Consider the following 72,089-nt stretch of genomic DNA (forward strand, 5'->3'; position numbering starts at 1 on the left):
GTGAGCTTTCAGCAACAACTTTGGTACCATTGTAGTCATGGACTTTAACCCTTTGAGACTATAAATTTCTAATCAACTTTTTATTCTTTAAGTTGCTTTGGTCATGGAGTCTCTTCACAGCAATAAAAAAATGACTAAACCAGAAGTCAGTATGAGGGAGCAGGCTATAACTGTGACAGGCCTGACCATGCTGCTTGGGGGAGGACCATGGAAGACTTGGGAACTTTGGATTAAGAAAGATGTTGAACACTCTAAGCATGGCTTGGTAGGTCATCCTAGTTGGAGCTTGCAACACAAAAGTTCTGAGAGCAATGTGGTGTACAAAGACCCAGCTCAAGGGGTTTCAGCAGGGAACAATATTAGTAATGTTAGAAAATGGGTCCATTTCCCCCATATTTTCACAAAGAAAGTATCTGCCTTTTTTCCCATGTCCTAAGAATCTGCCCGAAGCTAATTTTAAAACTATTGGATTAATATTCTCAGTATGAGAGTTTTCAAGACAGTCTAATGTTGATCTGTTGAGTTGTCATTAGCAATCTCTCTCATGCAGGTTTACATCGAAAAGGATAAGCAGAATAAAAAGAAATTCAAACTGTGTAGTTTGAGGTGAAAAAGAGCACCAAGAAATTTAATGTTGGAGCCAAGGCTTTTGCTGAAAGAGATAAAGAGAGGTCGACATAATATGGAATAAGGGGACAGCTACCCTCAGGGGAAGATCTCACCCACCTAAGATTGTTAAAAAGTAAGGCCTGGGATGTTTTTCATAAAAAGCAACAAAGGACAATTTCTGGAAATGCAATTCATGGAAGAGTCAGGCTCCATCCCAAGTGAGCGATCAAATTTGGCAGTGCTGTTCACATGAGCTTGGCTTTAGAGTAGTCAAAGATACAAGAGTAAAGGGGTTGTGGAATCTTCCTCCATGTGTAAGGAAAGCCACTGAGGGCACACATGGTGTGGCAGTGGAGTACCTGCATGAGAGGTTATCGCATGAAGCGCTGAATGTGAAGCCTGGGTCATCTTGGAGACCCGAAGATGTTGGACATGCCAGAACCATGGGATCCCTGCCAAGGAGAGCTGCACACAGGGAGTGGAACCAGCTCAAGGAAGAGAAGCATATTGCAGTCAGCAAGGCCGGAAAGGCAGAGTCATCTAAGCCTTTAACATCAGAAATGGAGTTGTGGATTTTGGAATTTGCTCTGCTGGGTTTTGGTCTCGCTTTGGCCTAGTATTTCTTCATTATCCCCCTATTCCTATATTTTGGAATGGTAATGTATATTCTGTGCCTATATATATTATATACTTTGCTTTTTTATTTTACAGGCATTACAATTAACAAATTGCCTTAAGTCTCAGGAGAGACTTTGGGCTTTTAAAATGTATTCAGATTATAAATTATGGAAACACTTGAAATTGAATTGCATTTTGATATGGCCATAAGCCTATGTGGGTCAGAGAGAAGAATGTCGTGGTTTAAATGATGACAGCCTCCATAGGTTTATATATTTGAATTTTCAGTCTTTAGTTGATGGGAAAGTTTAGGAAAGATTAGCAGGTATTGGCTTCCTGGAGGAGATGTGTCACTGGGGATGTGCTTTGAGGTTTCAAAAACCATTTTTACTCCCAGTTAGCTCTCTTTGTGGTTTAATACATAAGCTCCCTGCTACTGCTTCAGTGCCATACCTGTGTGAGTGCTGCCATTTTTTCTGCTGTGATAGGTCGTGGGCTCCAACTCTGTGAAACTGCAAGATCCAAATCAAATTTTTTTCTATAAGTTACCTTGTTCATAGTATATTTACAGCAATAGAAAATTAATTAATATAATAAGAGCATTCACAGTATTAATTGGGTGAGTGACATTCACCATTTTTCACCATCCCATATATTTAGGTTGCAATAATGCCTCAAACAGCACAAAATATAGCCCTGCCTACTTATACCCAAGTTTTCAGCAAGTGTCTTGTATTTATTGACAGATTATGGAAAGTTTCCCAAAATGTTTTGTTTCCAAAATGCAGTAGTTTGAATAGGTATGACCTCCATAGCCTTATGTGTTTGAATGCCTGGCTATAGGAAGTTGCACTATTAGGAGCTGTGGCCTTGTTGGAGGAATTGTGTCAGTGTGGAGGTAGGTCTTGAGGTCTTATATATGCTCAAGCCATGCACACAGCTGCTCCAGTTGCCTGTGGATCAAGAAGGATAACTCTCATCTCCTTCTCCAGCACAATGTCTGCCTGCACACCACCATGAAAATAATGAACTAAACCTCTGAAACTGTAAATAAGCTCCAATGAAATATTTTCCTTTAGAAGAGTTACCATGGTCATTGTGTCTCTTCAAAGCAATAGAAAGCCTAACTAGACACCATATATGTTCATAAAAGTCACATTCAAATGGAAAGGCTGCAACCAAATACTTTGAGAACAGAAGAAAACTTAAAATGTGTGTGCATGAACTCACATGTGTTTGTGTGAGTGAACTCATGTGGGTTTCTGTGTGCTTGGATTTCACACACATTTGGATATTAAATGAGAATACTTAGAGCCCTGCTCTATTACTCTCCACCTTATTCCCTTGAGGTAGGGTCTCTCACTGTACTTGGGACTCACTATTTTCTGGCTAGATTGACTGGTCAACGATCTCCATCAATCTTGTCCCCAACCCTTGCCAGCCAGTGTTGAGATGACAGGCATCTATGGCTATGAATGGCTTTTGACATTGGTGGTAGGGATTGTAACTCAGTTCCTCATATTTGTGTAGAATACGTGTTTACCCATTGCAGTGTTGTTCTAGTCTTTGAAGCAAACTTTTAAGCTGCATATGCTTTTCATCCAGAGCCCTTATATTTGAATGAAATCTTCAGATCAAAAATTAAGATAATTTTGGACTCAAACCATATACAGTGCAAACAATCCCTTCTGTTATTTTAACTATTTGGAAATGGTGTTTTGGTGTCCTTTAAAGGTAAAAAATATGAAGAAATAGAACAATTATACTTGAGAAGCAAGAATGCCAAGTTTAAAATCTTGGGTTAAGGAGTTTTGTCAAATCTTGGCTCAGCCACTACTGAGGACTGAGGAATAAATGTTTTATGAGCTTATGTTTTAACTCTTGGCTTTCAGAAATTGTTGTGGAAGCTGCAGAGCCTTTAGGAGGAGAGCTTTGCTGGAAGAAATGGGGCAATGGGATCATGCCTTGATGTTTTGATCTGCCCTACATCTTGTGTATTTTCTGTTCTGTGTATTTTCTGCAGTGGTTTCTTCCCTGTCAAGATGTCAAGATTATAGAAATGATAATATTTTAAATTTATTCTTTGAGATTTCCTTATTTAAATCATATTCACACCCTCCCCATCCAACTCTTCCCCAGCCCCCACACATGACCATCCCAACTTTATGTCTTTTTCTTTTTTTTATTAAAAATTTCCACCTCCTACCCTCCTCCAATTTCCCTCCTTCTCCCCCATACCCCTCTCCCTCTCTCTCCAGTCCAAGGAACAGTCAAGGTTTCACTGCCCTGTGGGAAGTCCAAGGTCCTCTCCCCTTTATCCAGGTCTAGGAAGGTGAGTATCCAAACAGACTAGGCTCCCACAAAGCCAGTACATGCAGTAGGATCAAAACCCAGGGCCATTGTTTTTGGCTTCTCAGTCAGTCCTCATTGTCTGCCATGTTCAGAGAGTCCGGTTTGATCACATTCTATATCAGTCCCAGTCCAGCTGGCCTTGGTGAGCTCCCAGTAGATCAGCCCCACCGTCTCAGTGGGTGGGCACACCCCTTGTTGTCCTGACTTCCTTGCTCATTTTCTCCCTTCTTCTGCTCCTCATTTGAACCTTACAAGCTCAGTCCAGTGCTCCATGTGGGTCTCTGTCTCTAGGTTCATCAATTGCCAGATGAAGGTTCTATGGTGATATGCAAGATATTCATCAGAGTGGCTATAGGATAGGGCCATTTCAGACTCCCTCTTCTCAGCTGCCCAAGGATCTAGCTGGGAACATCTCCATGGACATCTGGGAACCCCTCTAGAGTCAAGACTCTTGCCAACCCTCAAATGTTTCCCTTAATTAAGATATATACTTCCCTGCTCCCATATCCACCCTTCCTCCATCCCAACTGTCCCATTCTCCCAAGCTCTCCCCATTCTCCCCTTCTCGCTTTTTTGGGTCCCTGTTTCAGGGCTAAGGAGTGCCATCCAGATAGGTAAGTGTGTGTTATCCCTGGGTGGCCTGTCCTGGAAGAGAGCAAAGACTGTCTTTCTTAAACCAGTGAGTTCAATGATTTTATTCATTATTAAGCCATTAGCCAAATTGATCCTTTCTCCCTGATGTTACTCTTATCAGGCATTTGGTTACAGTAGCAAGGAAAGTAACTAGTATAACTACTATCTGTGACATGTGGACAAGTTCTTCACATTCCCTTTATGTAGTGTTCTCATCATTAAAATGGGAACAAGGAGTGGACCAGGTGTTATGAAAAGTAGAAGAGTTAGTGGTTATTGATCTGTTTGAAAGAGTTCAGTGTTTCCTTCAATGATGATTATCTTCTTGGCATCTTATTAGCTATATAAGACCTACAGTGCACATCTGCCCACAATAGTACACAAAGGTCACAGTGTATTAGCACAGGAGATAAGTCACATCCAGCAAAATTCTTGCTATGCATAGACTAATTATCCACTTGTCTGCATAGATATTTTTGGAGTTTATAGCTGAGTCTGTACCTCAGGGCATGGTACATATGTGAGAGATCTGTGTATTAGCTTTGGTTAGCCTGACTGGCAGGGTTGAACTTAGACATAGTTCTTTGTCTATTTGTGATTTTTTTTAAAATGAAAGACATTTCAACTGGCTTTATTGAATTTCTATTGAACACTTCACTAACATAGTCTGAGCTTTTGGAGGCAAATTTTCTAATTAAAAGATAATAGGTCACTTTAACATTGGAAATTGCAGTGACATTAGGTGGCATTGCTGCTCAATAGGGAAAGAGGGATTGCCTAATTTGAGTTTCAGTGGAAGGGCTTCTGGGAAAGTTAAGATAGAATGTATTGAATTTCTTTAAGTAAAAAATAGGCATTGATCAAGACCATAAGTGACTGGTTGGCCAACACTTAAAACAAAATCTGAAATCCTCAAATACATTGTTAATCTAAGTGAGGGATGATATAGCATTAGGAACAATTTCACATAAAATGTTGTTATATTTTCAAGGGTACTTTTCTTCAACACTTCATGTGATTATTTGGAGATGTTGAAAAAAAATTAATTCCATGTTGCAAACAAACAAAAAACATTTTCATAGTTCCTAGTTTGTTAATATGGGGTTGGAGAGATTAGTGGTTAAGATCACTGGCTGCTCTTCCAGAAGTCCTGAGTTCAATTCCCAGAACCCAAATGGCAGTTCACAATTTGATGCCCTCTTCTGGTCTGCAGGCATACATGCAGATAAAGCACCTCTATACATTAAATAAATATTTAAATAAAGTTTAAAAAAATCTTCAATATTGTGTAGCCCAGTTGGCCTCAAACTCGTGATCCTTCTGTCTCCACCTCCTTCAGCAAATCCTACTGGAGTGCACCACACAACCGGCAGTAGGTCAAACCATGGTGAGGATACCCACTGAAACAGTCTACCTGAGCTAGTGGGAGCTCACCAACTCCAGCTGAACAGGGAAGCAACCAACATTGGTCCAAACCAGTCCTCTGAATGTGGGTAACAGTTGTATGGTTGGGGCAGACTGTGGGGACACTGACAATGGCACCAGGATTTATCCCTACTGTTTGTACTGTCTTTTTGGGAACCTATTCTCTTTGGATGGATACCTTGCTTAGCCTAGATATAGTAGGGAGGGCCTTGGACCTTCCCCAAAGCAATGTGCCTTACCCTTTCTGAGGAGTGGATGCTTCCTAACTTCCTTTGCCCATGTGATAACATAGTGCTATTTTTCTTCCTGTTTCCATGTCATTTTCCCATGCTTCACACCCGCTATCAAGCTATGACATCAATTTTACCTAAATTTGAGGTAGGAGTAAGATTTCCTGATTTTTCCTTTCTAAATAATAAGTTTAGTTTTTCTGCATGTACGTGATTACTTTTCAAATGTGGTATTTTATCTCTACTTTTTATGAACCACCTCATTTTAAACCCTAAAGTGTTAAGTCACATGATAAATTGTGAGCCGTAATGTTACCATGGAAAAACTGTGTTTTCTACGTTGTTGTTTAGGAAATGAGTCCTAGATGAAACCTTATGCAGATGTTGTTCTGAGAACATTTCTTACGTTTGGAACTCTCTGATGCTACTTGGAAGGAGACCTCACATTAGGCTACCATCTCCAACAATAGGCCTTTTTGTTTTCCCACTCTCAGACTATCAATGATTGAGTTGTTATTTAGAAGGTTTTGATTTTTACCCCAACACAGAAAATAAACAGCCATCACAAACAATAAATGTTAGACTTATGGTAGGATGGGACATATGAAACATATGTACTAATGAGTAATGAATGATTCATGGTGATAAACATTTTCTAATGTCTTTTCCAATGCCTTCCCCTCCCTCAGGATTATAACATTCTCTTGTACACTAAGATCATTTTGAGCCATTTTATATTAGACAATCTAAGGAGATGATTTTATATTACAAAATCTAAGCTACTTCTGCACAAGAAGGATTATATTTATAGTGTGGGAAATTACTTTTGTTCTTCAAGATCTCAAGGGTGTTGAAGTTTGTTATTTCTGCTCTCTGGACCATACAGGGAAAGATGCATCTTTGTGTTTCCCTCCTCAAAAAATTCCCAGATCTCAAGAGGCAGCAATTTAGGGTTCTTTTTTTTAAAAAGATTTATTTATTATGTATACAACATTCTGCCTCCATGTATGCCCGCACGCCAGAGGAGGGCGCCAGATCTCAGTACAGATGGTTGTGAGCCACCATGTGGTTGCTGGGAATTGAACTCAGGACCTCTAGAAGAGCAGTCAGTGCTCTTAACCTCTGAGCCATCTCTCCAGCCCAACAATTTAGGGTGCTATGTCCACACATCACCCTTGTTTCTCTTTATTAGTTCAGGAGTGCTCACTTAATCCTCAGCTCTCCCATATCTCCCGGGATCTGAAAAATCTTTCTAACAGTGGCCTTTATTCATTGTATTGATATTTAATTGGTTATCTTTTATTAAGTTTGTGTCTTTTCCTAAATCAGTTTAGAAACTTGTAATTATAACAATTCTAATGACCTGAGGTGATGTTGGACAGAGCAAGTCTGGCTCCAGAATAAAAATAACAAAATGATTTTATACTTCCCTGTCCTGGATTTCTTTGCTATAATTCCCAAATGTATCTAATAAAAGACTGACAGTTATGGATGGTTTCATACTATCAAGAATATGAGGGCTGTATCATTAGGTTAGACTGAAAGTGGTTACACTAATAAAGATAAGGACCTTTTGATACATCTAAATCATTTAACCTATGCTTTTCGATCCTCCTCCATTCCAGAAGAGCAACAAGGTGGGATGTTGGTAGTTTATGGCTGAAATGAAGGAAGCATGGAATGAGCAGAGACAAGATGAATGAATGAAAGATGAAAATATATTTCTATATAAAAATATGCAAATATTCATTTTTGTCTTTTTAATATGCTCTGTATTAATTTATACATGTACATAGTAGAAGCGTTTCACACAATTTAGGTATTACATGCAATACTGTGATAAGTGAGTTTGATTTCATCAGCTCCTACCACATCAGCACAATAACATCTCAAATATTCCAGCAATATATTATCACATTTATATCAGAGCTGCCTGAAATACAATGTGTTTGATGTTTGTAAACAAAAAATAGGAACATCACCATGTAACACTGTAATTGGAAAAAAATACCTTCGTTTCAATTCTTCCCTTATATTAGGAAAGGAGTCACACTCTCAGTATCCAAAGTCCATGGTCAGTAGGGAAATACAGTCTCTTCTGGGTGCACTAAATATGTAACCAGAACCAGTCATTTTTGTCTTTACATAACTAAATCACTTTTGAAAGGCAATAATATAAGATGTCATTGATGGGCCAAGATTCAGAGGGTTTCATTGAAACTCCTCATTTAGCATATAAATTAAATAATGATAACTCTGCTGTTGCAGATCAAAAAATCAGTAATGATATTGGTTTATTCATGGATCTTTAAAAATATTATACTGGGGAGTAAAGAGAAATGTGGAAATATAATACTGGGTTTTGGTGAGAAGCTCTGTGTTCTAAGATGACTGGTTATGTGGCTAATGAAGTTTTATGTTGTGTTTCCCTCTCTTTTGCTGATAGCAGCAAACAGGAGGTCAACTAGAAACTAATTTGTAATTAGCCACTCTGAGTTTTCCCAGAAAATGCAGAGATCTTGTTAAGCTTTGAAGCTGGGTGTAAGGAAGCTAATGGACTTGTATGGAGTCTTTTAATTAACAGCCATAAACAAATCTATCTCTTACTGCTAGATAGCACCCAAGGGCAAGAGGTAATCTGCTTTATAAACCTTGGAGTGATTAGCTTTATAAATCTTGTAGTTTAGGAAAGTGGAAAACTCTCTTTAAAGAGTGTTCTCTTTCACGGAGAATTGTGTTTTTGGCAGTTTTGTGAAAAATTTGGTGATAGATTCTTGGTGACCTCCCAATTTATACATGTCAGTGAGCAAAGCCCATCCAACATTGAGATCAATTTATTACAGCTTTTGGGTCTTCCTGGTGGACAGGATTATCCAAAAGCAATCCAAGTACAGGACAGTTCCAGCAAATTCACTCTAAATGCCTTTTTATTCAAAGTCTATCTTCTTGCCCAATGCACAGGTCATCTCTGTCTGTATGTTTAAAAGCGACATCATCTTTCAGAGATCATGTGATTTGTGCAGTTACATTGTATGGATGGTAAAAATGTAATATAGGAATTGACTGAAATAAAAAAATTAAAAATTAGATCCATAGCCAAATTAGAAAGAGTCTAATTCAAAGTCTAGTGTTAAAATTAAAAATATATATAGTGTTTTTTTTTAAATTTCTCAAAGGTATAAATGGCTCAAGATTAACAAGGAGCACCCTGTATCTGAACTAGGTCAATTTAGTGGCATTTTTGGATACCTTGCCTTCATTCTTGGACATTGGCATCTCAGTCCTAGATGAATGATAGAGTTCCCACGTTGCAGTGGGAAACCCTGTTCCCTTGACAATCTCCCAAACCAATAGTACCAAGAATAACTTTCTTCAAACATCACTATGGACAAATTCACTTAATAATTCTTCACGAATGATATGCTCAGCTCCTGGGAGGAGGGGGATCACTTGAAATGCATGGTCTATCTTCACCCAGGAAATGAAGGCTCAGAGGATTACAATGGGGTAGCTTCACATTCAAGCAGTTGAGTCTTCTTCCTCAATGATGGCAGATGGGTCTCGCGGGATGGCGTTCATGGGAATCATTTCGGTACCCTCTTGGGCTCGGGCTCGGTTGTTGTTGACTGGAGGATTTCTCGGTTCCTGATGGCAGATGTACAGGGGAAGGCCACCAGGCTCAGCGAAGGCTGTAACACGAGGAGCAGCGACCACGCGGTTGTTGTTGCGGCGGCGGCGGCGCCTTCCCCAGCGATGGCTCCACCGAATCTTGAGCTTTGCCCACTGGCGTTTCACGGCAACTTGAACCTGAAAGAACAAAGGGATCCTTGCTTTCAATGACTGTCAGCTTAAATGCTTGACTCTTGGGGCGAACGGAGGTTAAATTAAGAACAGAGTTTATACCATAGTTATGAAATATACCACCCTGGAATAACAATATGCCAGTCAAAGAAGCAAGTTACTAGTCTGGGCAACAAGAAGCAAACTAGAAGCCATTTTTTGTTTGTTTGTTTTTGTTTTGGTTTTGGGGTAAAGTTTTCAGTCTTTGATCCCAGCACCTGCGAAGGAAGGTTGACTGGTCTCATAATGTAGTAGGTAGGTCTCATTAGAGGATAAGACTTACAAAAATTTTTACCTGCTGCCATTCATGCTAAGACATGATTTCATCCAAATCCTAACTTGTGGATTATGAAAATGTATCCACAAACGACAACACAGTCCTAAATTTTACGATAATAAACCTATGTTGTGGCTTTACTCTTACCAAACAAAGCTCCAAATGAGGTGTTCCAGATAAAACTCTAAGGCAGCGAAAACCTTTTAAAAACGAGACTTTTAGAAAAAACAAAACAAAACAAAACAAAAAAACAACAAAACAAAACAAAAGCCAATCAGAATAATTTAGAAGTCAGATCATTTGAAATCCAGGATTTCTCAGACAAACTGTGATTATACGTGTTTGGGTGTAGCATTTTAGATTCAATTATATTTTAAACAGACAGAGAGACAAATCTTGAAATGCTAACAGCTAGGGCATGTCATGCAGATGGAGATTGCACATACAGGCACAAGGGATGGCGTAAAGCATTTAGTTGCCACTTACTCACTGATTGCCATGGATCATATTGCAATCACTTGATTTGCATTAATTAATTAATTAATTTTTTGGATACCCAAAATTTATTTCGAAATGAGATTTTTATAAACCTGTTAAATTTATTTCTAAGACTTTTCCTATTATTTGTGTAGTTGTTGTTTTGCATCAGAGAAATATTTTGAAAGTAAAATTAATAAAACATGTTCTTGGATAAACTAAGAGTGAAAATAGAGTAAATAAATGACCTATCCATGCTAATGAATTTAAATATGCAAAAATGATAAAGTCATTGACAAATTTACAAAAGACTTGAATGTGAAAACTATTTGATGTTATTCACCAAGTGACAGACCAATATCTAGTTGTTTTCCTTTTAAAGAATGCATGAAGGTAATTAAGCATCATTGCTTTCTTCCTTGTTGATGATATTTATTTTATTATTTAAATTTATTAATTTTAACTGATATAATTATGAAATTTAATAAAAAGAAATCTGTACTGTTTCTATTACTTTCCTTCCAAGGGCACTACTGTCATGTTCACTCACAGAACAGAGGGCTTAGACTATGCCATGTGTGCACAATCAGGGAGTTGCAATGTGGCAGAACCTGAGTTCCAAGGGAAACCTGGCTTTATGTGTAGTGTAGATAAACCCTTTGATGTTAGGTTTATAATCTAGTAACCATCAATGTACTCTTGAGAAACTAGGAGAGATGCCAGTTCAGTATCTTTAGAGATGCAGTGTCTGTACAGAAAGGAAATCAATAGTTTCCATGAATTCAGTTTCTCTTAAATACCAAGGATTTTCTTACAGCCAAACCTTACTTGAAGTTTTAGAGGCACTATTGCAGATGGTTACAAATGCAGCAATAGTTGGCATAAGTGCCCCAAGAAGGGGAAAAGCCCTCTTGCTTTTGCATCACCTGCCATTTCACAGTCCCCACTAGAGCATCCACATATACTGAATTATCCAGCTCAACACGAGGCCGAAAGACTTGAAGCCAATTTTAATTTTAAAAATTGTTATTACAGGAAGTCAGCTACCTTCTCTAGCTGCATTCCAAATTTGTTAGCCATCCTTTAGTACAGTGATGACAATCTACCTCCATTTATAAAGCATACGTAAGAAACAGGCCCTGAGTAGCATGCAAAAGACACTGCAATGGTTATATTCCAATAAGAGTAATGATCTCTTATAGTAGTAGATGAATCCGGTACATGGACTGGATGTACTTTGATGGTAAGAATAAGGGCATTAAACCTGTGATCTTAAAAAAAAAAGCAAAACTAACCCAATCCAGGAATTTTTGTTGCTTCTGGAAAGCAGGAGAAATGTGTAAAGAGGTCAAGGGGCAAGTATAATACATAACATTCTGGATTATATATGTTTATTGCTCATTGTGAAAAAGCAACAAACACAAATAACTTTACTTTTAATTAAATAACTTAATTTTTCTCATTTATTTTTAATAATAATAATTATTGCTTGAGGTCAAAGACAGAAGGGGAAATGTATGCAGAAATGTCCAGCTGAGACCCAAATGCCTGATATCCGTGGGACTGTGAGACTATATTTGGCCTAGCATATCATTTTTGTACTATTAGAAATGTCATGCTTATACCTTCCTCTAGCTACATGATCTTAATGAAAATAGAAATGTTTCAAAAACAGAGAAAACATATGCAATAAACTTCAGCTATTTTAACTGTCAAGAATACCCCTTGGGTTTACTTTCTATGTCGGAGACTCCCAGTGACATCGTAGTTAAGACGCAATAAATATTATAGCATTTTTACAGAAGAGTGCAATCCTCTTGTGCTTTATAATGCCTGGCCCTTCTGACTAACTTTTCTATTAGCCATGTTTTTATAATGTTTTAGATGAAAAAGTTTATTTTGTGTACTAAATAACAACTCAAAATGCAGGAGTCTACTTTCACAGAGTATTCTCATGGTACAGTATTCTACATGTGATGATAGAAGCCATGTTCATGTTTTAATATTTACTGTCAAAGGATGAAAAGAGGGGTAGAGGTTCCTCTATCATCAAGAAACAGAAGGCCATCTTATTTTTATCCTAGACTCCTAGTGCGTCCCTTAGCAATCATGAATACACAACTACATTTTGCCAAATGGAGGCATAAACTTTTGGGTAAAAGAAGAAGATGTAACCAGTGAAAAATGAAAAATAATTTTTTTCTAAGTTGGACTTGGAAATGGGCATCAGGTAACAAAGAAGGCAAGTATTTTGATACTCACTGTATATTATCTAAATAAATAATACAGCAAGTATTAGCTATCAATTGTTAATGATTAGAAAATGTTCCTAAATACTAACAGGATAGTATTTGGTCATATCTTACCAAACTATGATTTGTCATAGTTACTTTTAGTAGAATTACTTTTAGCAGGAATTAATTTACAATGACAGAATACCTGTGCATTAAAACTATGTGGTGTTTAGAAAGTAGAGTATATTTTCTAGGGAAGGATCACGTATATAGATAATTTATTTAAATTTAATTAATTTAACTGGGAGTCAGAAAGTCTGGACTCTGGTTGTGGCTGTTACAACTGTATTTGGGATATTGGGTCAGTAACACCATTTTTTTTATGGAGCTTAGACTGATCACCTGCAATTTGAGTGGAACTTTTGATTGTACTCCTTGAGATCACAGAGGTTCACTAGAAGAACCTCTAGGGTTACAGCAGCTCTCCTTTCATATTTTATAATTGAACTGTCAGTCAATATTTTGTTGGAGGACAGTGGACTCTGGCTGAAACTACTTGAGTAACCTGGTTGTGCAATTTCTGCAGTACACTGAACCAGATATTCATATAAGGCTTTATTCCATGACAGCAATCACTGCACATGTTTTGAGAATCCTTTTTCAGCCTTAACTTCATGGTCATTTTTCAAAACATTTGAATACATGGTCTTAAAGTGGCATAAAGCAACTGGAAAATAGGAAAACACACTAACTGTTGCAGCCCAGGCATGAGTTTCCAGAAAGAATAGGAATATGGCTTCTCATTCATGGGAAGTCAGAATAGCTTTTGCCATTGCCGTGGAGCATGTTGACCCACTCAGTATGCAACTGAAGGAAGTGTGAACATAGTACACTCCTTGTGTCCTATGTGTAACTGCACCTGTAGCCGAGACTCAGCTTGAAGTAGTAGAAAAAAACCCACTATTCCATTACTCACAAACCCTTATGAGATCATTCAGAAAAGAGATCTGGAGAAATTGCTCTGTGGTTCTTAGAAAACTGTAAAACGCTGACTTTACATAAATGGATGATAGCATTACAGGAAATGCATGCTTACCTCATGGTTGAAGAAGCAGTAGATAGTTGCAACAAAGAATCCCTAAAAGGAAAAAAAAAAACAATGTATTTGAAGCTCTCTATATTTGCATGATGTCGTTTCCTGAAATCAACACACATAGACTGTCTAGAGAGGAATATTCCACTATTGCAACAGCATGTCACCGTTTGATGAAACAGAAAGGTAGGAAAAATAATGATCTACCTATTTCATTCAGTGATAAGCCACAAAAGTGTTTCCATTAAAAGTCTGTTTTTTGCTCAATGGTAGATCATTTACCTACCACATATAATAAAACCAGGGGCAAATCTTCAGCACAAGAGATTTAAAAATCATTCTCTCAGTAGAGAAACGTGTTTCTTTTAAAGATTCACAACTAGAAGGGCTCTAGTGAATTTGCTTAATGTATTGCTCTGTTTAATATGGAGAGTTTTGGTGAGTGTGCTGGTTTTGGTGGATTTGGAAAGTTTTTGTACCTTAAGAATTAAAAGCTGTGACCATCAGAGAAACCGTTTACATGTTTCAGTATGAAGCTGTGAATTAGTACCAAATATGTCTTTAAAAAACCCAAACTTATTTGCCTTTGGGGCCTTTTTTAATCCTCATAAGGTGCCTTGTGCTGAGTTTTAAGTATGATCTCAATAGTTCTGGAGTGAGTGGAAAAAAAAAAGTTCTGGAGTGAGTGGAAATGAGGTATTGTTCACTTGTCTAGTTTGGCTAACTGTGCAGCCCAGGACTGCTTTGGTGGCTCACTCAGTGCTCTCCTCCATGAGAAACCCAGGTCCACTGTTTCTCCTGGACAGATTCTGAGAATGAGAGCTGAAGGAGCAGGAGGCATGTGCAGCTCTGTGTAAATGTGTTCCTGTCATCACTCCAGGACCACACTGGTTATGAAAAACATGCTTGGTACCTTCTTGATATACAATTAGTTGCCTGAGTGGGACCAGTAGAGGGTTATGAATATCAATAAAGGAGAAACAAATGTCATATACAATCTCTTTTCCTTCAAAAGTTTTGGTTGCGTCTGCTGAGTTGAAGGCTGTGAGTTTTTCTTTTTTCTTTTTCTTTTTGGTTTTTCGAGACAGGGTTTCTCTGCAGCTTTTTTAGAGCCTGTCCTGGAACTAGCTCTTGTAGACGAGGCTGGCCTCGAACTCACAGAGATCCACCTGCCTCTGCCTCCCGAGTGCTGGGATTAAAGACGTGCGCCACCACCGCCCGGCTTTAATTTTTTTTCTTTTTTTCTTTTTTTTGGTTCTGAGTTTTGACTTTTAAGAACATAATCTTACAAAGGCAATCGTGGGTTCTCATCAGATGAACCTAGTAGGAGAATAAAGAATGGAATAAACATACATGTTGGTTTCCTTACCTGGAAATGAATCAGAGTGTGCATGACATAATCGTAGATCTTCCCAAGAATCTTGTTGGAGGGCCTCCAGGGAAACACGACAAACTGGATCCCCAGCAGGGGCACAAGGACCATGGTAGCCTTCACAGCTTTCAGGTACATGTAGGCTTCTGCCTGATGAGTTTGCCTCAACTTGGTCACAAGAACACGGACGATGTTGAGCAGAAAGAAGAAATTGACCTGCAAAGATTCGTATGAGAAAATAATTCATTATTGTCGTGTGAGATATGCTGCCAGATCAGAGACTAGATAACTTTTAAAATAAAAGAAGTCGACATCTTCCAAACCTCAGATTTTCTGGCTCTGATGATTAGTTTTGAAAATAAAATTTTAAAATAATTTAATTGCAAGTGCTCAGAGTGAATTTTTAAATCCTGGCATAGAAATTGCCATTGCGCAAAAAAAAGTAGACAAGAATGAGACCTTTGATAGTAATAGAATTATTTAGACCTAAATAAGTCCTCAACCGAATAAAGGAATAAAAGGAGACGAGAATAAGCACGATGATGTGTCAGTGCCTCATCTGTCCACAAGGCCCGTGATAGCACCTCATCTGTCCCGCACTCGCACGAAGGCCCTTGTCAGCTCAAACCCAGAGCCGATCAACTCTTTCTTAAGGTGTCTTTGTCACAGCAAAGAAGAAAAGTTGCTGAAGCAACTGGAGAGACCGAGAAGCAGCCTGGATGGCAATCAGTTACTAACTGATGACTCCTTAGTGTAGGTGCAGAATGTGGTTTAAAAATTGGAGTGTGTTTTTATTTTTCTTACTATGAGAAAAGAAAACACTATCTTAGGGATTAAAATTAACATTTTTGAGTAATATAATTTGTTCCTATGTGATAGAATGGCATTTAATTAACTTTATTTTGTAATTATAGTACATGTGCTATATATTCACGAAATATATTCACAAAGCTGAGTGATGGCACTGATAACAATATATTGAGAAACCGGTTCTTACCACCAGAGCCACCATGACAGGTCCATGGACGATGTAAAGCAGGTGGGTCTCGACGCTCAGCCAGCAACTTCAGGAAGCAAGGGCGCACATCAGTACAAACATGCTTTCACTGTGGGATACATTAACTTAAAAGCTGGTGTGCACTTACTTGTCATTGTAGTAGAGAGCACGAGTAACGGCATGGATAGTGGTTGGTATCACTGGGAACCCTAAAATTGGGAAAAGCATAAATCAAACTTGGATCCTATGCCAAGAGCTTACCTACAATTGTATGGATAATGGTAGCATTGTCATAAAGATGGTGGCAAATAGAGCTGCCTATCAAGACATTCCCCTGATATGTTTGTATTCAGATTATTTGGTCAAGTCAGACTTGTGGAGTTTGGCTAAGAACATCCAGACAATTAAAAGCCTTTTGCCAATTCCTAGCCACAGCAGGTATCTTGTAACTTGCATTATGATCCATCCTAACACTGTTAAGTTTTTGAAGATGTTTTTGCTGTGAACTAGAACAAGTAAGTCTTTCACTGTGTGAATTACGCTCTCATATAGTGAGATTCTGGGTCATTCTTAAGGGATGTAACGTGGGATGCTAATTGCTATGAAATCTTTGATATTCATATGATTTCTTTTGGGTATTTTATTTTTTATTTACTTTGTGTACATTGATCCTGTTTCCTTTTAAACCAGTGTTTCTGAGAAGCCAGTGTATTTCTACCTCTCTAAGTCTGGTTGTGGCTTATAGAGGAAGTGTAGTATACTCTTCCTTGACTAAATCAAAGTACTAGTAAAGATAAACAAAACTCCCTTTAGCTTTATTTTCAGAAAAATTCAGATACTATCTATTCAGCCAGCCAAATTACATATTGTTAAACTACATTTTCTTCCAAGAATGTATTTCAATGTAATAATTTTCCTTTGAAAAAGATTGTTTTTTATACTCAGATGTACCTAGTTCATGATAATACTATTTGATTTGATTGAAGCATCTGTAAAAAGAGTTTTGTTGTTATAGTCAGGTTATGAAATATGTCTCAGAAAAGAATTAAGCTGGTACCCTTCAAATTTTAGTGAGATACAAAAAGAGAAGGTCCTTAAACCTTATGTGAAAAGGTTTTCAAATAAAATAATATTGGTTTCTAAATGCTTAAATGAAATAATTCATACCACTGATTACATGTTGGGCTTGAAAATAATTTTAAGCTGGACTATTAGTACAACATATGATTGTGCTGTTCACAGTGCTTTTAACAGACCATTTCCTCATTTGAATTCAAATACTCAAAATTACTCTCTGGATTTATTTTGAAGTACATATCTTAGGTTAAGACAGCAAAAAATAGGTATTTGGGAATTTGAGACTATGTGCCCACTCCACTTAAAGAAAAGCATGTTTCCTAGTTATTGGGGGAGACACTACATCTAACTTTTGGGGCCTGACACCTTCCTATGGCTACTGTGGGAGAAATCCTATAGTAACCCTCGTGCCTGACACCATCCTAGCCAGTGTGACTTTTTCAATACAAAGTTTTGGGTTTTTTCTCTGTTCCTGCTCTTCTAGTCCCCAAGACTTATAGCAACCATTCCTTTCTACCAATAACAGTGAAAATAAGCGCAATACTTATTCTAATGGATCCCTCTTCTAAAACAAGGAAATCAAAGAAATTCTATTTGTTCAAAGTGGAAATCCATTAGAAAGATTTTCTTAATTTTATAGCAAGGGGAATCAGTCAGAGCAGGAAACGACCTGAAGGCTTGGCACTCCTTAGATATCTGAGATGCCGAATATCCCATGATGCAGCATGGATGAGGAAAAAGGAAGAATCCTGCTTTGATTTTGTGGTTGGGAGAATCTCAGCACCAGACAGTTGTTCAGCCACAGATGGGTTTATTATGTCTCTCACAAATCTTGGAGTTCTATTCCATTTTAGATTCTGGATTTGGAAACATTTTTCACACAGATGGCTTTGATGTCCTCTAAAGACAATTTATTTCCCAGAAAACAGCTTTGGAGGGGTGCACATTTTCTGTATCCCAACTTTGAAGAGTATTTTCAGATATCAATTGTGCGTTATTTTATTGAAATTGTAAATCCTAGAACCTATGCTACTGTTTAGTATTTTCCAAAGGAAAGCATACATTGCCCAACACAGTTTTCTCTGTTCCATTACATCTTCTAACGTTCCTGTGAAATGTTTTTCATGAGAAGTTATTTGGGCATTCCTTCACTTGTCTTCCTCCCACACAGAGACAAAACTGTGTCAGGATCTCACTGAAGGCTACTGCTTTAAAAATGTGCTATTCTGTGGCCTCATATTTGTTTGGGGGGAGTTGTATTTGGCTTTCTGAGTTTCTTAATGGTAAGGAATGTGGTAGATTTTAGTTTAGTTTTTTTCTTTATTAGTGTGTGTGTGTGTGTGTGTGTGTGTGTGTGTGTGTTGGGTAGAATTTGAGAAGAGACTTTGGCAGGCCCCAATAGCTGACTTTCTGTCTTTCCAAATACCCATCTATAAGAAGCAAATCCTTCCCTTTGAAACTTTTTATTTTCTGTGGTGAGAATACTGAACAAGAGATCTACTGCCTTAGCCAGCACTGATTAGCAGTGCCATCTTCTGTGGCTACTGTGAGTGTAATATTCTTTGATTCTACTTGGCTCATGCTAATAAAGTTTTAAATATTGACTGATCAAGGAAGGTTAAAGTATTGTATAAATACTTACTTATTATTCCTTCCTTTTTGATACAGGTAAACAACTCACTTCTTTTTTCTTTGTGTTGGTAATGTGCTAAGTATACAATGTATAAAATGAGCTGTATACAAAGATGCCAACAAGCTTTATAATTAATTTACAGAGCACCAGTATGGAAAGAAAAATATAAATGTTCCTTCCTTGTCTCAGCTGACTGTCATAGGTGAGAATAAATTTATAGCTAGTGATTGTTTTCAAGGGATATTTTCTGAGTTTGACAGAGAGATACTTCTGAAACACACTTATGGAGAAAATTCCATCAATTTTATTTCAAATAAAGAGTAAACTAGACCTGACAGAAATATGTGAGAGAGGCTGTGCTAAAGACTGGAATGCTGACTGTGTCTTCTGATACCAAGTCCAGGAGAAAGCTACAAACATGTGAATCCAGTTGAATCTAGCTCAAAAATCAATCATATGAAATACATACCCCAGCCAAGAAGGTAATACCAGCACAGGCGTTGCTCCTCTGCGAAGACAGCCACAACGATGAGAGTGTGAAGATAGATCCCCTCACAGAGCATCCAGAAATAGTTGCAAGCCATCATGTATTGGTGAAAGAAGTGCAGAACCTTGCAACTTATCTTTTAGAAAGAAATGAAGATACTTAGAAGAAGGCATGGTTATAGATCTGGTGATAAAGGGAGGAGTGCAATTATGAGCCAACGTATCTGCATTGAACTCTCAAGAATTACCCTGAGTATTTATTAACATATGCCCTCTATATTTAGAAATCAAAGGGACAGATGTTAGTCATAAGAACTGTATGAAAATAGCCACAGTGACCAATGAAGCTGAAGCCACAGAATATTCTTTTCTCCATTAAATTCTGGAGACTTACCTAGACTAGAGCAGTTCATTTTCCTACAAGGTGTCTGAAACTAATAAGTTTCATCCAAATGTTTGACATTAAACTTCTGTACTATTTTCTCATCCTGTCATCCATGAGGTAAATAACCCGAGACATTTTAAGTGCTGCTTCTGAAGCTGATGGATCTGTCAGCCATGCCTTCTTAACCATAAAGAGAAGATGGGCAGGGGAGAAAGCTATCTTTTATGGACCTGGAGCCCATGCTGACCTCAGCTTCTGTTTCAGAGGTAACCCTGTGTTTTATATTAGGAACCAAGTGCTTGCCAAATCCTCTCTGTACAATAGGATCAATGACTATTCAGAGAAGACTTAGGAAGCATATCAGTATAGACTTAAATCTCTTAACCATCTGTATAAGAAAGCCATAAACCACATAACAGAATATCCTGTTATTTCCTAGTCATTTCTAGAGTAGGGTTCCTTATCTTGACAACATTGACATTTTGAGCTAGATAAGTGCTTGCTGTTGTGAAGTGTTATCCTAGGTTTGTTGGCAGTAACAGTCTTTATGCCCTTTAACTGATGTCTATAGTATCATGGCTCCAGATGCTTCCACATGTTGTCCTCGGTTTGTTGGCAGTTAACAGTCTTTCTGCCCTTTAACTAACTGATGTCTATAGTATCATGGCTCCAGATGCTTCCACATGTTCTTTGTGGAGCAAAATGTGTCTAGTTAAGAACCCCTACCTGAGGGCACCTAGCATTGATTACCTTCTAACAACCACAAGACAATTACAGCTAGACTCAGCATTCTGATTTTAGATAAAAGGATGTGGCTGTTTGCCACATCAAATGATATGTATTCTATTACGTTGCTCTTCCTGGGGGTAGCTTTGAGTCTAGTTGGATTTCAATCTTTTTTTCATAAAGCAATGAAATTAAAAGACTTTCATCCAAAGCACCTTCCTGTGCTTGTAAATTTCTATTGAATGCGTAAGAGTTATAATTCATTTGGTTGGTGAGAAGCGATATGTTGAGCCAATATGTATTCTAGTATGCTTCTTTTCCCTTCAGGATTCATAGGAGAAGACCGGTTTGGCTCATAAAAAAGTAGCTATTAAGCTTTCAAAGGTAGAATCAACCTCTGGTTCAGACCAAGAGGAATACAAATGTTGAAAATAGACTATGTCAGGAAATCTAAAGCAATACCTATATATGGTTTGGGAAAAAGCACTTCTGACCTTGCAGTGCTTGCCATCAGATTGTCTTCCTTACCAAGATTAGTTGATTGACTCATGCATTAGTTTTATATTTACTAAGTAATACTTGCTACGATGGCAACGACATTCCTATCAGTAAAACGAGAAATTCAGTTGAGATTCTAGATTGCTTTTGAAGATAATTCTTTGAAATCCCAGCTTCTCCTGGATTCCTAGAGGCTGTGGTGACTTTTCTTTTGTAGGGGAAGAGATAAGTAGGTGGAGATGGCCTTTTGCCTACGTGATTCAAAGTAGCTGAGGTTTCATGTTTAACCAAGCTCATTTTCATTATTTTTAGTATTTACCTTCTGAAAGTCATTATAAATACTGACTTAGCAAGCATTAAGTTGTTCGCCTAGGCATAATACAAAGTGAGGGCTCTTTGAGGCCCTGGTCACAACTTTTTCATGAAGTAACCAATACATTGCTTTTGTTTTATATGTTTTATGTACAGACACCTTATTTGATACATATGTATTGATTTATTGATACTGAATGCTTGGCCCACAACACAACAGCAACTACTTGAGAGAAATGTATTTAATACTTACTTTCTTCATAAGCATATCAAGACTTTTTTGTTTTGCCTTATAACAAATGTATCAAGGGAAAATTAAAAAAAAGTCATATATTCCTTAAAGGTTCTATTCTTGCAGAGTTCAATGCTTATGGTCGGGGAGTGACCTTCTGGTGGCAAGACAGACAAATAAACAAATAAATGTAATCATGCACAATGACTTCTAGAAATATATATTTTCTAGTTAATCTGACTATTAAATTATTTTAACAGTTGTTTTCTCAGGTACATAACAAAGTCTGGCATTTAGAAGAATCAATAAAGCCAACTAGAGGGGCTTATTTTAAGAACATTAAATTCTCTACTCAATTTGTGGACAACCAGCAAGGAGTGGAATATTAGATGTGTCAAAGCTGAACACATTGGTTGGTACTGTAAAGCACTCTGTTCACACTCTAGCCTTTCAACTTGTGAGGGTATGGTGGGGGGAATGCAATATGGACTATTTTATACTAAAAAAGGTGGCTGTCTATAAATTTACTTTTCAATCTTTCTTTCTCTTTCTTTCTTTCTTTCTTTCTTTCTTTCTTTCTTTCTTTCTTTCTTTCTTTTTTTCTTTCTTATTTAGCAAGCAAGTTCCTAGGGAAATATGGCAAACATTTAAGATTACATGGCTTATTATACAAAATTCAAAGAGTTTCAAAATAAATTTGAAATGGACTAGTGTGCTGACTCCAAAATGCCTTTTCCTGATCTAAAAATTCCAATTTTACTTCTTTCAAGCCTTGTATTTAAAACAGAAATAGACTTTGTTGCTCATTTGCAGGATCTCCAGTCATTCAGGATGTTTATTTGCATCTCCTTGGAGTTTCTGAAGATGTCTTTTCATTAGTTCACTTTAGTACTAAAACAGGAGGGTGAAGCTACGTTTACTTGATCAACAGAGATTAATAAATAATTCAATTTCTAAATATTTAACTTGATGTGTGAACATATCAAAGATCTGTGATCTATGCTGATTCAATTTTTAGGTTAATTTTAAAATTTAATTTAATTTAACATATTGAGTAAACCTGCAGTTGTTGTTACATATGCAATTGAGTCATCTTTATACGTCTGACTCCTCCACTACTTACATCCAATAATATTCAAATATAGGTGAGCAACAGATGCTTAATCAATTTAAATGAATATGACTTTGTATATGGCTCATAAAGTAGCTCAACGGAGTGTTCAACCCTTAAGTAATATAAATATTTAATACATAAACCAGAATTTTTTATCAAGAGTGGACACAATTTTCAGGGCCTTTTATTTAAATGAGATAGTACTGAAAATCTTGGCAATCTTTGTAAAGATCAGGACGTATCTGAAGGGATCAGGCTGCTGACATCCACAGAAAATGTACAATGCTGGGGTAAACTCTCCAGACCTGAACTTTTATGTTAGTTGCATTTGGATCTTTGTCATGTTTTCTAAGTATCCAGAAAAGGTATCCTCTGATGATGGCAACTCCCTAAATAAAACACCCAAATAAACCCTGTTACTTTCTCCTGTGTCAATGCTAGAAGAGCTGTTTGACTGTAAAGCAATTTGCAAAAAAAAAAAAAAAATTGGTCTGCGTATGTTTCATTGACTGTACACAGACAATCTCTAGTGGTCTACACATAACCTCCATTAGCCCAATTTTCTAGTTTCCTTTACTAAGTAAACATATACTATGGTTCCACTATGGCTTGTTTTTTCACAAACTTACAAAACAACTTCAGGTGTCAAATTGATAATTTAAAATATTTATGACTAAATTAGTAAAGGTGTCTTGAACATGATTTAGAATGTTCTGGTTTTCCCTGTTACATGCATTGACTTTCTGAAGTAAAGAAATTGGACATGGTGTGTTTTCAGTAGTTGGTATCTTCTGAAATTAGGGTATGTGCAGTGAGAATTATGGCTTTTTTAACCTAATAATCTGAATTCCTTGCTCAAGAAGTGAATTTTGGTTAAGACAATTTATTTTTCATAAAGTTTAGGATATTTTTGGCATTTTTAGCTTCATTTTGTTTCCAGTCAGTTCTTTGTTGTCTCTTCATCGTATTCATGATATCAAAATATTTTGAATTTTTATGTATTTGACTAACATGCTCTTGAGGCTCCTCATTCCCCTGCTATTTTAAGTATATTCTTCAGATTGGATAGTTACTCTTGATTAAGAGTTGATTTTGCTGAATCTTTCCTCTGTGGTCTCTGCCTGCACATAAGCTAATCTAATGTCATATATTTAAAGTTCAGTTCCTCTTCTTTTTGGTTCTATGGTTTTTATGTAGTTCTTTGGTTCTAGGATTTCCATGTTGTTCATGTTTAGTAATTTCAATTTTTCTGGTTAAGATTTCTTGTCTTTTCATTATTCATTCACAATTTTAGCATAGTCATGTGACGAGCACACAATCTGATAATTTAACATCTGGGTTAAATAACAGTTGACCTTATTTCTACTTTCTTTCTTGTTGTAGCCTAGGCAGGCCTGACACACGTGGGCACTTTTCTGTTGCAGCCTCCCGAGTGTTGGAATCTCGGGTGTGAATCCTTAAACCCAGCTGTCCTTTCTCTTGACAGTACACCATATTTTCTAAAATTGTCTTTTTATCTGGTACCTCTGAACTATTTCTAGATATCATAAATTTGGGATGTTGTAGCTTCTGGTTTAGAATCTAGATTCTGTTATATTCCTTTGAAGTTTTCTTATTTTGTTTGTTTGAATAGGTACTTTACATAGTTAAATCCAAAGCATAAATTCCCAGTTGGACTCTCGGTAACTTAAATATCAGTTGAGTTATTTTAGATCTACTAATACTCTTGGATTCCTTTGAACATATATGGTCAGATGGAATCTATCTATCTATCCATCTATCTATCTATCTATCTATCTATCTATCTATCTATCTATCTATATCTCTATCTATCTATCTATCATCTATCTATCTATCTATCTATCTATCTATCTATCTGGAGAGAGAGAGAGAGAGAGAGAGAGAGAGAGAGAGAGAGAGAGAGAGAGAGAGAATCTGAGAAGAATATCCTTTATTTTAGGGTCCTGTAATTGTTCTGTTGTAATATTATGCAATATAGGAACTACTCAGGCCATAACCATTTTCTCTTAAATTAGACATATAATCTATAACACTTTATGATGATTATAATGGCTGGATAAGAATAAACCAAATTTTAACAATGTATTTTTCCCCACAGAACTGGTTTTGCTGTTTAAGTAAAATGAAGAATAGTAGGCCAGAGTAGACTGCCCATAATAGCATCCCAGCAAATCTATCACATGTTTGTTTCCAGTCTACATTCCCAGAGGATATTGAAATAGTTAACCACATTTAGTTTAATCTATGTGGACTTGCCATTCCGGTCTCTTTTCTCAGTCATCTCTCCTTTGTTTATAGGGGCTGCCTTGTACCAGCAGCCCTTGGTTGGGAAGGAGCAGTCTTTTTCACCATGGACTTCCTAATCTCCAGTGTCTAGATGCAGAGAATTCTTTCAGTTTGACCTTTCTGTAACCTCTTAGGATGATGCTTTGGTATGGTCTGATGGCTCAACTGTTGTGGACAAGTGAACGCCAGAAGAAAATCATGCCATTTTCGAGCTTGGAACTCTTTTGCCTTTACTTATATAAGATGCTATAAAAATATAATCCTATTGTCTCAGCTTTTGAGGTGCAAAGTGTAAAGTGTTTCCAGTAAGAGCCAATCTCCTTGTATTGTCCACTTTAAAATCAGACAGAAAGTTCAGACAGATATTTCTTTCTAGAAAATGACAAGTATCCTGGCAGCTTTGTTCAGATGCAAAAAGAACGATGCTTTAAAAGCTGCCTCATGACTCTACATAGAGATCATTGAATGAACAGATAGAACAAGAAAAGTGAAAATTTAGATATTATGGAAATGAAATGCTTAAATGACAATGGGCAATTTTCACATCACTCAGTAAACTGAGGATCTATTCAGCCCTTATTTATGGCATGAGTTATTTTGAATTTAACTTGAAAAAACCAAAATAGAAGAAGTGAAGGAATAAGAATCTTATCTTTAGTAATACAGGAAATAATAAACCTATCAAAAACTTTGGAGGGAGAAAGTGACTACCTTGATGGAAAAGGTGGTGCAGAGCCACAGAGATTCACCACTGTTGAGTGGGATGTTCTATGTTCTTTCTTTCTTTCCTTCACAACTAAATCAAAGATCTTATTGAAGGGGTACCACCACATTTGGGACATATGAGAAAAACTGACCTCTCTCATCAAGAATGAAATTCTTCTTTTTAATATATTACTTTAGTTATTGGATAGAAAAACTTTTGGGTACTGAGTCATTGGCTTGAGAATAGGGACAAAGATGAAAAATATGTCCCTTCGCTGATTTAGTTTACTTAGGATAGAAAAATGTCTTTGAAAATTAAGTACTGTGTTCTTCTTAAAAGGAGACAGATATCCCTATACTATTTAGAAATGGAAAATGTACTGGTGAATTAGTTTTTCTTCAGTTTATGACTATTGCTATAATATTCACCTGATATTTCAATAAATATTTGTAGATTGACAATGTCAATAACATCCCCTTTCCAAAAGATTTTTCTATTGCATATTCTTTCCTATTTATTTATTTGCACCTTTTTTTCCACTTCTTGTCCCTATTTTCTATGGTGAGGGAGAACCTTCCTTTTTCTACTATTGAATTGTTGTTGTTGTTTTTTAAAGAAAGATAGTTCATATCAGTACCTTAAAGTAACTTTAAATACATGATTATGCATATGGCTTAGTGTGGCAGACGCCATGATTCTTCTGCCTGAGACGGACATAGGTTAGAATCTTTCCTGGTAAGCCATGACTTTATGGTGCTACACAGATTTAATAGAAATGGGTTAATCAAGATGTGAGAGTTAGCCAATAAAAGGCTTGAACTAATGGGCCAGGCAGTAATATAATTAATACAATTTCTGTGTCATTATTTAGGGGGTTAAGCTAGCCGGGCGGACGGGATCCAGGTGGCGGGCTATGCTGGGCTGTGCTGGGCAGCCCGGAGCTGGGCGGGACGCAGCCTGCTCCTTTTTACTACAGCTTAGTAGGATTGAGAACATAGTCCTTAGGCTTTATATGGTGGCATGGCTGTCTCATTAGACAGGGCAACTTTACTGCCAAGAAAAATGGAGTTTGGGAAAAACAGATAAACCTTCCATGTTATTATCTATTTTATTATCCTCAATTCTCTAGCAATAGGGAAATGTCTTCTTTACTCATACTTAAATGATGGGGTCTACTAGAACCACAGAAACAATTTTCTGGATGAAAAATGATTTCCAAGAAATTGGGCTTTGATAAATACACTTATGATAAACTACATTTGCAAGGTGAGATAATAGAATTTCACCTTGTGTCTTCCAGAGATAGCTTCAAGTACCAGAAACATTTCATATATGCCTGTTTAAGAAAATTCCTGAAGTAATTTTTTTTTTTTTTTTTTTTTTTTTTTTTTTTTTTTTTTTTTTGGTTTTTCGAGACAGGGTTTCCCTGTAGTTACTAGAGCCTGTCCTGGAACTAGCTCTTGTAGACCAGGCTGGCCTCGAACTCAGAGATCCGCCTGCCTCTGCCTCCCGAGTGCTGGGATTAAAGGCGTGCGCCACCACCGCCCGGCTCCTGAAGTAATTTTTGCTTCCCTATTCAAGTGGTGCTATGCTGCTTGTTTAGAGAGAGTTTTATTTAGCCAATTCTCATTGAAAAGCAGTAACTATTCAAATAGGGAAAGTACTGAAGCAAATCCCCTCATTTATTTCTTCTAGGAGAAGGATAGGCTGTGTACTTCACGGACTTGAGTTAACCTTTAGATTATAATCATTGACTATAGGCCTATACTATTTAAATGATTTGGTGAGAGGTTTGGGTTTCCACACTTTCTCTCAGGGATACAATAGACATTTGGGACTGTGAAAGAAAACACACTATGGCATCACTTATTCACCGTGTAATTGAGCTGATACTGGCAGCCCATTCTCATTTTGTCTAGCCTTAGACAAAAGGAAGTTTCACTTTTAGATCCATAGAGAAATATATTCAGATTTGTGTTCTTTTCTTTTTTCATGATAAAAACAGCCACATTTCAAAACAGGTTAAAGTATTACAGACTCTTACAAGTGTGGCTGCAAAACACAGTATGCAGTATGAATGGGTTCATTCCTAGAGACAAAGGAGATGACAGCAGAAGGACATATTGTCACCTAATAGTATCATTTCTGCCCAGGCTGAGGACTAGCATTCGAATCTTGAGTGTTCAGTAAACACTTAATTCTTTGTTATAGTGTACCATGGGTTTTCTTTAGGAGATTTATTCCTATATATCTAAACTAATGAGTTTGTTAGATTAAAAATGTACTGATGAGAGAACCAGCTTTTTGTTTTTCATACCTCCAGGATAAACTTCTTTTCTTTTGCTCTAAGGCATGTGAGAGAATTAACCTCTTATCTACACACTAGTGGAAAGTTTCCTGTTTATCTCTCTGGCTCTCCTAAGATCTTGTTGACATTTTCCCAGGAAGTCAGCAGCACAGTGGCCAGGCCAATCCTCCAGACATCTGCTCACCAGCTTCAATAGGGTTCTAGGCAATGGAGGAGCCACAGGATAGACACAGGATGATTTTGTGATGACTAAGAACAGCTTGACTGGAAGAATGCCTTAGCATTCTTCCACTAAGACAGCTTATGAAAGGGAAATCATTTAGCAAAGACAGTTAATGAGACTATTATGAACAAGAAGCTGTGTAATAAAGTCATTGGAAATGACAAGCACGGAGATGCAAGGACTTAGCCACTTGGAAAGAGCTTACAGCAATATTATGCTCTTGGGGAATCCTAAAAGTGTTATCCTTCTTTTGGTCTAGGACAACTCCTTAAAAACAAGCAAGGCTCTTTGTTGGCTTATTGGTTTTTTATTCTCATTTGATGGCTAAGTTTGCACTAGTTTCTACAATTTGGTAATGGGGTAGAGACTAGCTTTTTTGGACTATTTCAAGATGATAACAAGGTCAGCAAGATCTCACAAACTGTGAGGGTCCTCTTTGCTAAGAACAGCGGGGGAGCAAGCTAAGCAGATGGGAGAAAATCTATTTTTGAGCTTAAGTACTTAACAGTGTGACAGAGCACCAGTCCCAGGTCAGTGTGGTCGGTTATTCAATAACTGAAGTGCCACCCTTTAATGAGAAATGAAAAAGCCAAAACTCTGACAGTCCTGAGAGATGCTTAGTGCATTGCTTCTACTTTGATGGAGTTGGCTCATTAATTAACCATATTATGAAAGGCTAATGACAGAGAATCGTTGCAATGGATGAGACTGCTTTTTTTCAAGAACATAAGAAAATAACAGACCGTCAAGAGTATAGAAAAGAGAGATAGGATTGAATGAGATTGGGCTAGTTTTGAATCCTATCTCCAAGTAGTCATAACAGGAAAGAAATTTGCCTTCACAGAACTTTAGTTTTCTAACTTTAAATATAGAGTAATATCCACTTCTCACTGGAAATGATAGCATTAAAATAAATGAGATTAATTTTATTTCAATTCGTTGAAATTTAAAAAGAAAAGTCATCAAGGAAAACCCATTTGATTACATAATCATGTAAGATAAGACTTTGTGTCCATTAGCAGATGGCAGGGATTTTAAAGAAGAATCACAATGCTTTTCTGAATATATCCAAATGGCAAGTGATTTAGCACTGTAGGTTTCATTAGAAGCCAAATTAAGTTTCTTTCCCATGCTATGCACTGTTATGCAGGATGCATGATCTGGGCAGATTTCACGCATTTTTGTCATTGGGTTGGCATAACTTTCAAATGCCAGATTTGAAAAATGAGGCTATCTACAGATGCTCGCATAATACAGTTAAGCAGAGAAACAAAAGTTAAAATATGCCCTGGCCAGTTCTGTATGCTAGACAGTTTCAGTTTCTGCCTTTTGGTTCCCTCTCCTCCCCATTCCCACTGCCCTGGAAACATATAAATATCTATCTACACCTCCTAAAGTTTCCTTGATTGCCAGTTTCTGGATTCAGCTCAGTGAATGAGACCCTCTACACAAACTAGTAGATGAGAATGAAATAGGAGAAAGCAAACCCCCACCCACTCCCCCCTTGTGGTTTTGTCCCAGGCTGGTTGTGTCTGGAGACAGAGTCCCGAGTTTTTGAAAGCCAGTCCTCATCATACCACTTCACTGTTATTAGAGTCCATCTTTCTCTCTGCACTCTGGGGCAAGAGTGGTGACAGTTCCCACTGCATTGTCCACATATGTGTGTTATGATGAAATATATGCATCTGTCAATGTTTCAGAACAGAAAGGATCAAATATTGGCAATTTCATATGCAATGTAATCATTATATCATTATTAAACTGTTTTGTAATTGACTTTATAGCAACTGAACTTCAGCATCATATGAATAGCAACTACCTAATATTTCTATTTCCCCAGTTGACTAAAGTGTAGGCACATTTAGAAAGTATTATGAGGAGCATAATCTAAGAGAAAAAGAAAGAATGTTAAAGACAGGTGTGAATTTCATAAACAACCTTCAGGAAAATTTTGGCAAAAGAAATCCATGGCAGTTCTAGGCAACAGAGCCAAATGACAAGTTCTCAATAATACATAGAATAATGGTGCACATGACATGAGTTTCATGAATGTCTGTCTGGTAGACCTTAAGTTTTTTTTTTTATTTCTTTATGTCAATATGGATCTTTTCCAAGTGCATAGACATAGAACTTGACCATACTTGTGTGATTTATTTGAGTCAATGTTCAAGTGCTTACAGCTGAGGTGACTGCAAAAGCCCATCAGAGCAGCATAACAATTACTTTTTTGTGCATATATAATAATCAGTGGTAAACTGGGATTTACTGGAAACCACTGGTATGGCATGTCTAGTATTATTTGTACTCCCAAGAAGTGCTCAGTATTATTCCCATAGATATTAGTAGATCATTGTCACTGATAAATTATTAGGTTGTCATAAAACATATGATTCATTGCATAATTCTTACTTACCTATGTTTCAAAGATCCCCACCCATTTAACATGTAACAATTACTTTCATGAATCACTGATAGGCATTCTTAATGCAAAACTCAACTTCAGAATTAATTATGATTATACTTTAAATAACTAAGTCAAGCTTTGGCATCATGCTTAATATTTATAGGTACTGTGTTCTTCATAATAAAATTAAAATCAAAACCCAATAGTGCTTACTGGATCCCGTCGCACAAGATCACCATTGGGCACGACCTCAAGCAGGTGGATGATGATAATGATAGAGTTTAGAATGTAAGTGAGAAACATGTTCTTGTGCACTGTCACCCTTTGGGATCTCAGGCTCCTGGGAGAAAAACAATAAGAGATTAAACAGAAGAAGAACTGATAAAGCAACAAGACACAGAGAATCAATTGCTAACATTAAAAGTGTATTTTCAATTATGATGATCAGAACACAGCAGAGCAATCACAACATGAGATTAATTTTGGGATGTCTCTTTATTTCTTAGTTTCCCTTCACCATGACAAACAAATAAATCATCATGACTCACAACAGTTTTCATTAAAAGGCATGATGCTAAAACCCCACCTTTGAATTCTTTTTTAAAATAAAACCACAAGAAAAGTGAAAGAATGAAAAATATTCAAAATTATAATTACACAAAATAATAAATGTAGTCATGGCTCAAAGATAAGTGCTAAGGGCCACTTTTTGAATCCTTGTTTTGGTAGAGGATTAGTATCTTGCTAAGGATGTGCTCTCCCCTTAGGCTAATTATCTCTAGTATTATCAAGGTAATATTTTAATGAAAATCAAATTAGCATTCTATTATTCTATCTATAAGTCACTATATATTTAAATTCATATAACATTCTTTAATCATAGAGAATTATTTGGATTTGGAACTCAAGGAAAGCTCTCCAGAATTTGTATTATTCTACAGTCATTATTAGTACCAAACACAGTAATGATGATAGCAAAGATAATCATACCAAACACTTATATTGCATTTATTTTGTGTCAGTCAATAATTTAGGTACCAGATTATCCCTACTGATACTTTTTCAGTTTCTGTATTACTTAACTGTGGTGTTATAATAAAGAACGCACATGTGGCTTACTTTAAATTTACACTTGTAACACAGGAAATGAGGCATAAATTATGGATGTTTTATTTTAATCAAGATTCATTGTGTATATAAGCTTTTACTGTGGGATAACCCTTCTCTATTCTGTGAATATGTTACTCTTATTGGTTAACAAAGAGGCTACTTTGGCCTATAGCAAAGAAGAATATAGCTAGGCGGGAAAGCCAAACTGAATATAGGTAGAGAGAAAGGTGGAGTTTGACTAGATATGAACCAGCAGCCTAAGAAGCAAGTTGCCAGAAGACTGATTAAAGCCAGGGAGACATAGCAATACACAGATTAATAGAAATTGGTTAATTTAAATGTAAGGGCCGTTAGTAATTAGCCTGAGCTTTATGACAAACAGTTTCTAATAATACAAAGCCTCTGAGTGATTTCTTAGAAGCGACTGTGGGATGGGGAGGGACAGAGAAACCTCAATTTACAGCATTATTATTTTGATTTGTAATATATGTAGGTGTATTCTTGAGTATGGAGGGGTTGGGGATGCGACTGTGTGTTTATGAATGTGGAGATCAGAGGGTAATATTTGAGTCTTCTCTATTGCTCTTTAGTTTTTGGGACATAGTCTTCCATTGAGTCTGGAGCTTGCCATTTCAGCTAGACTGGGTGGACACTGAGGACACTAAGCCTCTAGCAACCGTATGTCTCTACTGATGCCTTAGTTCTGGGGCTACAGACGAGCTGTACCTGGATTTTTAATGGGCGCTAAGAACCTCTGCTCAGGTCCTCTTGCTTTCATGCTAAGCTCTTTACACATTGATGTGGGAGGGTCTTCTGTTTGAGTTGATTTCATTGCTTAATGAAGAAACTGCTTGGCCCATTTGATTGGCCAGCCCTTAGGTGGGCGGAGTAGACAGAACAGGAAGAAGGAAGTGAGGTAGATGGCTCAGACAATTGCCCCGCCTCTCCTCAGTGAGACAGATGCCATGAAGTCAGCCACCAGGTCAGATGTGCTAAATCTTTCCCGGTAAGACACCACTCGTGGTGTTACACAGATTTTTAGATATGGGTTAGTCAAGATGTGAGTAAGAGGCTGAAACTAATGGGCCAGGTAGTATTTAAATGAATACAGTTTGTGTGTTGTTATTTTGGGGCATAAACTAGCCAGGCGGCTGAGAGCCAAGCGGCAGGAAGCAGCTCGAAGCTCTCACTACAACTCATGAGCCATCTTTCCAGTTCCAAGAGTTCGTAATACAAAATATAGTTATTTAAAAGATTTCTATATACATTCATTTAAAGAAGACATGATTCCTTAAATAGTAAGATTATTTTTTCTCATATTTGTTTCTGCTTTAATTGTTCATGTATTAAAGGAACAAGTACACCATTTGAATTAGGTTTGGCAGAGACATCATGCTGTGATGGCTTATTTTTTTTATAATAAAACCATTGTGTCTTCAAATCTCATCTTTCTGGACTACTGTCTGTGAAGTCATAGCAGATGTATATTGCCAGACAATATCCTTAGTCTATTTCACCTATTTTGGCTTTTGTATTTGTCAACTATTGGTCATAGGCATCTCTAAGGAGGAAATATTTACATGAACAAAATAAATAACACCCTCTCCACAAGCTGGGAATTCTACAGAATTTCCACAGCACCTATTTATGTCCATGTCAGAAATTTAGCTGCTGTTCAGGTATTTAGCTCTTATTTCCTCTCAGAGAACAAACAGACTTCTCATTTTTTCTCAGCAGTCTTATTTTATGCAACAAAATATAGAAGAACTCAAATTTTATACTGAAGCTAGTGTAAACATTTAGGTGAAAGATACTATCCCAGAATATAGGACTTTTATAAAAGGGTAATGCAGTGCCTCCTGCCTTTATTCTAGAAAATTATTTTCTAATATTTATAATGTCACAATCTCACCACATGTTAATGTCTCACATATTCTATGGATTCATGCTATAAAATACAAAATTATCATACTAAATTTCCCCACTATGGTGAAACTTTCTCTCTGCCAAGTTAATAACTTCATCATAAGTAATAAAACCGAGTATATAGATACAACTTTCCTTCACTGGAATTTTGTTCCCAAGTATCTTAGAAAGTTATTGTTTGAACAACAACTAAGAAAGTCAATAAATTGGCACTGGATAATGAACCAAGTTCTTTCAGAAGCTTTCTTTAACCTTACTTGATTGAGTCAAAGTCACAGAGAGAGTCAGAATGCACTCTTCCTTCTCAGTGGGATGCTCTCATATATTGCCGGTCCTACTCATGTTCTGGTTAAATTCACTTATCACACAACTCATAATTAGGTTAGCTTCATTTGAACTTGAGGATGTGTGAATAAAAGAAAGTAGAGGATCTTTTCTCATCTGTCCACGGTGGAACCTTAGCTATGTCAAAGGAATTTTATTGTATAACCACAGGACCCTTATGGGCTTGAAAAATTAATATGGGAAGGAGACACATTGCCTTTGAGGATGCTAAGGAATAGATCTTGCTCTCTTCAGAGTAGAGTTCAAAGTATGTTTAGCTCATTTCAGTTTTCTGGTTAATTTATCATGCTCAATGGCACATGCTCCCACAATCCCCATAACTCTACTCTTTCAAGAGTTACTGTTTTTTATGTAAGTGAAAAAATAATGATGATAATAATAAGTAATGAAGGGTGGCACTTCAAGAACTTTCTTATGATATTGTCTTGCTGAGAATGAAGATGCAAAATAAAGTTGACCCTAGAACAAAACAAAGTGGTATTTTAAATGTGCTTACTTGAAAAACAAGTAGATCCCCAGGGAAGTAATCAAAGCAGCAATCGACAAAGAATGACCCACAAGAGCCAGGTAGTACAGGACATATGCATTCTATAGCAGAAAGAGTTGGAAAATCATTTAACTAGATAAACCATGAATTGGAGAGGAACAGTAGTTTCTATTTCTAAATGTAGGCATAAATCAATAAAAGTTTACACCTTAAAATGTATCTTAAAATTATAACAAATATTTCAGAGGATGAAATTTTTTCTATATTAATGGTATACATAGAAACAAACTTTCAAAGAACCACTTTCACTTTCAAAGAACAAAATTTCTTGACACAAAATCATTCAAAATGTTGCAGAAGTGATTTTGAATAAATTAAAAGTTATTATCCCTAATCTTAGTAAGCAATCTAGGTGAGTTTTAAGTCCTTGGGTCTTGTATTCAGCAACAGGTATGTCAAATTCACTTAAGTGTAGATGAATAATCTTTTCAGATTCATCTGAACCCTGAAACTTAGAACAACTCAGAGAGATTAGGGAGGTTGGTGGCAGAGCTTTTCACTTTTCTTTAACTCTAAATTCAAGGAGATAATACCTTTCTATATCAATTTAAGTAAAATGAAAAATTTCCATTAGTGTTTTCTTGGCTGAAGAAGCCAACATTCTCCTTGTAAGCAATTTGCTAATTTTGTCCTTTTAATAACCACAATTAATTTATTTCTGTTCTCTTGCTGTTACGTTAGCTGACTCAAAAGAATATTTTCCTTAGTAAGTTCAGAACATTATAGTTTTTTTTTCACATCTGGTACCTGAAAGAGAGTATTTCTTCTCACAGCCATTTCCTTCTTACATGTGGTAAAGTGTTTGAGGAGGTCAAACAGTAGCAGCGAGGGTAGTTTATTGATTTGTATTGCTCCTAACACCCTAATTAACATAGTCATATGAACCTAATTAACATGTACTCATGAAATTCCCTGCGTGGTTATATCACTTCCATCAAACTTTATTAGGTGACTAGTTCTCCATTAGAGAATAGACATATATCTATGATGTGGACTAGCTAAACATTTAGTAAAGGGGCCTAAGACTTTGGTGATCTCATCTGATCTTGAAGGTGTCCCACTAGTCAACTGGTCTTTATTTACTTTGGTTTTTTTGTTGTTATTTTTTTCAGTTTTAATAATTGAAAACATTTATATGCTTCTGAACTTTTCAAAACTAAACAAAGCATGAAGTGCTTTTAGTTTCTGACTTAATGCACAGGTCTCTCTTTGAAGGAAATGATTGGTCCATGTTGTAGCTAGCAGGATCCTTTAGAGATTTTCTTTACAGCTAAATATTGATGTCATTTCTCCCAGCTCTCATGGTAAAGGAGTTAGTGGTAGATTTAGTAATATCTTCAGATTTTTAATGTAGCTAAAGACAAAATAGCATATGTTTCCCTCCTCAAGGGACTTAAATAAAAGTTTTAAAGCCAAGATATTATTAAAAGTATTTCACAGCCTGTAAGGCACAAGAATTATCGAAGTAAACACCTCTGGAAATTATCTGTACTGCCCTCAATATATCAGTGGGTCGATGGAAGCTTCACCATACGCAATAGTAAAATTGAGATCATATCCAACATGTGTGTTAAGAGGATGTAACTTTAACTTGTTGATTTCTGAAAACTGGAGGTTATGGAACTCTCTCAGGAGGAGGAAGATATTAGTGAGTTCCTTAAAATGCTGCCTAATTTATGGCACCAAAGGAAATCCCATTATGTGCTGTGTATAGAGAATTATCTTTGTCATACCTGGCCTTATTTTACACTCAAACAGAAGTATTGCTACTGAGTACCAACAAGAAGGGAAATGCTATCTTCTCTAATGTCTTTAAGAAACCCTATTTCCTTAAGTAGCAATCTGTTGGTCTTTTGTTTGTTGGTTTTTGGTAACATATTTCATAGTTTTGCATCCATTTCCATGTACAAACAATGGCACTCTCATCCAATACTAAAATTTTAAGTAGAGCTTACATGCAGTTTCTCAGAAGTGAAAGCATTACACAGAGTATAGTTGGACCAAGTTCGATTGCTGTCGGGGTGTCTGAACCATTCTCCATTTTCATCACAGTATTTTGAAGCCTTCTCTGTTAATGGAACAGAATGGTAGTGCATTAATATCTCAAAAAGTAATAGTCTAAAGCTCACAAGCCATTCCTAAGAGTGAATCAAATTGTAGAACACAAACATAGAGATAACATGGAACATCTTGCCACTTTGGCATTCACTGTGATAGAGTAAGTCTAGGTACAGGGTCTCAGAAGCCTCCTTGGTTAATGCTCCTGTTTACGCTCTACCATATTACTGTATACTACGTCCTCTTCAGAATCCAATACTGAACTCACTTGTTCACTATTTACTTTTGTGCTGTATATGTGTGTGTGCATGTTCCTGTGTGTGTGCAGTGTGTGCAGAGCACAGAGGCAGGTGTGTTGTAAATTTTCTCAATTGTTTTCCCTCTTATGCTTTGAGACAGGATCCCCTAATGAACCTGGAGCATGCCAATTTGGATAACTTGGCGTATCTTTCTGCCTCTGCTTTTCCAGCGCTGGGATATAAGGATGTGCCTCTGTGACGAGATTTTAATGTGGGTGTTGGGGAACAAACTCACATCTTCCTGCCTTTACAAACTTGCTGATTGAGACTCTTTAGCTCACCCCCATCTGTCTTATACCAAGCGCTTTTTCAAACGCGAAACCTCTTGACATTTCCCTGGAGTATTTTTGTGATACTAAGATGGAGCCCATGTCAACAAAAAATCATAAAGAGTTGAAAGTGTTGAAGACAGATGTGCTTTTCTTTAGAAGTGATTTTGACTCTTAATATGGATCCATCTAAAAACTAGACTGAAAAGACAGATCTATGACTGGAAATCTTTTGCTTATCAAAACCTTGTCTTAAAGTTAATATTTATAGCTACGCTGGCATGAGCTCATTGCTACTTTCGGACTGGCTTACTACTCTCAAAGCAGAACAGTTTCTTTGTTCCAGTCAAGTCACCTTAAATGAAGTTGCAGAACAAGATAAATGAATCGTCATGTGCTGGACAGAGATAATAAGGGCTTGAAGGATTCTCACCATGCAGTGTTCTAGATTCAGTTTACAGGAATGCAGCTCAGAACCCTTCTTCATACAGCACCTTTCAGAATGAGATTTATGGAAGTGTCTGGCCTACACTGGTTTTTATTTTGTTTCACATTATTTTTAAAAGAAGTCCTTGTAATTATACTTTGATTATATCTATTGTTCTGGGATAGGATTTTGGCTTTAATAAGTGAGATCTTCCCTTGAAGTAAGCCCCTAAAGTATTTTCCAAATATTGCCTCAGCGAAGGATTCAGATCTGCTCCTATGGAGATCTAGAGAAACTTAACACCTTTGGCGAGATTAGAATTGTTTGACTTTTGAAAAAATATCTCATCTTTTTCTAGAGACTGATATATTGTGTCTCTAGCTGATTCCATCTAGTTTCGTTCTGTCATCTGGACCTCTTTTATAACTAAAGTTTATGTATCCCTCTCAGCATCTTCTAGATTTAATTCAGTGGGACAGATCTTTCTTTTTCTTTGGTGGCTGGGTGTGATTTTTCTGGCTCTCACCAGGCAGTTCCTGTAGTAAGTAACTACCACCACTAACCCTTCTCAAACTCATCTGTTGTATGCTGCTTCCTAAGGCACAGCTCTTCAGTATATTTAATTGGCCTGCCAAGCCCCTAATCACTTCTAGGCCTGGATTTTCTTTATCTTTTATTAGATTCAATTTACCCAATGCCATTTTCTACTCACATTTTTTTTTCTGTATAGTTCTGGACTGAGGCTGTGAGAATCTACCCATAAGCCACTGTACTATTTCTAAATATTGATTATGAAAGTACCTAAATTTCAGGTCTCTATGCATGACAGTCTTAAAATAAGTGACATCAACCCTTTAATCTCCCATGTCACTTAGAACCTGATCCTCCTAGACTGTCGTTCTGCTTAAGCATTCTATGTTGGCATCTACAATATGTATGTGACAGGATCAAGACCTGAAAAATCAACGTGTCTTCTCCTAAAAGTTATGAATATACAATTTGTACAAGTTTGCATGAAGATTAAGAAATATTTAATTCTTAATTGAGGGATGTCAAGATCATATGCTGAGTTCGAGTCAACGCAGTTTTGTGTTCAATACTGTAAGTATAAAAGCATAATAATAAGTATGAGAATACATTACAATTTGAGAGGTGATGTCAATGTGAAATATTGTATGTAACTTTCATAGTTCAGGTGCATTTGGTTCTACGTGTCCACTTAACACATTTTTTGTCATAACAAAAATCATAAATGAAACTAAAGACCTTACCAGTCACGTCAAAGTCTGGAAAGTAGTCTGGGCAATGCTGATAGACCGTTGCTCCAGCTGGCGTGTCATCCCAGCACAGCCACCCATCCCAGGTACGGTTGCAATATAGGCCTGGGAGTTTAGACAGAAGTTGACATTGGAAGATGTGACCTAACGACAGGACTGTTTAGAGGAAGCTGTCTTCATAAGGAGGGCTGACCCTACCATTGCAATCAAGACTAATCATACTTCAAATGGGCCGTTTTTACTTTGGAAATAAACTTTCAGATGATTTTAATATATGTGGAGAAATATCTCACTGGATGACAGGCAGGTTCTTATTTTGCTTTGTAAGAAGTTCTGAAGTTGGCTTCTTATAAAAGAAGGAACCCTAAATATTGCATTTCTGTCCATTTATTTAATCAATGAGGAAATATAACTTGTTGCTCAGAAATCATCAAATGGGATCTGAGGTAAGTTTATAAGTTTTTACTTATAGAAAATTAACCTTTTTAATAGTGTTTACCCAAGAAGCTGAATTTAAATTGTAACATGCAAGGCAAGGCATGTTCTGCATTGCAGTTTGAAGAAAAACTCAGTGGGGGCATTATTTATCAAAATTCATGACACAAATTAATTCCTCAAAAATCTGAAATAAATTTACATAGAGATGAGGATATTTTCTAATTTAGTAAAATATATCAGTATGATGCATTTAATAAACGTTTGTGTTTGGTTATTACTTAAAGAAAACTGTATATTAGTAGAGTATATTTAATCATTTCCCCCTTGCTCAGTAGCTTTGTTTTAGACTGTTTCAAGTTATGCAAAAGTCTTAACTGAATTTTTTCAGTGTTTCAGAGACAAAGAAGAGAATTAAAAGGCCATTTTAGAGTTTGGCTAACAAACATTCTTCATTTTTATTTTTCTCTGGGATTTCCACAGCAGTTGACTACACTTAGCCCTGAAAATATTTAGGCTGTTTCAAAGAAGAAGGACATAGATTAACAATGCTTCCTGAGGCAAACTCTTTCCCCTTCTTATTCCCCATGGAACTGGGGGTGGGGTAGCAAGAGAGAAGAGATAGCAGAGGTTGTCAATGAATTGACATAGAAGGAAAGATGTGCCTAATTAATCCAAACAAGACAGGGTTGACCAGGTTCTGCCTCAGGCAGTCTCTGCTCATCTTCTTCCATTTCCCCGCCATCATTCAGTCCTGCATTGTTCCTGCTTATTAGGTGTGAGTGCTGTGTTATTGTTGTAATTCTGTGGGAAGGGCAAATGGCAGCCAAAATGATGTTATATGAAGTACGGGGAAATCATTTCTGCTGCACAAAATAGACAAGCACATCATAATGTGGGGACTGCGAATCTATTCTGTTCCAGCTATCTATCACTGTAGAGCTTAGGAAGAAACGCTCTTAAATGATGTTTCACATATAGGTTCACATGACTTCTCTTACCTTCTCCTTCATAAGGGGGCAGCTCCTGTAGTCTGTCATAGCAGCTGTACTGGGCTTGCAGCAGCTTCTTGCGTCCAATAGTGTACAGAAATGCCTCATCAGTAGGGCTGGGTTCACTGAGATTGACAGGGGCCTGAACAGCTGGAGTTGGGCTCTGTGTAAAAGGTAAAATCATTATTTAAAAAGTAGGTCATAAAGTAAGATGTAAATAAAAGTGATGATTTTAAAAGTATAAAAACTTTTTTATTTTATAAACAACATTTATGCCTAATTCCACAGAAATATTCTATACTAAATGTATTACATTTCACATTCATATTTTATCCATTTATATTTGTACCAATATCTATTTGCTATTAAGAATATAGGGCAACCACACACACTCACACAAACCTTGATCATCTCCTATTTTAGTTTCATTGTCTTTGGAAAGTTTACACATAAACAAAGCAAATAATTTTATTTCTGAAACATCTCCATTATTAAGCCAACTTTTCCATCTTTTGGAATCTTAAGAATCATAGCTCCCATATTTAAAAACGTAGAAATGGTGGAATAAATATGCTTCCCTTTTGTAAATATTTTCAGCTAAATTTTGCTCAGGTTTAGATTGTATGCTCTGCCAAAATTTGCCTCATTTATCCTTCAGAACATTGCAAATAATAGACTTTAGGCTCTTCATATTGGCTCCAAAGCACTTGCCCTGCACACAGTCATTCATGTTCAGTGAGGAAAGCAACGGTAATACTTAAATGTTTATGTTGGTACATCAGAATTCAGAACAAGTTGACTTTGTTTCCCATTTCATCACTGCCACAGGTCTTAGCTTCTTATAAGTTGTGTTTTTGAACGTGTGTATGTGTGACTATTTACTGAAAATGACAAGCCAAGCATTACTGAGGATGCATGTTGAAGCAAACAGGTGTGGATCCTGCTCCTGTGGAGCGTACAGTCTAAAACACAAGTCCTGCGCATGCTCCTGACACGGGTCAGGAGGCGTGGGGATGGCATGGAAGCAGGAGCCGGAGTGGTTGTGCCGATTGGCGTCGACTCACACTCACCATTCTTCCAATACTGAAACAAACTCCAGTGAACTTGGTTTGGAGCTTGGTTCAGTAGAGGTTGTTTCAACACGGAAAGAATAAAATCAGAACCTCTGTTGTCAGATGAGCCAGGGCATTCTGGACCTGCTCCTCGTCTGGTCCTTGCTTGAACACTGAAGGGGGGATGTTCCCAGTGGTTCCTGAATTTCAATGACTTTCTTCCTAAAATTACACGCACCTTGGGTACTCCATTTACAGATGGATGAATGGATAGATAGGCAGATAGAAATGTGTAAATGCAGATAGAAATATATAATATATTTCTAATCATGAAATTAGTACTGCTTAAAACAATATATTTACAACTTTTATATTGTTAATTAAACTTTTCTAATAATTGCATGCAAATAAATTACTAATGAGATAGCACTATTTTCAATAGTAAAAAGGAAAAATAAAGCCAGCAGTGATATCATGAAACAATCAAGCAATATGGAAGATGTGAAGAAATTCTACTAATTGTAAATATTGTGCTTATGCTATCACGATGTCATGCTTACAAAGGTGGCAAGGAGACACGAGCGTGTTACATAACCCGCCTACCGATATCTGCCTACCGACAGACATCTGAATTGTTGTTCTATGTAGCAGTTTAGCTGTCATATATGTGGTGTCATTCCAGAGGATTAAGAAGGTGTCATCACACATATCACAACCAAGCTGCCACAGCAGCAGTCAGCAGGTCAGGCATTACACATTACACTTTTTTATTTTTGCAGTAAATACTCTAAATATCTCCCATATGCCAAGTCCTATAGTAGGTTCTCAAAACTCAGCAGCGAATTCACTAGCATGGTTTCTGCCCCCATGGAGCGTACATTCTAGAAGGTTTAATTAATACTGAACATGAAGGACAAAAGAAAATATCTCAAATTAAATGACTACATGTTAAGGTAACTCCTAATTTGATGTGGGGCAATCAGGTTTTTTTGAAGGGATACCAGTGGTTTCTAGAACTATTGTAACAGTTAGAGCCTGTTCAGCCTAGAACGTTCAAAACAGTTTACGTCTGCTTAGTTTCTGCTCTGGATCCATGCTACTGTGCTGAAGACAGCACTGCATGTAATTGTATCAGGCACAATTGCTCACAAAAGACTATGCATTCATGACTTTCTAAACTTCTAAGTGCGAGGAAAGTGTTAAACAGCCTATTTGAGTCATTACTAACTTTAACATATCCAATGATCCCATTATAACCCATAAATTAGGACAATTAAAGTAATAATTGTAAGAAATAATATTAGCAAGGTTCAGAAATTGGCATAATTAATAAGATTTCCATGCCAATATCCTTATCACGGAGTGTATATATTACAATTACTTCTGGTTTTGAGTTGTGTTTTTCAGAAAAACTGAGGATCAGGCTCTAGTGTATTAACCCTGTTTCCTACTGTGATCAGATGCCTGTTTGGTGTTCTATGTATTTTCTGGGGGAACACAACTATGCAGACAAAGAATAACAAAAATCAAAATGCTTCTGGAAGGATCTTGTTTCTGTCTGTGTTTTCCTCGAATTGTTACTCTTGCCAGTGTCACCCTCAGCACTGTCTGAGTGATCCCTGCTGACCAGCACTGTCCTGTGTCCATAGGGAGCAGCAATCACTGTGTGACGGATGCAGAAGAGATCACAGGAAGGTGCTTGGCCAAAGACAAAAAAATCTGTTTTAAGGACAAACTGGGAAATGAGTTCGTAGAATTTAATAAATATATTGTGAGTAGTTTTTCACATTAATCTGTTATATAAAAAGTGATGGTTTAGGTTAATTAAGAGTATTTTACTTAAATTTCTTTCTGAAGTATATCAATAATAAATAAGCTGTTTGGAAGGAATTGGCGTGTCAAATTTTATGTGGTGGAAAAATTATTCAAAAGAAATATGAAATTAATACAAAGAACACAATTTCTTTCTGTCATAGTAGAAACCACGGAGTAAACTACATACCCTACTCAAACATGTTTGGTAGAAAAAAAGAGATGCCTATAAATCATAGTTATTATAGCCTATAACATGTAAGTATATGCATTTTCGATATTATAAAATAGATTAGCAAAAGCTTTGAATAAAATTGATCTGTTAGCTTTGTAACATACCAAAAATGACATGTAGTCTAATTTATTTTGCTAATCTTTAGTAGTTTTTTTTAACGAAAATTATACCTATTTCTTCCCCAAGTCATTCCAGGGAGGGAAAGAATATTTTCAAAACATATTTAAATTTAAAAGTTGTTTTAAATAGTAAAAATACTAAGAAATAAAATCATGTCCAAAATCATCTCCTTTATGATCAATAAATACCGTACTTCTACATTCATAAATGTTATGTAAGGGTTAGGCATTTATAAAACACAATAAAACTGTCTACCTTTCCAACACTCTCATTAAGGGACTTTGTTTAGATTTATGATATGAAGTAACCTGAATGTACAAGTATTGGGTTAATTTTATAAAATTATATTTTGCTAAAGAAATTTTCACTAGTTTTAAATAATGTGCTACTTTGGCAGAATATTAAACTAAGAAGTACAAAATGATTGCTAGACATTTCTATAAACATTTATTTGATCTACAAATGTTTCCTTTCAAATTAGATTCATATTTGCCAAAAGGCAGTATTTTTTCTTTACTTATACAGGTGAAGGAGTCTAGGTGGACTTGCAAACCTGCCACTACATGGTAAAGAATAAAGGAAATGATGTCCTGGAACTCATTTCAGTCCTTGCTTCGGTATACAGTATGAGATTTTAAATGGTGTTTATTGGCAACCGTGATTCAGCCTCCAATGTTGTTCTAATATGGCCCTCATTTGCTCATCTCCCTTTACATAATACTGAAGGTCATGTGATGGTATGTTGAAACAGATGCTGATAGTGTCTTCTAAAGTAATCACACTTCTAACTAGCTAAATCTTTGTGAATAAAGCAACATGAAGTTATATTAAATGAACCTGATCTAAAAAGCTGCAGAGAAATTCCAGAGTGCCAGTGCTTCCTCACATACTGAAGAGTCTCAGTTCTGATCAGAAATATATCTGAAACCAGTCACTAGACTGATGGAATTTAGATTTTTTCTTTCTTTTTCCTTTTCTCTTTGTGGCATGTGCCACAACCACTCAGCGGAATTTAGATGTTTTAAAAGTATAGAAGAGTTCAGAAGCCCCAATTCAAACTCACATTTGAAAAACACACAAAAATACTTATCCAGGAAAATTTTCAACTTTCTGTACTATGGAGATGACTCAGTTTCTTGCTAACTCTTCCAAACAAGTGGAACTCAATTGTCTAGATAAACTATGATGATATTTAAAATGAGCAAAAGTTCAAAGGAAAGACTTGTTAACAAATGTGAGGAAAAATGACAGTTTGAAGAAACCCAGTTTTGGATTTCTTGCAATTGTCAGTTCACCAATGCTCAGACACTTCTCTACTCTGCACACTTATTAACACAAGTGGAACACTTTTCTCCACTTACGAGAAGAAGCAGGAGCAGCAGAGTGAACCGATTCAGCAAATGGAACCTCAGCTTCGGTTTGCGAAAGTTCCCCCTTCTCCTAGAAACATATAAAAGTAACAAAGATTTAAAAAATATTTAGATCAAATATCTTTACATCATTCCCTCCTTAGACACACTAAATATAACATATGGAAACAAGAATATTATGCCTATGACATACTTACAGGTACATGTTACATTGTTCCTTCTGTTAACCAGACTGGTGTCCTTAAGACACTATTAAAACTTTCTGATCATATCTATTAACTTTTTTTTTAGCTCAAATGAGATTTCCTGGCTTTAAAATGTTTTAAGCTGAATGAAACAGTTTAATGCAAGTTATAAGAAAGAAGGAAAGATATATAACTGACCATATGGGGGTAGGGAGTCAGGGGAAATGTGTATGAATAAGATAATCAGGTCATGAAATACATTTTAGAATATCAAGCAGTATATAGGTACAATTTTAGCACTAACTAGTATAATTTATCATTATTTCTAAAGTTTGGCATACCATGTGTACTATGCTAAAAAACAAGCAATAGGAAACAAAATACAATACCTACTAGAATGTTCACCAGATATTCAAATCTTTTTTCACTGAGACAATTTCAATATTTTTTATTACTGATCTAAAAGGCTAATTATTACAGTTGGTATATGCATAAAACAAATAATACATATACAATGTATTTTTTGAAGCTTAAATATAACAATAAATATAAAGATTAAACTTACATGACAACTTTGCATTTCATAACTGAAAAACAGGAATTCTAAGAAATCAAGAACCATCAGCTGACTTGAATAGTATGTGTCACCAGTGGGAACTGGTGAATATTGCAATTTAGTGTTCCTTGAAGGAAAGTTCCCTGTGTTAGATCTATAGAGCTCAAAATAAGGAAGGATGTCATATGTGTATAACAATAGTAAGTAAAGAAGTCAATAATTTGAGAGTGAGTAGGGGAAGGGACACACTAGAAATTGGAAGGGGGAGAGAGGAATGGAAATGATGTAAATACATATAATATTCTTGTATGAAATTATTATTCATAAATAAAAAGTATTTAAGAAATTAAACTAAGAAAAAGTAAACTGAAGATGAGAATAGAGAAAGTTGAACTTATTTGATTTTAAGTGGGGTTACTGGAATTATTTTTATAACCTAACTAAGAGCAGTTCCCTGTAAGGATAACTCATACATTAGAAGAAAACACTTTAGCCAATGGGAATCCATTTTAGTGAGGACCATACTCTACAGCAAAAGGTTTACTGCTGCTATCATGAGCATGCTGCTCTAAAAGATGAATTAGGATTTATTATCAATATTTAAGAAGGAATGTTGGATTGGCTTTTTAGTTGCGTTCCTTAAAAGAGCCCTGATGGCGATTAGGTGTTAAAATGTAGTTCACAAATGTCATTACAAAACCATAAAGGAGAAAGAATCTCAGTGGCCAATGAAAGATAATTATGATACCTAAAAATATCTCTCAACAAAGCATGAATGAAGGCAGATCAGAAGCAGCAATATTATAGAAAATGGCCCAAAGTTCCCATTTTAATTCTTATCACTAGTTGAATCCATTAGAAATTTTCTCTAATAAGGAAAAATAAAAACAAACAAACACAACAAATCAAAAATCTCCCATCTCATATTTGCTTCATCTAATATATATGTCACTATTACAAGTTTTAATTATAGTTCAAAATAATGACATTTTGTAATATGTGTACTGGAAATAAAGAAACCCATGACTATGAAATAAAGAACCTCTAACAGACTGCAAGATAGTTGTACTATCAAATGTCAGAAATATTTGGTACTCAGTTGATAATAGAATTTTTTAATTAAATACTTCCCCTATTAAACAATGTCTTTTCTCTCCACTCTGCCATATTGGGCAGACACTCACGGTGTCTATGGTAACTTATGTCTATCTTCATGATTTTCTAATGCCTTACTCTCTGTCCTACCTTTATAGCACACCTCCAAGTTTTAAAACCTAAGAGTTAAATGTAATAAGGGTTCAATGTCCTCAACTGTCATTCCCTTTCTTTCATTATTAGGAAAAACTTTGTTTCCCCATTTAGCACAACAAAGTAATTTAAATTTCAGAAAACAAAATAACTTCAAAATGTTAGGAAAGAACAGAACATGTCTGTTGTTTCTCCTGAGATCTCCTAAGGGAACTCATTCAGCTCATCTACCCAGTGAAGTCTAATAATGACACAAATGGAGAAGACCACATTGTTTATATTTGTTATCTAAAAATATAAACAATGATCATAGGCAAATAGAAAATGCACATTGGCACCAACAGATAAAGATCAAACATCATGTAAAAAGGTTTGATCTTCATTTATAGATTAAATGTATTTTCTATAATTATTTTTAAGAGATAGGTAAACAGGAGTAGTAAAGCATCGCAATAGGTAAGCAGGAAGAAATACACACAAAAATTTCACAATTGAGTAATTTATGACATATGACTCACATCATTGTGTTTAGTGTTATTTTAATAAAAGATTAAAGTTTTTAAAGACAAATATCTTTATGAAATGTATTTTAGAATTCATGTTCATTTTTAAGAAATCAGTTTGGGTTTGACTTGGGTGTCACTTAATTTATAATATTTAAGTCAAGAATCAAGGATCCTCCTCTTAATTATAAAAGTATCCCCTACCCCCAGATAAACTATTGGAACTTTGAGATTTAACAATGGATTAGGCCATGTTAAGAGTTCCATGATTCTCCAATGGGGTGTTCTTAATGAGGCAATGTATCTAAATAACCATTTCTATTTCATTGGAAGCTTTAATTACAGGATGGTGAGTGGGATATAAATGATAATTTGATAATCATAGCTACATTTGCATAGTAACAGCATTCTCAAACAGAATTAATGGTGGCATGGAAGGCAAACAGTTTAGTTTGTAATTTTCATGGGGAATAAAAAAAGAATAAAGAAATTGTACCAACATATCTTCTCTACTTTATAGACACAAAAACATTATAGAAACTGTTAAAAGTTGCCCAGGAAACAACAAGAACTGAATGTAAGTCAGGAACAGAGGATTTAAATTTTGCTTCATGAGTGGAAACAAGGGCTTCTCAAGTGTGGGTGAAAACTTGATGGGTACATTGGTTTCTAGGCCCAAACTCAAGGTATTGGTTCAGTGGGTATTGCCACATTCCTAGGGAACATGACATAGCATTTTTATGCTTCATATTATCCTGGTATGAAGTAGCTTTATCTGTCCCAAATTCCTGGGGGAAAGGTTCCCGGGGAATACTGAGTCTCTATCTGCTCCTTCATGGAGGTCATCCCCCAGTGCCACTGAAGGATCTCTGTGACAGTTTTGTGAATACTCAACCTTGGTCTGCTTGGGCAAAGGGACAGAAGGCTTTTCTAAAGGCATTTTGCTTAATAGTTTAAGACATATTAATAAAACTATGTCTGAATATTGTGTGGCTTACATGATCAAATTCTTCATACCTACGTCTGGATCAGAAAATCTGGGGAGCCTCTGAAGAAATGGAATGGCATGACAATGTTGGAGGATGAGTTGGGGAAGTGGAAGCCTGGAGGAGGGAGAAGCTACTTAGGAGGTGTAACCTAAAGTCTGAGGGAGACCAACACTGTAGACAGAACAATAGCCCTCTGTGTGCAAATGAGTTAGAAAATCACAATGGTATCAGAGGGTTTAGAATAACAAACAGTAGCTGCTGCTGAGACTGGGGACAGATGCGCCTGCATGGCTGAGAATCTTACTGCAGGAATGGGCTCACAAGTGCTTCTTTCACAACCATTTCTATATCTTATATATACTTGACAAATGTTCAGTACACTCATGGTGTAATATAAATTCCTTAAGATATTCCTTAAGAGACTAGGGTAATTTATTGTTTAGAAGATTTTTCAATTAAATTTCCAATCCTTGGAAATGGATAGCTTCTCTTTTTAGGTTTGCAATTATTTTGATAACAAGTAATTCACCAAGAATTTTTGATCATAACTGATATTAAGACTTTTTCTTGCTAAGAATCAATTACAATAAATAATTACTAAATGTTAAGAAGTGGGAAACTATAACTCATATTTTACAGTCGGGAAGAACAATTAGAAGCAGACCCAATGACAGAGCAATTGTTGGACTTCACTGGTCAATACTGTAAAGTCATTATTAAACACAAATAAACTAGCAGCATGGTGATGGATGGTAGCTATTGCAAATAAAGTGATAGGGAATTTCAGGAGACATGGAAAAAATTAACAAAGTACTAAAGAAAAATTCTAGGGATGAATATCAAATATCTGGAATGAAATGAAATAGGATAAACAACAGATTGAACTCAGCAAAGAAAGAAATCTGTTTGGGGGACAGCCATGCATTGCTTATATAGAAGCATGTAGGAAGGGGGACAAACAGACCCCCTAATTAAGAATAGCTGTTTATGTCCCCATTTTAAATGATCTTCTGGTTGAAATAGTCCTTTATCTTACAACCAGTCATGCTCAATGTTCTGTAGACCCATGAATTGCAGCCTTTTGGGGGATGGGTAGGATACAGGCTGAATATTGATCAGTCTTCTTTCTGCAGGCTCAGTTGAATATGCCTCGTGGGGATTATGAAAAGGAAGTAAAGCTTGCTTGGAGAGTTAGTGTGACCAGGTCTCATGCTATTTGCCTTCTAGCCACTATGATGTCAGGTACATAGTTTTGCATTCCAGAGAGATGAAGGCGCTCATCTGAGAATGTTCAAGCCCATGTTTTTATTTTTTCCAGTACCTCACATTAGTTTCTTCTTGTTAGTAAAGTCTTCCATTTGATTGTTACTATATGATATACAAGTGATTCAGAATCTTAGAAACTTTCGTGAGACCTTGATAAAATTACATGGGGTCAGCAACCATGTGGTAGGTACACACATGGGGCATACATTCTTGCTGAATTAAATTTAGTAGAAGATCTTATAATATTTAAGATATTTATGTTTTTTTTGATGGCATGAATAATTATGACTTGTGTTGACAACCTAAAATGTCTAATTAAAAGGTAATTGTGTCTGCAAAGCGAATTCTCTTGGGCTGTTATTGAAGGGCCTCATGCAGTTTTCCCACAACTGCCCCTTGCACACTCAAGAAAATCATAGGATTCTAAAGAGAATTACATGGTCCTAAATCATTCCCATGAAATCTTTTTCCTCTTGAGTGGCAACACAAATGGTTTATAAGCTCCTTCCCCACCCAGCAATGGTTGCTGTCCCTAGGAGCTGCTCTCTCACTGACACAGTAGAGCCTGTTATATAGCATAACAAAATATCACACACAAAGTGGAGACTCTGGGAACACCAGAATTAACTGTTAATGTTCTCCTGATACATTTGCATTTCCTGTCACTTACAGATGAACCCGACTTCTCTCAAGACACTTCAAAGAAAAATGGAAGACTTTACTAACAAGAAGAAACTAATGTGAGGTACTGGAAAAAATAAAAACATGGGCTTGAACATTCTCAGATGAGCGCCTTCATCTCTCTGGAATGCAAGTGACTTCCTCTAAAACTATGTACCTGACATCATAGTGGCTAGAAATACCAAATGGCACTTAATATATTCAAATGTTCTAGTGATGTGAAAACAATTTCTATTTTCAAGAAAGAGCAATGTGATGATTTATGTTAATAAGTGTTTAAAGTAATTAAGTTTTTGGCATAGCATCCACTCCTAACAGTAACAATACAGGACAGTTGGTTATTTCTTCTGTTTTTATATTTACATGAATCAGAAATATGGAGTTTTAGTCTTAACAATTCTACAATTATTATAAGATACTATATTGAATAATGTTGGTTTTCCAATTCTGAATCCCTGCTACAGTGCTAACCATCTGTGTAGCTGAGGTAGCATCAGTTAGATGGAGCTCTATTTTCTCATCTGAAAAATGGGCATCATAATGACAATCTTGTGCTGTAAATGTAAACTTCAAGAAGATAGCTCTATGAAACACTTGGCATGCCAATACATATTTAGTATCAGACACTGGCATCTGTTATGACTGGGGCCTACTCCATTTCTCTTTTGGACTAAGAATATAATGATTCAGAGAGAGGTTCCATAGTAGCCAGAGGCATGGAAAGCTTTCAAAAATCTTATAGAAGAAGAACAATCAAACAAATAATAAAAAAGATCTTATAGAACTAAAACAATAACTGACATCGAGGATATGGTTTCGAAAAAAAAAGAATGATAACCATGGAATAATAGTATCTTACATTATGGGTACTTAATGTTTAAGCACTTTAAATTTGCAATCCTATTTAACCTTCACAGCAAAGATGCGGTAGGTCCTGTTAGCATCCATTTTACAAACAAAGAAAATGAAGCACAGAGGGGTTTAAAAGAGATGAATGAGAGCTACATGACCTGTCCTGGAAACATTATACATTCTGGATGCAACTGAACAAAGAATTTCCCATTGACAGATTAACAGGGAAATAAATAACTCGCAGCTTTCCCACTCTTCTCTTTCAGATCTGTGGAAATCATTTGTGGAGTCTTGTCACCCATTCTGTGTCTGAGGACATAGGGAATGCAGCTTAGAAAGTGTTCTGAAAATCCATTAAGCAGAATTTGTAAGTGAAATTAGATGAAGATTTAAAGATTGTATATGATTTGAGAATCACAACTAATGATATTCATAGTGATATTGACCCATAGTCTTGTTGAGGCTTTCCTGTCCTCTTAAGCTAACTAATACAACCCTCCACTTCTCTTCTATAAAATGAAAGGGTGCTATTAGCTGATATCTAAGGCCCTTGAAACTTGCCATTCCCCAGTTCTTCTAACTGCTCAAGCAACCACTTCCTAATCCATTATATGGTGTTATGATCTTTAATATACTCAGATATCAAGGTTTTTTATGAAGTTGCACTTAACCTCTACCCATAAGCCAGTTTCTTATTAAAAATAAAATATTAAAAATAAAGCATGAGATACTTTATTTGCCTCAAAAACAGGGGAAATGAGACTGACAATGTAGGGATTTAATCTCCATTCTTTTTGCTAATTGAATTATTTGTTTAAGATGAGATTTTGTTCTAATAAAAGAATTTGGTATTCTAGTTGTGGCCAAGACAAAGAAGATCTACTTTTTAGTAGTGACATATCCAATTTCCACACAATGAGGAAAAGCCGTTAACTCTCTGTGTGATCGGATGACTTTCTTGTTATTACAACATATATTGAAATTTCAAGTGTAGAGTCCCAGTACTGTTACAGAGCAGACACCACGCTCATTCACGCTTGTCTCGGTCCCTTACATGACAAGGGTAGATGACTTATATAGGTAGAGACTCAAAAGGGCAAAGTAGAGTTTGTATGAAGACTAGCATTCTCACTAGTGAACTATTTTAAATTTTACATATTTATTATGTTTTGTAATGGACTTCACATGTGTGATCTCAGATGTACATCATGAGAACCATTAATGGGGGCAGCTGTTTACTTTATAGGAAAAGAAAATTACATCAGAAAAAAAGCTTACCATATGTTTAAGGATAGATAGAAATCTAAGAGCCAAGTTGCAAAATGTCACTTGATTAGTAATGATGGATGAACCCTATACAATACACTATAGGGGCAATTATGTATAACTGTCATTACATTGGTACATGTCCAGCATCTGCTTATGTGTACATGCTTTATTTGCATATATTCTTTTTATACATTGATTACAGTGTTTGATATTCTGATAAAATAATATTTATACATACTATTGACATGTGTTATAGAATATTAATTTTAGTTGTGCTACATTTGTTTATGCTGTGGAATATTTGTTTTAATGATGCAAAGATGTGTTGCATTTTTTTATGCTATAGAGATTTGCATTGGCATGGATCTTGCTTTATTGATACAAATTTAAGGTCAATTTTGTTACATGTATATATTTCTGCTCTTGATTAAGGTATTGTGTTTGTACAGCTCATTTAAAAATGTATAATTAAGAAATATAGATAAATAGAGAGTCATCTATAATAGTCAAGCTTGTAGTCAGGTTAGTTAGGTTTTCTAGATGTACAGAGATATATTTCAGATGGATAGATATTCTTTAGATCTTTCAAAGACTAACAGAATATGGCATTTAAAATGTTTTAATAACTTAGGACTTCTTATGACATGAGACACATCTGTTCCTGGCAGTACCAATCTACTTCAAGAAGATGACATACATTGAAGAGGTTCCTTATGAAGTTTGTTAGCCATTTTGGCAAGAAATTGTTCTTGCCTGAACTGCTTGATGTTATGTTGCATGAACCGGACATGCAGGACCCACAGAGAAATGACTGCTGAACTTGCCTAAAGGTGAGACTGTTCTTCAGGGTTCCTGCTTCACAAAAGAGTCTTCAGGACATTCTGCAGGACACAGAACAAAGTAACTGAAAAACTGCCAATATAGGTGGAACCGTCTTTGAAATTTCCTACTTCATAGAAAGATCAGCCAGTAGACTGAAGATGGGTGCCTGCAAAGTTATAGAAGACCTTTGGGTTACTGTCCAAGCAGTGAGCTGTCTCTGTCAATTCTAGAATTTTGGGGTTGCTTACAGTGCACTTCCTGTTTACTTAGGTAATATTATATCCTTTTGGAGTCTTTGATGAACTTGAAGAATAGATAGTTATAGTTTTTCTTAGTTATGATAAAAGATAAGGAGATATAAATCTTGTAATTAAAATTCTTGCTTAATACCTGTTTTGATATATGTAATTTTACTATGTTAAATTTAAAACCCTCCTTTTTTATTTAAACAGAAAAAGCAAAATGGTGTGGGAAGTCCTGCATATGTGTTGCTTTTATTGATTAATGAATAAAGAAACTGCTATGGCTTGTGATAGGGCAGAATAGAGCTAGGTGGAGGGAAACTAAACTGAATGCTGGGAGAACAAAGGCAGAGTCAGTGAGAAATCCCATTGGAGATAGAAGCTGGATGGAGCTTTAATGGGTAAGCCACAGCCACGGGAAATACACAGATTAATAGAAATAGGTTAATTTAAGATATAAGAGTTAGCCAGAAATACACTGGCTAAACAATATTGCAATTAATACAGATTTCTATGTAATTATTTTGAGTCTGAGTTCCCAGGAAGGAATGAGCAGCCTCCGCCTACACTTTTATGCTGCATTTGTTTAACTCTGTGAAGCTGTGTTACTTTGCCTGTTTAAGACACTTGATGGTCTAATAATGAGCAGAACAGCCAGTAACAAGGCAGGAGAAAGGATGGTTAGGGCTGGCAGGAAGTGAGAATAAATAGAAGAAGAAATTTGGGAGAAGGAGCAAAATAGAACAAGGAGAGGTAGACATCAGGAGCCAGCTGCCCTGCTACACAGCAAGTCATGGAGAAATAAGTAAAGAAAAATATACAGAAATAGAAAAGATAAAAGCCCACAAGCAAAAGATAGGATAATTTAAGATAAGAAAAGCTGGATAGAAACAAGCCAAGCTAAGGCCAGGCATTCATAAGAAAGAGTAAGCCTCTGTGTATTTATTTGGGAAATGAGTGTCAGGCCCCCAAAAGAGCCAAAGAAGTAAAAAATTAACAACTACAGACATGTTTTCATAGGATAGAGAGGGAGAGCAAGGAAAGAGATATCTTGGTTGAGGGAGCCATTATGGGGTTAGCAAGAAACCTGACTCTAGAGAAATTTCCAGGAATCCACAAGGAAGACCCCAGCTAAGACTTTAAGCAATAGGAGGAGAGGAGCTGCTGAACTGGCCTTGCCCTGTAGTCAGACTGATGAATACCTTAAATATCACCATAGAACCTTCATCTAGCTACTGATGCAAACAGAGGCAGAGACCCATATCTGAGTACTGGACTGAGCTCCCAAAGTCCAGCTGACGAGTGGAAGAAATGAGAATATGAAAAGAGGTCAAGAACATGATGGGTTTATCCACTCAAACAATCTACCTGAGCTAATGGGAGCTCACTAACTCCAACCGGCCAGGGAAGGAAACAGCACAGGACCAAACTAGTCCCTCTGAATGTGGTTGACAGTTGCATGACTGGGCAGTCTGAGGGGCTACTGTCAGTGGGATCAGGATTTATCCATACTGTTTGTACTTGTTTTTTGGGAACCTATTCTCTTTAGATGGATACTTTGCTCAGCTATAGGAGGGAGGGCCTTAGGCCTTCCCCAAAGCAATGTGCCTTACCCTCTCTGAGTAGTAGATGAGGGTTGGGGGTATCGGTGGAGAGAATTGGGGGGGGAGGATATGGGAACTGTGATTGGTATGTAAAATGAAAAAATAACAGTTTTCTTTTAAAAAATAAAAATTAAAATTAAAGAAAGAAATCTCTAAAGTATAGATATATTTTGCAATCTGAGTTCAATGTTAAGTGGAAAAAATGACCACGGAGAGCTTTGAGTTTAAAAACGACTCAGGAAATGTTGGTCTGAATATGATGTTTTAGGGTGCATTAAAACATTTTATTTTGTTTATTTTTTATTTCAATTTAACCACAGATTAGTGTGTTATAAAATTCTATCAAAATGAGTCTAAAAGAATTATTTCAGTATTCATAAAACCTCTAAAATACGACTGTGGGGTTGTACTATAATTGAAAGTTTTTATTTCCGCAAAGTAATGGCATGCGAATATGGGGGTGCTTATAATTTCCATCATTAGTGAGTGTTAGAGTAGCAGTTTGCCTAACATTTTTACTTATTAGTCTTAAAATTTTTGTTGAAATCAATTTGAGATTTGGAACACTGCCCCTTGTTAAAACATAAAATGGCTTTAATTTAATCCTTTAAAATGTTGTGAATTCCAAGTTTGTAATAAAAATAAGTAGGTAGCACATTTGCATGGTCTTATGTGACCCACAACTCCACTGTGAACTCATTAGAATCTTCCCCTAAAGAGCTCTATGTTTTGTGGTTGGCATCCATTTACAGAGTTTAAAGTTTTATATATGTAATAATTCAAGAATTAACTGCTCAGAACATACTACAACGTTATCATATGTAGGCATAGATTTGGACCTTAAATTGTTCCTGTAGTGAAACCTACTATGTGGCCCTGGAGACAGACCTCACGTCTCAGGCTTAGCCGCAGGAGCATTCACCTGCTGACTGGCCCATTTGTAGAAACTTTAAAGTGTAAAGAAATTATCTTATAATGGTGAAACATTTTATATTTTTATGGCTAAGGGTAATTACTTCTACAATTCCTTCCAAATTTTCCCTTTGAGCAGATAAACCAGATCACAAAGGACTTAAGAAGTTTATACAGAGAACTAAGTTCATTTAAGGCATAGCCAGGAACAATTTGGGATGTCTTTACCTCCTTCACCTTGTCTTGTTTTCTATAAATCTCCCCATGTTGCTATGGAAAATATATGCAATTAAGTAAATGTAGCACCATGAGGTGGTGGCTTACCAGGAAAGATCTTAACCTGTGTCCGTCTCAGAGAGGAGAGGCATAGCGACTGCCTGAGGCATCTGCCCGACTCTGCTTTCTTTCTCCCACAATTCTGCTCGTCTACTCTGCCTACCTAATTTTCTGTCCTATTAAAGGGCCAAGGCAGTTCTTTATTAACCATTGAAAGTGACACATAGACAGATGACCCTCCTCCATCAAGTAAAGAGACAAGTATCTAAATAATTGAAATTTTTTTAAAAAAAATTTATTATCTATGCTGATGGCAACACTTTCAGAAGAAAAAATTAACAAAGATGGAGAAAAATCAATTTCTTTTCAGTTAGTTTCTTGCCTTTTTGTTCAGTTTATAGACAGATGGTTGGGAACTATAGATGACTGCCATATCACTGCATGTTACTAAACTGAATGCTTTCAGTGACTATGAGGTCCTGTTGGTCCACATCACTGCTCACTTTGACATAGAGAATACAGTTGTCAAGTTGTTAAAGTATTTCTTTTTCAGACACTTATGATCTTAAAATTTTGCTTTGAATTTTCTTTCTGATAATGTAATGCGAATGCCCATCTCATTCTAGATGTCACCTTTCACAAGGGCTATGACATACATGTGTTTGATTCATATTCACCCCACTTTTTTGCAGGCACATAGAGTGTCTCAGAAAAACATTTAAGTGTCTCCATAGTGAGCCTGAGACCAGAGGCAACATCATACCCTGGCTCAACAAAATAAAACAGTAAGTCCTGCAAAATAGATTTCCTTTTTCATTTTTTTCTAACAGTGACTATCTATCTATCTATCTATCTATCTATCTATCTATCTATCTATCTATCTATCTATTATCTACCTATCTATCAATTATCTATCTATCTACTATCTACTATCTATCTATCTATCTATCTATCTATCTACCTATCTATCTATCTATCTATCTATCTATCTATCTATCAATTATCTATCTATCTACTATCTATCTATCTATCTACCTACCTACCTACCTATCTATCTATCTATCATCTATCTATCTATCTATCTATCTATCTATCTTTCTTTCTTTCTATCTATCTATCTATCTATCTATCTATCTATCTATCTATCTATCTATCATCTATCTATCTATCTATCTATCTATCTATCTATCTATCTATCTATCTATCTCCATATCTATCTATCTCTATATCTATCTATCTATCTATCTATCTATCTATCTATCTATCTATCTATCATCTTTCTATCTATCATCTAATTTGTCGAGGCTGAAAACTGGACAGAGTGCGTGGCCCTTGCAGGAAAAGCTCCATCACTGAGCAAAGCCCCTATGCCCTATAGTTACTTTTTAAAACCTAAAAATTGATTTTATTTTTGTAAATCTGAGCTACAATATCAAAGTAGAATTTAGGAAAAATTCCCAATTAATAGCTGGTAGAAAGCCAGTTTCTAATCTAATTTGATAGTTTGATAATGTGATTACTGCCTTTTAAAATAGCAAGATTCTGATACTAAAAATAAAACAAATAAAAGTTTTTATAATGGGTTCTCAGATTTTAAAAATATTTATTATGTGGTGTATTTATGCCTCTAGGGATCTAACACATTATATTTCTAGTTAACATAGTCAATTTTTTATTGTAGAGTTAGTAATCCCTTTTTAAATAAAATAGAAAAAGAGTGTGTTTTCAAAGAAAACAATGTGGCTCAAATCCCACCATTCCAAAATAACTATTTTCAATATTTTATTGCTTTTCACTTTTTTAAAAAGAGGTATCTGTGACTTTTCATGTGTACAAAGTGACAATCAAATTTTAATTATATTTTTAAACCTCATGTTTTATTTTTTGTGAATGTTCAAGGGGAAAATGCTTTCTCATTCAAAGGATGCAAATATGATTCCAAATATTTATTCTACATATTATACATACGTACAATTATTTTCACAGGTAAAGATGGGAATGTGTGTGTGTGTGTGTGTGTGTGAGTGATTTCCCCAAATTCTGCCCTCTAATCCTTTGTCCCTAACATGTAGCCATTCTAGAAAATCAACTCAAAAGACAAGAGTGAAAAATGAAGTACATTTTGCACCTCAGTTTCCTTTCAATATAAATCTGGTCTGTTGTTTAAGCCACAGCACATTTGTAGAAGCCAGTCTCTTCATATTTAAAAATATAGAGCTCATATATTTTTGAAGATTTTGTTTACTTGTATATGTGTACATGTATGCATGTATTAGCATATGCTCATGAGTGTGCAGGTGTGTAGGTGTGTGTGATGGGTTGTACAGAGGCCAGAAGATGACATTAGGTCCCTTGGAGCAGGATTGACAGGGGTTTGCAGGATACCAAATTTATTGTATGAGTGCTAAGATTTAAATTCCAGTCTTCATGAGTGTGCAGCAAGTTCTCTTAGCTGCTGAGTTGTCTCCTATCCCCTTAATTTAAATATTTGGTGTATTTTGTATGTGCCCATGCACATGGAGGCCAGAGGCTGGCAACAAATGTCTTACTCTGTTGCCTTCTACATTATTCTTTTGAGACAGCATATCCACTTGAACTGCAGTTCACTGGCTTGCTTGAAAGTTAAGAAAATACATGGGTGAATTTCTTATATTTATGTTCATACTAAAATTATGGCAATTATTCCTTGAGAAGGAGAGGGCCTTACAAATTAAAGGAGAGGATAGATGAAATAGAAGTAAGTCGCCATATACCAGCTAGTCCAAAGCAAGAGGAGCTGATGTGGGATTCCCCTCTGTATGCTAGGAATATGTTTTATTGCCATTGGTTAATAAAAAAAAAAAGCTGTTTGACCAATAGCTTAACAAGACTACAGCCAGGCTGGAAGAGATATCTATAGGAGAGTAGGTGGAGTAAGAGAGAAGCCATGTATCTGCTGCAGGAGACTGATACTGGACAGAACTTTATATGTAAGCCACAACCACATGGCATTGCACAGATTAATAGAGTTGAGTTAATTTAAAATATTAGTTAGCCAGGAATATGCCTCAGCTAAGAGGCCAAGCAGTATTTTATTTAATAGTTTCTGTGTGATTATTTTGGATCTAGATGACCAGGAAACTAGAGGTCTCCACCAACAAGGGACCAATAACTCATTTTTAAAGAGAACATTTTATTTTTTATGGCCACAGTATTATTGTTCTTTTATTCCATGGAATCAATCGCAAATAATTTAATCTAGACAGGGAATTTGTCAATTTATTTTTTTTCAGATTTTAGGAAATAGATTGACAGTAGCCATCAGCATTCATCCTTATAGAAAGATAATTGTGTCATGACTTACATTGAGCTCCAGGGGCATTGAAGTGTATTTAACATAGTTGTATACGCCTCTTATGTGCTCTCAAGGAGGAAAGTATTTTCTTCATTGGAGTGAGACTGGTAGAACCTTCTATAACTGCTTTATCTAAATGTTGTGAGAAATGATTGCACTTATTTCCACAGGAACTGTTGCCTGCAATTTCATTTGTAACTATACTGTAGATGTGGCTGTAAGCGTATCATTATGGCCAAATTAGGGTTTTAACATGTAGAGGAATACATGCATAAATGTACAGATGACTTTTTTGTTCTATTTTTTTCTAAAAAGTCTTTTACCTTACAAACCAACCACAATTCCCCCTCTCTTCCCTCCTTTCCTCTCGTGCTCTCCCCACCTTCTCCCACCCAACCCCCTATAAACTCCTCAGAAAGGGTAAGGCCTCCCATGGGGAGTCTATAAAGTCTGGTATATATATCCTTCAATAGGGAATGGGCTCCAAAAAGCGTGTTTATGCCCTGGGGTTAAATTCCGGTCTTACTGCTAGTGGCCCCACAAATTGTCCAAGCCACAGAACTGTTACCAACATGAATATTTGGACATCTTAGCCGGGTGGTGGTGATGCACATTTTAATCTCAGCACTAGAGAGGTAGGAGCAAGTTGACTTCCATGAATTCGAGGCCAGCCTGGCCTCAGAGCAAATTCCAGGACAGCCAAGGCTCCACAGTGAAACCCTATCTCAAAAAAGCCAAAACCAAACAACAAACAAAAGATACATATAAATCTTTTATATACTTGCAATATAGAGTCACCCACAAAAGCTGTGTGCTTATTACTGAAATTTTGTCTCATTTAATTTTAAAACACTTATCTGATGTGTATAAGGGATGTTTTAATTTGTCTCCAATTTCATGCTTAAATGTCCTATATCTGGAAGTTATATGATGCTTATTAAAATATAGGTCCAAGGCACAGTTTTAAGAAAGTAAAACGTTAGGCGTTAGTTTGAATAAATGAATAAATGGGGTAATAGAAAGTAGACATAGGTCTGAGCACATCAGTGATTGCCATTTCATTTTGAACAGTCCCTGGGTAGCTGGCACAATAAAGTGCAAATTTCCCCTTTGTATTTCAAATAACAGTTCAATTTGTGCTACACTCTGACTCGTAAATAAGCATTTCTGTATCTTTACAGGTAAACACAAGCCTTGTTTCCAGGGCTCTTTATCAGTGTTCCCCTTTACAGCAGGTTCTCTCAGCAAGTTGGTGAGCCAAATGGAACACGTGTATACTAAAAGGCCTTTGGACTATTATTTTTATTTTAAAAGTTAAGTTCAGACAACAACTCTTTTATATTATTCTCAATTAGGAGGTAGGGTAACACAATCATGCTGCATTATGGAAGCAAGGAAGCACACAGAGAGGTTAAGGATTCCCAATAGGAAGCCTGAGCAGACAGAGGTTTTGAATTTATAAAAGCAAAACACTTCCACTTTATTGTTTTTACAAATATAAATAATCGAGACTACATCTTCTTTCCTAACTGCCAGATTATCTGAACACTCAGGAGGTTGACCAGCATTTTGTCTTCATTGTTGGAAACTACGTTCATTACACGACTATTTCCACCTTTTAATTTAACTTTCATGCCCCAGCATACAAAAGTGCTGGGTCAAATTTATTTTGGTGGATTATGTAACATATTGGACAGGAGGTCTATAATTTCCTTAAAATAAAGAATGTTGAAGATCATCCACAAGTGGCGCATTTTAGAATTCATCAGAGATGTGTGACATGCTCTACTCTTAGCAAGGCTCCAGAGAGCCCAGATGGCGATTAGTCATACAGGTGCTGCAGGGTGACGTTTCTGATTGAAAAAATTAGGACTGTCCCTGGGCATAAGGGAAACAGCCTCTTAATCTACAGAGACAAATGGGATTATTTATGCGACTAAAAGCATTTTATACAGCCTCCCTTGGATGGTTTTAAACTTCCTAAATGTCTGATTGGTGGAAAATCCAATTCTAGAAGAATAATAGACTCTTTAGTTAGGCTATTGATTCTTCAGTGGTCCCTGGCATAGACAGCCACATGGACAACCCTCATGAACCTCTTACAAGAAGTAAGCATTCTTTGCTTAAGATCGGCTGACCTTGAAATTGTGGGAGTAAGGCCATGTGAGTCTCATAGAAGAAAGCTTACGAATTTCCTGAAAGTTATTTGGATGTCTTTGGAGAAAAGTTTCTCCTGAAAATAAAGTGGAAATGTGCAAATTGATTTATTTTTTACATTTATATTTAAGTTAGCATTGTGTGGTTACAGGTGGGATGCTTAACTCTTTAATGTATTTATTTTTGAATTAATTAGAATTAACATAGGTGTAATTAAGAATTCATTAACATAGCATTATCAGGATGTTAAGTGAAACTTTATACTGTAAAGAAGAATTTCTTAAAAGGTTGGGGTCATTAAGTCTGATGCTTGCTGCACCTCTGTTATTGCCTTATAACAGTAAGGTAACTTTTAGGAGGTGCAAATGAAAGAAACTGCCACTGCCAGGGAGTGTCAGTTACTGGAAGGAGTTACACCCATTACAGATGGGTGGTAGCACTAAAATGGAAGTGTTGTATAATTGCTCTGTCTGGTGAGCCAAAACCTCAGTCGGTGGCTGGTAAACATGGAAGAGAATTATTAAAGCATTTGATTTTGGACACTGGAATGATTCCCTAATTTAGAACAGATCCATATGGCTGGAGTTTAGAAGAGAGGACAGTTTGTCTATGGATACAATTCTTCATGATACAAATGCAAAGGTGACTTCATCAAAACACCCAAATTATTATCTGTAGAAATCCAATACAAACCTATATCACAGAGCATTGATTGCTCACGTCCAAAGCAATAATCTCAAAAATACATGAGTATTTCTATCTTTGGGTTGAAGTATTTGGCTAATGCAGTAATGTTTGGCAAGCTAGCCATGAAATAAACTCACTTGGCCTAATTGCCTTAGAAGGTCAGTACTGTCAAATCATCGAGGAAACTGGCCCTTGGACTTTCTTTCATTTAACTTCAATATGCCAAGGAGCCAAAGAGAAGTAAGCATTATTCTTGTGAGAACACTGATCTGGTGAAGCAATAGTTTTATTGTGTTTTTCCTCTTCCTCCATTTTTTTGGTAAAATTATATACTGAAGAAATGCATAGCAATTGTAAGAAACATCTAACATCTAGCCTTCCCAAATCCAAAGAACCTGCAGTGCTGTGACGTATACAGGAGATTCCATAGGGCACTATCCAATAGTCATATAAAGAAAAAAATCTGTACTACTGTTTCATGGAATGCCTCAATCTATGTAAAAACCACAAGAGGCTGATGACTATTTCCATCTTGCAGATAGGAAGACTGAAGTTTGGAAAACTAAACACTTGATCACTCTTATTAAATTAGTGAGTAATAAAATCCTAACTTTCTATTCCCAATATTAATTTGCCATTAATAATTCTCCCATAATTTTTCTGTGAATATGTAGAAAAATGAATGCAAATTTCACTATTATTAAAAATTTATGAGTTAAGGTTCTTCTTTTTGTACTTAACTTCTATTTATTCAAGTATAATAAATATTTCCTGTAATATCAACACATAATTTATTCTAGACCCAACTAAAAACTATTTTACATCATGAATATATCTCAAACAAGGTGAAATTTTATTTTCACATTAAAGAGTTTTCAACTAGGAGAGCACATTTCTATATGTGCTTAAGTTCCTTAGGTCTATGGTACTGTCTTAACTCTTTATTCTCCTTGGTGCTAAACACATTCTTTTGCAATTATTTTCTTCTGATATGAGAAAGTATTTGGGCCATGATTTGGGGAATGGGTGTTGGGAGAAGCAATAGAGTTTTGCCTTCAGTTTCCATAAGCTGTCCTCCTAGGGTCATATGAGCTAAAACCTTAATTGCTACGGCAAGTGAAATTAATTTTTGTTGGTGTAGATCAAGAACATAATTAGTTTAACAGAATTCTAGGGGCATGTAGTTCAACTTTGGAGTTGGTGAGTTTTCAGTCCACTGAAACAACATAAATGTAGGTGGAGTGGAATCCAGAGGTGAGCAGAAGTGGATGCGCAGGTCTCCTGGGTGCACAGCAGGCAATGACCCTGGCGAGCACAAGAGCAGCCACTTCATCTTCACTGCCGCTGAAGTCGGGACTGTGAGATGAAGGATACTGGGGGTGTCCACTGGGCCCCAGTGCAAAGCCTTCCTAGCTGACACTAGTTCCCCTATTTTGATCTTACTACAGCTCAAAGTATTTCTTTATCATTGGCTTAAAGCAAAATTGAAGGCAATTTTATTGTCTACTAGCAATTTACTTAAATGTGCATTAAACTCTCTTTTTTTGTTCATTTAAATTTTAAAACAATTCAATTTGTGTTCAAAATTTTAAAAATAAACTCAAATGTGAAGAGAGCACTAAGGAAAAGATGCTTCTGTATTATATTGAAGTGCTCTAAGAGAATGAGAATCATAAGCATTAGGATTCTTCCATAAGTCAGTTTAATTCAAGCATCACTTTTTTTATTCATCACTGATCAGGAAAGATTTAATAGAAACTTCCTCAATATTGGCATCAAAAACTCACTTTCATTAAGAAAGCTGAGAAGTATGTTGACATTAAAACTCACTGTTGTCTTCTGAAAACTGAAAGAAATGAGATGTGTTCTCAGTTTATAACTTGTTACACATGGTTGCCATGCAAATTCACTCCAGTGGGCTGAACAATAGATACAGATTGAATTATAAGCTCCAGAGGAACAAAATCAAACTCTAGCTTTGTGAATGAAACATCAAAATGAGTCATATATATATATATATATATATATATATATATATATGATCAAAGAGCATGAGAATTGAAATTGAGGTTCTGAAGCTGGAGGGGGATGGCTTGTCCCCACATTTGTTGTTATTATTTGTGATTTTCCCTGTTAAAGATCTATTTACACTTATAGTACTAAATAATTGCTGGAGGGTTTCTGCCTTTAATATTTTGGGAAAAATAAAATTAAACAATGGAATATGTGGAATAACAAATGGAAATCAGAAAGTCTACAAGAAAATTTAAGAGGAAAATGTCAATTATAATAGTAAACATTCTTGGGATCTATTCTCCTCTCAATACACAGTAACTTTTAATTTTATTAAAACTAATATAGAATCCTGCTTACATTCATTCATAATAAAGTAAGCACAAAATGATCCAGAAATGAGTAAAGTAAGAAAAATTACCCAATATCAACCAAAATGAAGAAAATGTTAAAAAATTGAAATTGTGTGGCATAACCACTTCTGAGGTAAGGTTAGCTGTTACAACTAAAAAACTTAATAAAATGAAATAAAGTGAGTTTTCTGGATCAATAAGCAATTACAGTATATTTACTACATTAATTTATGTGTCCCATTCATTGGGAGGGGAGTGGGAAATTTTTTATTCAGACTTCTCTTTACATTCTCAATTTCTTTATAGTGTGTATTTATATATTCTTATTAATTTTGTCCTATGCATATAATTTAGCCTTTGCTTGTGCATTTGTTGATGGAAGTGTTTTTATTTTAGCCCACAAAAGAGTTTAAATGCTTGTTTTCAACCATGCCAGTTTGCTGTCTGCCCTTTCCCTTCCTTTTCTTCTCTGGATAAGAAGGCCTGAGCCCTCCTTACCTGCACTATCTCTATCTCTGCTTTATGAGTCCTTTATTTGGGAGTTGGAGTGGGATTCAAGCCTTGGCAGCCATAGACCCAAACTGACCGTTTCTTTAGAAAGCCACACTTGGCTAGAGAAGCTTGTGACAAATCTTCCCACAGCGGTCCTCCAATTGCTAAGCAGCAAAGATATTTATGTCACAGCGCCTCTCCACACCTGCGGTCAGGGATTTCACGCTGCTTGGGGCTCATTTCATGCAGAGCAGGAGGAAGGGCTCTGCTGCAGCTTTCCCAGGCTGAATATGAGCTCATTTTTCCTGCTAGCTGTCCCACACTCCCCTCAAACTTCAAGGAGGGCAGAGAACACGCGGCAGAGACTGCTGCCTGACTCTCCCACGTATGATGCTGTACTGGACATAGTTGGATCTGCTATGTGTTAAATTGGTAAAATGGAAAAAAAATTAATGCACTCTGTAACTCAGAGACCCGGTCCGTACACAGGCCGTTCCTGTTGATACTTTTTATCAGGACTAAAGAAACCTCATGGGTTCTTTAATAAAACACGACCCTTATCTTTGGGGAGCATTTTCAGCCTTCTGCTCATTGGAGAGGGCTGGTTTTGTTAAATTAAGAATTAGGAAGGAAAAATGACTTAAAATAGTGCGTATTAAAAAAAATTAAACTAACCTATGGCAAATTCTGCCTCCAGATGCAGAAGATCCAACAAAGTAAATTTGTTAAGCGACTGAATTTAACAGAAATCAAATGTGGTATATTCCTACTGCTGGAATTGTATTTCCTGAGAAATTCAGGTCAAAGGCCATCAGCTCGCTGGACTTGGATGGGGTTTTGCCAGTGAAATGATGGATGCCCCATTGTTGGGCAGCTGATGCTGAGACTGGCAAGGATCCTGAGAACATGTTTTAAAAAAGACCTTTTGCTGGCAAAAGGGATAGAGATGACTTCATGGGACTTCTGAGTCTAGAATTGCTTTGCTTTTATTTCCAATTATTTTTGCTGGATTTTTTGACACAGTGTTTTTAATTTTTAAAAAGTCTAAACAGTAATAACCGTCCACTCCCTAAAGTTACACAGGAGTTTTGCTGCTGTTCTGAGGCTGACCTCACACGACCGTGCACTCAGCTCACAAGGTTGAGGGCTGGAGTGCAAACAAGAATCCTCCTCGGTCCACTCTCGTGAGGTTTTCCTTATCAGCTAAAGCATGTAAAATGGTAACACACATTGCTAAACATATATGTTTGAGTTCATTTCCAGTTATATTGAATGAGATGCTTTAAGTGCACAAACACAGAGAGTGAATCATGAAGAAAACACTATGTGCCCGAAACTTTTGCCCACAATACTTTGGAGCTATTAATATTACATCTCAGGACATCATTAGTTTACTAACTCTAACAAGGGCTCCTCCTCAAGGTTGAGATTTTTTTTTTTTATGTTAGATAATGCCCCTGGGCTGAACTGTTCAGGAATAGTGTTAGGGCATCTGGAAATTTCTAGAAATGTTATTCATGTTATTCACAGCCTGTTTCAGCCTGCACATTCTAGCTGGTACCCAGAACATCCAGCCTAGAGATCATGTACTCAGTTAATAGAATCCACTGTCCTTTAAGTTCTTGGTGCTCACTATGCTCTATAGAATATTTCAATTTACTGTATTTCAACTGTTGGATGAAGACAGCACTTTTGGTTGTTTGAATAAATGGATATGGCCAATAAAGTCTTCTTTCAAATGGAAGCTTAGAGACCAGACCATTCTGGCAAGGCTGAATAGCCAGAGAGCACCAGGGACTCTTCAATTTCTTTCCCCCAACATACAGGGATTACAGATATATCTTACTAAGACAGGCTTCTACGTGCGGGCTGGGGGTCTGAACTCAGGTCCTCAACCTTGTGCTGCTTTTTATCCACTGAATCACTTTTTCCAGACCCCCCTTTTTGATAGTTATGAGTAGTATCTCACATTTCAAGTGATTGTCATGGTTATTAATTCTGTACCCTCTTTCCACTAGGGAAACAGAGTATGTGAGAAGAGAGTATTGGGTAGAAAAGAGAGGGTAAGATCTGCTCTACAGAATTTTCTAGCTGGTTTTTTTTTGAGCATTATTAATTTGTTAACTGCTTAGTTTGTAACTATCCAGTTTCAGAAGATGGTTCCAGATCCTAAGGCTGCTCTTGAGGCTAAGAATGGGGTTATCATTTTTCATAGAAAGTTCTCTGAGAGAAAAATTTTAGGATAAAAATATAATCAGGGTTAAAAACTAAAATGAGAACAAAGGCCTAATCTGAGAACCAGTCCAGTCCAGCTGGCTACAGAAACCAAGTGGAGCTCAAAAACATGATGAAGTCCATACAATGTGGAGCTTATGAAAACCAAAGACACCGCAGCCCAGTGCTGTCACTGACTCTGATTTATAGGCCGTAATCAGTACTTGGACATGAATTTCAAAGGCAGTTACATTCTCTACCATGGCCATATGTTGCTACAGCAAAGGGCTTAAACTGAGTGATATATCGTCCCAGTCACTCAATGTCTTATCTTTTGAAGAGCTCACTTTAGCAACATAGTTGAGGCCAGTGGTTTGCTCCACAACAGTAACAGTCATCCTTTGCCCCGTTCTCAGTAAATACCACAAATGTCAAAATCTGAACTGAGATCCTTTCTATTTTTCTCACTATAGGACATTTAGTTGTTTGCAGTTCACTATTATATGATGCTATTTTTCTTTTACATGTAAATCTGAAGACAAAAAGATTTGTAAAGCTGCCAATGTAATCAAAGCTGAGGGACTACCTTTAGAATTAAACAGGGTTTCCATTTAGATTAAACACACACACACACACACACACACACACACACACACACTGGTGTGGGGAGGATAACAAAGTACCTACATGACACATTCAAATAGTTACATTGTGCTTTGGCTTTCATCTGAATTTTCTGAATGACTGGTGGATTTGAGCTTCTGTTGTCTGCCTAGCTAAGAGTACAATTCAGATGCAGAGGAGATACCAGTGGTACCAGTTATCCCCAGTTCTATGGCAGTAATCTTGGTTCTGCAAATTTACAAGATGTTTACTAAAAATTCTGTCGTATTTAAAGTCATATTTTCAAGTTTTATATGTTATTTCTTATTTTAAAAAAGGAAAAAGATAAATATAAATACATAGTATAAATCTATAGCAGACAGACATAAGTGGATTGCAAATTAACATTTAAGCCCCAACAAAGATACTTGAATTCAAAATTAGTGGATCCTAAAATAAAATTTAAAAATAAACTAAATACCTTGGGTATATATTCAAATACTCTACTATAAAGCAAATCTGCTCTGAGACTTTCAGCCAAAGTTTAAGGATCTGTCTCTGAACACATCGGACACTGAGTGTTGATGCTGTGCCACCTGCTGGACATGGTGTCTGCTCCTCTCTGGCACTCCACTACAGAGTCAAAACCCTTGGGACTCTTTGGTAACAAATTGTGCTCCTTTTACTATTGAAGGTTTCTTATGTTGTGGCAATGAGAGTTACATATTCAGAACACTACTAAAATGGTCAAACAATATTAACAGCACAACCTTCCTTCATGGGAATTTTCAGTGCCAGGTCTTTAGAACTATTCCTCGGCCACAATAACAGGTTCATTTATAGGTATTGGGGTAAACATGAAGAGCATTTTGTCAAAGGTTGTAGGGATGTCTTAAATACTGTCACCTGTCGTTTTGGGAAAACACATCTTAGAAATTTTATTTATTTTTTTGGGGGGGGGTTGGGGTGGTATATTTCCTGGACAGATGGAATAGAAAGTTAAAAACACTCTGTGCATACAAACAACACAAGCGAGGAAAAATTCAACTAGCAGTTAATAAAATAGTCATTAGTGCTAATAAATAAGGCCACTAAATTTAAGTATTTATACCCCCAAAAGAGAAAGTCAGCGTGAACACAAAGACCTGACTTCTGTGAAGACATAAGCTAAGGCTAAGTGGTTTTGGCCACTGTTAATTTGCCTCCCAAACTTTTAATTTCCTCTACAAGGTGAGTTATCTAACTTACAGAGTGGCCGTGAAATTAAAATAAGATAACACACCCTCTCAAGACCTCAGATCTAGCAGGTACTCAGTAGAGGTTATGAGTGGCACAGATTAAACTCCACTAGTATGCACCTATACAATTAAACTTCTCTGGTATGCACATACACATGCCTTAAAATAAACCAAGGTTAAAAGGCAATCTTTGTGAATTGATCTGCTATATTTCATTCTAACTCCCTGGCTTGAAACATAGTTTAATTATGTTTGTTTTACAGTCTTTGTACTAGTGATAATTGCATTTATTTATCTTTTGTCATTATCTCGTTACACAAAGTATTGCTGTATTATATTAATAGTGTGCTTTATTAAATAAAAATATAAATTTCATAAATAGGTAATTGGAAAATATGATGAGGAAAGAGCTTGAATAGAAGTTTCCTATCATTTCCTATGAAATACACCTCTGATACAATAGACATGGGAGCTACACAGGATAGACCATGTTTAGTTTGTATGTCTGACAACCCCTGGGAGAAACAAGAGAAGTTTATTCTCACTAGATAAGATGCACATACATTTGTTCTATGGAACAGAGATGACAAAGGAATATGCTTTTCTGTTTGCCTGATGGACCCCAGAACCTTGGTTTTCTTTTGCTTTTGATACGTATGGTATTATTTCAGAAGGAGAAAGTTTTAAAGCAAAATGCACTTTCACAAAACTAAGGTTTTTTTCCCCATTAAATTTGGTATTTCTTTTCTTATCAAATTTCATTCCCGGTGAAGGTACATCATTGACAAGATGTTCACTGGTACCCTGGGAGGAGAGTGAAGGTCGGTCTCTGAATGGCTGCAGTGTGAGTTTGTTAGAGAGTTGAAGCTCTGGGGAGGATCCCTGAGCAGGTGGAGGTTTGAGTAAGATTGTCAGCAGGGTTCCTTAGCATTTTATGGTGCTAAGTTTATAAATTCATGTTGCAGAAAGGAAAAAAGCTACTCTTGTGGGTTCTTATTTTCCCTAGAAGCTTAGCAGAAGATTGATGTAATGGTAATGAAGTATAAAGTGGGACCTCCAATAGGGTTGGCAGAACCCTTTAACATGTACATTATGTATAATGGCTCAAGGAGACATATTTGTGCTCCAGGAACAACTGAGGAGATGCAGGACTGAGTCTACTATGCCACACTTGTGTGACCACAACCAAGCTTTTAGTGTGGCACTTATTCTTACCGTACCTAGATGAGGCACCGGTGTCTTTCTCAAAACAGAGCCGTAACATCAAAATCATAAGAAAATGAGCCAACCATTTTTGCTTTTGTTATCTTAGCTTGTTCAAGAAATTTGGACCTTAATATCAACTTTGAAACTTGCCAGGGTCAAAAGATAAACCTTTATACTGTGATTTATGTTTTACATAGTGTGTGTTTTTCATGGGGTTTGATGAATTCCCATGAGACTTTGCTTCAATGATTCATGTAGGTTTTTGTTTATAAGCCAGTGTGTATTTTAATAAATGACCATGAAAGTTGGTGCACAAATTAGGCTTTATTGTAAATATAACCTTTATTTGAAGATTTGTTTACTCAACAGTCTATCATGGACTCACACTTCTTAGAAACTGACAGAAGTCTTCAACACTTTAAGGCAATCTGTGCTTTATTTCGAAGATTTAGAGGCATGCTGGGAATACATGCCTTTCTAAGAGAAGGGGTGTCTAGGCTGGAGGAAGGTAAATGAGACAGAAGTTAGAGAGTACAAGTGGCTCATGGTGAAAAGTGACCCTGCTAATGCCATAGTCCACTTTTAGCTGACAAAGCAGAATCTCAGACCTAAGGAAATGTGTGGGGATGGCACTGTAGGATAACAGGGACACAGAATGCATCAAGACACTTTGAGACCAATTGGCCATATTATCCCTAGTTTAACCCAAGTATATATATGCCTGTGTTTTATAAATGGAGGTTTCTTCTTCAGGAATAGGACAAATCAAAATTAAAAAAGCAGTGTCAGTGGATATCCCATTTGTCAAGTCATACGTGTAACACATGGACACGCAGGACACTGTTATGTATTACACACTTCTCTGGAATGTTTGGTCATTTACTCTGCACTGTCATCGCACCCAAAGCCTGCCACAATGGCATAGTAATCCAGAGAGGAAGGAACTAATAACCCTACTTATTGAGGAAACTACTTCTTCCTATTGGCCACTTTGTCAGTAAATAGGGCAGAATGTTTGATCTGAGAATCTCTGCCATCACAGTCCCTACCGTTAACTACTGCACCAAGCAGTCTGGAGGTGCTGGCTATGGGAAACTTCAAGGCTCTATCCCCCTAGGATGGGTGACAGGATTTTCTATATAAGCAGTACGGACTGCTCCTTTGTCAGAATGCTACATGGGGCTAGGAAATCCCTTAGGGGAAATAGAAAGTGGTCGGGAGTCTAAGCTGTCAGAAGAAGATTTTGATGTGATCAGGTTTCAGCTATGCCTCACCATGTTCGTGCTGCAAAACAGAGCAAGCCCAGTTAACTCAGGCCTCTGAGGGGCTGTGGGGAAGTTAGTGGAAGGTGAACTCATTATCCTTAAAATGACTGAGGGAATGGCAGGGCCTCACACTCCTGGGGTCATTTGGAGTAGTGGGATAAAACAGGGTTGGTACCTCAGAATAAATGTTTTACATGTGGGAAAATTCATTTATCGAATAGCATTCAGGACAATAGTTTGGATGGTGCCTGTCTTCCAGTTCTTTGCAAATCGTTTCAGA

General features: G+C 36.4%; 1 protein-coding gene across 1 annotated transcript; it reads right to left on the reverse strand.

Annotated features, from left to right (window-relative positions):
• Window positions 1-9,386: 9,386 nt before the first annotated feature.
• On the reverse strand, window positions 9,387-48,274 carry Calcr (calcitonin receptor). The gene is made up of 14 exons (XM_038319446.1): window positions 48,225-48,274; window positions 44,834-44,909; window positions 40,263-40,416; window positions 38,821-38,931; window positions 36,452-36,564; window positions 34,446-34,537; window positions 30,782-30,908; window positions 29,742-29,849; window positions 19,337-19,490; window positions 16,306-16,366; window positions 16,158-16,224; window positions 15,158-15,376; window positions 13,792-13,833; window positions 9,387-9,674 (listed from the first exon to the last, which is right to left on the reverse strand). Exons 1-14 carry the CDS (start codon window positions 48,272-48,274, stop codon window positions 9,387-9,389), a joined length of 1,662 nt encoding a protein of 553 aa, XP_038175374.1.
• Between the last annotated feature and the right edge of the window lie 23,815 nt (window positions 48,275-72,089).

This window comes from Arvicola amphibius, chromosome 2 (assembly GCF_903992535.2).
Source record: "Arvicola amphibius chromosome 2, mArvAmp1.2, whole genome shotgun sequence".
Classification (NCBI taxonomy): Eukaryota; Metazoa; Chordata; class Mammalia; order Rodentia; family Cricetidae; genus Arvicola; species Arvicola amphibius.

Excerpts from the sequence above, each read along its gene's own strand:
- Calcr (XM_038319446.1), bottom strand. The coding sequence starts at position 48,274 with ATGCCTTTAGAAAAGCCTTCTGTCCCTTTGCCCAAGCAGACCAAGGTT. Across the intron at positions 38,932-40,262 it reads GCCCCCTTATGAAGGAGAAG|GCCTATATTGCAACCGTACC; the intron begins GTAAGAGAAGTC and ends CTAAACTCCCAG. Across the intron at positions 34,538-36,451 it reads TCACTTCTGAGAAACTGCAT|AATGCATATGTCCTGTACTA; the intron begins GTAAGCTCTACT and ends TTTCTGCTATAG.